Source organism: Seriola aureovittata, chromosome 15, assembly GCF_021018895.1.
Source record: "Seriola aureovittata isolate HTS-2021-v1 ecotype China chromosome 15, ASM2101889v1, whole genome shotgun sequence".
Taxonomy (NCBI): Eukaryota; Metazoa; Chordata; class Actinopteri; order Carangiformes; family Carangidae; genus Seriola; species Seriola aureovittata.
Window position 1 is genome coordinate 13,312,932 of NC_079378.1, and position 70,728 is coordinate 13,383,659.

A 70,728-nucleotide genomic window follows, 5' to 3' on the forward strand; every position below is an offset into this window, starting at 1 on the left:
AGTCCCCAAAGCAAGAATCCTGTGATATTATGATATCACTTTTAATACAGATGATCACTAACAGTGTAGCTGTAGCAGTGGCTGTTTTCACAGATGTGTGTTAAACTGTGTTTAATGTAAGTTATATAAAGACTGATAGATACAACATCTAAACCCAGCTTTCACACAATCTCAGACATAAGAGCTTTGTTTCTAAAGTCATGCTACTGTTGACACAGAATACACTTTCTCAACATCTCCATTTCTTCATTGCTGTTTCTTTTGCAAGTAGTTGCTCTGTCAGTAAGCTGCTGCTTTAAAGAGGCTAAATTCATCAAGAATAAGCAGCAAATTACCCCTAGAAAATAGCAGTAGATATTATATAGTATAAGAAGCAGTATGTTATTGAGCATGGAATTGATGGCATAGTTTTTTTTTTTTACAGCAGTAAGTAGTAAAACTCACTTTAATGAAGTGTTAATATTGTATTTGTGTACAATTGTAATAGTTTGAATATAGAACTGGTTTTCCTCCCAAAAGATGTGATATTGATGCAAAGATCTTTCCATCCTTCTTTGTTTGTGGTTAGTGAAAGTTTGCTGTATTGATTTTTTTCTATTCTCCAAGAGCTGACAATATTATCAAGAGTAACAGTATCTATGGTGCCGGACAGGTTTTTGAGTTACTTTGGGGTTTTATTACCGCAGTGTTTGTCAGTATCGTTGAGTCTTTTTTGTGAGTATCAATAACTGTATTGATATTTAAGGATTGTAAAAATGGACCCCTGGAATTATAGCTACTTTACTCTTGTCACAATGGCTAATGGGGATTCAAATAAACAGACAAAAATACAAAAATGAAAAAAGCATAGTGATTGATTGCATTATTATTAAGTAGAGGTTCATTGGTGTTCCATCCCTGTTTCATGTACCGTATGTGGCAGGTGTCATGGAGAAAAAGAAAAAGAGAAAAAACGAATTTCTGCATACCGATTAATGAATTGTACTAAATTGTACTAAATGAGCTAATGCATTGTCTGCACAAAAAATAATATTGTTTTCTTGAATTTTTTTTATTTATCTACTGTCGATTGGTTTGTCCGTTGTCTGACGACCAGTTCTGCCATAAGGTGTGCGATGTCTGACTGTGTCGTCTTACTTATTAACAAGTTGTCCGACTGTCATCACAGACGTGAACTTTGCCTGTTAAACAATGTTGTGTTATCTTTCACAATCCTTAAACATATGTAAAAATGTCTTTGTTCTGTTAAGGACACGCATGTGAGTTTTTCATTCTACAGCATGATTTTTTTATTCATGTACATACATTATTTACTTTCCTTCATGACATGACTGTGTGACTGTCAGTTTTTAAGTCCTGCCACAGATTCTGGTTTGGATTCAGGTCTGGACTTTAATATTGTTGTATTGAAGCTCTGGCAATTTGGTTCTATATCTTGGGTCATGGTCTTAATGGAAAGAAAATCTTTCCATTAAGTAAGTCTTTCCAATGCGCTGCAGTTTTCCACCAGAGTCGTAGTTCTCTGTCAGACTGTAATCATGTAACACTGATCCACTACACCTACATGTCTGGTGTTTGTTTCTCTTTGACACTGTCTTTTAGCTGTGTCTGGTTAAATAGGGCAATAACTATATGCGTGTGCCCCCAATCTACACCTGCCATAGGCCTCCTAACCACTCCATCTTCAGACAACAACAGTCGTAAGCAATTCTGCAAAACCCTGGATTATGTTTAATAATAGCATTTTCAAAATGTAAATTCAACGTTATCTTTGCACAGCATCTCCAGAATGGTTAAGGTTGGGGAAAGGTTGTGGTTAGTTGTAGGTCTGTGACGGGACACAGACACTGTAGGAGTCCCTAATAGGGTCCAAAAGACCCCCTGTTGTGAGGACCACAGGTCTTATTACATTGCTCCCTGCTTTGATGTTGGAAGTAAATCGTCCAGTATAATTCTTAGGGATACTGGTTTGGTCTTGGTGAACTCCTGACAGTCAGTTTAAAAAGCCTGAGAAATGACCACAAAGTTGATCAGCGCCTCTTTAAAACAGTTATCGTCAAACTCAACATTATAACAATAATGAAGGAAGGATATTTTTCAGGACTATTGTATTAGACTTCATTTGTTTTTGCTAGATGTACCTAATGATAAACTGACAAGTGAGTGTATTTAACACATAAGGCATACATCTGAATAATGATCCAATAGGATCATCTTGGCCATGTGGAAACTGTAGATCCTTGGCTACTTGTATAGTTCGAGTGTGTAAGTATTTCATCCAATATGAGAAATGCTTCTTTTTGATGCAATGCCCTTTCAAAGTCAGACTTGTGTGTTCACACATGGTGCTATGTATTATTAGAGATCGTATACCTTTAAGGATTATGCTATGGACTAAACTAAAGACTAAACACAACAAACCTACTTTCCATGTTTGTCAGCTAACAGTTCATTGCTATGACGTACAACTATGAAATATCTTACATGTATTTAAAGTACTCAGCTCTGAATTTTTATACTTATACTATATTTCTTTCCCTTATTTCTATTGCTACTCTTATGTATTATTTATTGCATACTAGCATTTTTCACACACTTTCAAGAATGTGCATTTCACTGCACATATCCAATGTGACAAATAAATAAATTTTAAATTGAGATGACTCTTAGAAAACACTTTCCCCATACTTTGTATTTCATCTCAAGTATCTAGTACGCCATGATTCAAATCGTTTTACAGTGTAAAACTTTACTTGAGCCATTTTATATATTGCAATTTTTTTTTTAAATGTAATTATACTATAACTACTTTAGTCGGTTGATTATCTGTATACTGTAATTGTTTAATATGTTCTCGATTTTATGTACTTACAAAGTAATTTATTTCTTTTCTGTCCTTAATGCAAATTTGTGCCTCCATTTTTCCCGTCTACTACCGTCCACATACCTGTAGGTTCTCAAACTATTTTTATTGATATCCTGTATATACATTAGATTTATATTTACTCTGTGATGTACAGCCACCTTTCTCAATTATTTTTGTAAAACAAATGCCTCTAATTTTTGGTTCAGTGAATACATATAATTAGCATGAAATTTTGAAATATTTCCATTTTGTGCATTGTTGGACCCAACACTATTTAAATGAACAAATATGGTTGATTTTGGCTCCAATAACAAAAAAAGCCCTATATTTGTAATTTTTGCAGCAAAATGTACCACACATGTATAAAGTAACACTCATCAGGCAACAGACCGGATCCTTTCATGGTGTTATATCATTGGATGATTATGTGCATGCTAAGTATAAATTATACAATTATATAGAATATATTGTAGGATAGTTTAACAATGTGTATTTTTTTTAATGAGCTGCATGTTGTGTATGTAAAATCTTAAACTTTTACATAACCAATTAACCTCAATTGTCAGATGAATGTAGAGGAGTAAAGAAACACAATAATTCCCTGTGTAGATCGAATACAAGTAAATGCACTAAGCTATTTTCAATCAGAGTAGAGATGTGATCACTGGTTTTTATGTGTTTGTGTTGACCAAAATTATATATATATGTATGTATGTGTGTGTTTTGGAAAACAATGTTAAAATGTTTTTGAGCTTCTACAAAAACAGTAAGTTCTTTGATCAGATTTTAAAGCCTCTTGACTGTAACCAACTTCAGGTCAAACACCATCATCCAAATTTAAGAAATTATTAACCCATTTTAAAATCACACACTACAAGTTAACATGATGCTTTACGAGTAAGTCAGAAAATGTATCTGATATATTAGTGTGTTACCTTCAGTGGACCGGCTGCCTTCATTCTTCAGTGGCAGCAGCACAAACTGTGCTTCCTCTTTCAACGCTTCGCCACATCCGTCACGCTCAAGACTGCCAAGACCTCTGACACGCACATCACATACAGTCTTTGTGTGGTTTGAATTGGACACAGAAAAGTAACAATGATCAACTGCTTCTACTGTTTGATATTTTAATTAGCGGTGTCATTTTTCTCAACCTGCTCTCAACAACAAGCCTCAGTGATATGACTAATGTTCTCCGTTAGCTCTTGTTATATGCAACTATTCTGCTCGACCAAACCAAAATGCACTTACTAGCTAGTTCCCTATTTAAAACGAGTAACATTTATAGAAAAAAAAGAGAAGAAAAAAAAAACTATACCATAGAAATGTGTTGGGTTTTTTTAGTGATGAAAAAAAAACAGCATTAAAAATTCACAAGAACTAGGAGGAAGAAGGATTATGCTGCATTTCACAAAAAAGCAAAGGCTTGAGAAGAGTCACAAGAAATGAAGACACCTTTGTGAAGCATAAGTTTGTTTTTTGTTTTTTTTGTACCACATTAACTATCTCACAACCCTTCAGATTTTTCCCTGTGACCCTTAGGTTGGAAACCAGTGGCCAGAACTACTGAACTGTTTTAAAGTAAGTTAAAATTAGCTCCATCTCTGCCTGCTATGACAGTTAAATACTGCCTTTGTATCGTTGCATCAGTATTGTCAGTAATAATAATAGTATAATCATATATAATATATAATTCAATTCATTTTTCCCTTTTTCCTTTTGATACTTTAATACTTGTTTTCTTTTACTTAACCAGGATTTTGAATACAGGACTTTCACTTGTAATGGAGTATTTTTACATAAATGTGTTGGTGCTTTTACTAAAAGGTATCTGAATCCTTCTTCCATATCTGACTGTAAGCTTGTTTATTTGACCACTGATAAAAATAAAATGCCTCTAGTTTAACCTTCTCCCTCTGAGCATTGGTGTCATCTCTCCTGTTGCCATGTACCAGAATGACAAATGTTTGTCTTTCTTTCTGAATATGGCAGCAAGATGATATACAGTGTCACTTATGTCATATAAATTAGTTCATACAGCAACAATGAAGACAAGACTCTTCTGAAACTTTTATTGTTACAGCTGTAGATGAAACAAGAGAATGTGTGTTGATGTTTGGTTGAAGTCTCAGATGGCATGTGATTGACAGATGATTTGTGGGCTGATATTGGCTGTTTTACTCCTGTTCTTTTTCCTCTCCATGGGTAATGATGTAACACAGGTTCTTGTAATCCAGGTTTCCAGCAACATCCAGGGGAAAGTTTGTGAACATCTGGTTGACCTAAAAGAAGGCAAGTGGGATAAGAGTCAAAACGCAAACTGATAGGAAGGAACCATGCGCTTGATCCCCGCATCCCCATTCACAGTTTCAGATATGACTTTCAGCTGTATCAGAAGTGGTGCCGTTCCTCTATAAAAACTGGTCAACATAACAAGATGTGGAGATGTTTGACACTCTTTGGTCAGTTCATCAGTTTAAAACTACAGTAGCAGATTTTGGCCATTAGAGGGCAGTGGAAACAAGTTGTAAACACAGTATTGACAAATTATCCCTTTATAAGTACTATTGACACATCCAGCAGTTATGGAAAAATATTTTTTTATTTCTGTTTTGGGCTTTACAACTAAGAAATTAGCTCAAACTCACTGTCAAGCTCTGTGAAGCCTAGCAGAGCCGCAGATTCAATTTTATAGTAACATTACATGACAGAATTCAAACAGAGGAAACAGCCACAGTTAGATGGCAGGTGAGGAACTGCAAGTGACTGGTTTCAGTGTTTCAGGCCAGAGCTCAGCACTTATACCAGCATGCCATGCACCTTCTCCTTTGTACAGTGTAATGTACGGTTTACAGTCCTTTTCAGTGTGAAGGTGCTGTATGTCTATCATTAACAGGTCACTCCATGTATCACTGAATCTTTCAGTCAGGGGGAATAACAAACGCCTGTAAGTAATGATGGACGGACATGCATGCATTACCTCATCCTCTGTGAACTTGTCTGCCTGAGACATGAGGTGGTATTTGATGCTGTGAAAGGAAAACCATAGTTAGTTACTTATTCTTAAACATTGAAAAGAACAAAGAATTTCAACTTTTTTTTTTTTTTTTGCATCTGCTCTATATTGGATTTTTTTTTTAGTGTTGCTGCACAGGCCTTTGTCACAGAAGACGTGTTGACATGTCACAGCAGGAAAAGAACAGGTCTAAATAGTAAAAGTAATGATGGCTGAATTCCCTTTGTCTGCTTCAGTTTGGGACACCATCTCCACAACTATTGGATGGATTGGATGGTCTCCAGAAGATATATCCCACTCACTTTGGAAATCCTCTGACTTCATCTGCCATCATCAGGTCAAATTTTGAATTCATCCAATACTTTGCGTTTGCCCAATGCTTTGTGTGGTAAACATTATACCTGCTTATTATCATTGTGAACACGTTAGCATGCTGCCGTTATCTGCTGTGCAGTATAGCTCAATGGAACTACGAGTATGGCTGTAGACTTGTTGTAAAGGTATTTTTAAAACGCTTACTCGTCTCCTCTTAGGACGCCTGTTCCCTCAGGGTCAAAGATCTTGAAAGCATTGAGAATGGTTTCCTCAGGGTCAGTTCCTAAACAATGAAAGATGTTTGAAAAAGACTGCTTTGAAAAAAGCATTGTGGTACATCATGTCAATCAGTGTCACCTATGCACAGCTCTAGTTGAAGCCAGTTCTAGTATTGCCTCTAATATAGCCTGACTAACCTTTGAGCTTCTCTCCAAACATAGCTAGGAAGATGGTAAAGTTGATGGGGCCTGGAGCTTCCTTCATCATCTCATCCAGCTCCTCATTGCCAACATTCAGACGCCCTGTACAATGAGCAGACAAAACAATAATTCACTCATTCAGAAAACCACTGAGCTACACACCTGATGCTGAGAGGAGTCTATAGGCAGAGTCTATATACGGACACCTGTTGACTGTTGACACTGACTGTTATATCATTCATTGAAACCTTCCAGATAGTCACTCCTAAAAAGCATTCGTTTTGTTGCACACAGATGAAAAGTGGTAGAGGTGAAGTGAAAAATGATGAGATAGTTCTGTCCATTAATTCTGTTCACTTTCTCACCTCCAAATGCCTGGCCAATTTCAGTGTGATGTAGACATGATAGTCAAATCATTGGTTTTGAAAAGTTTTAGAAATTGTAGGATGTAGTAGTGTGTGGGAGGGGTCTTGAGAGACTGTTAGACCATCTGACGAGCATTTCAGTTGAAAAATACTAAAACATCAAGGGTTGGAGTTTGCCATATAGTTTTGGTTGCAGTTGGTTAGTTATGGGTTCAGTCAGTCTTTAGGGAATTAATTCAATGTTTTCAGATGGGCAGATACTGTCTAGAAGTAGTCCTCCCAAATGATTTGAGATTTTTATGTTGGAACACAACATCCAATTAACTGTCTGAACAATTAACAATCTGGCTCTCGGATTTCTGGCATTTTGGTCAGCTGTCTTACAGTGTAAGCAGTTCCATGGTTTCCCAATATGACTGTTGTCAAAAGATCCATTATAAACTGTAGTAAGCTTGTTCTAATATTACTTCAGTAGTAGAACAGACAAAAATGTCTGCAGTAGAATTACACAAAGTAAGGCCTCCTTTCCTTCTTTTTGTCAGCATTGTTGATCTGTTCTTTGGGAGCATAAGAGGTGCAGGTTGTTGCTAATGCAGAAAAGCCAGATTGTACATGATGTACAAGATTTATAAAAACACATTGTCTGCCCAGCTCAAGCGACAAAGGAAAGTGTGTGTGTGTGTGTGTGTGTGTGTGTGTGTGTGTGTGTGTGTGTGTGTGTGTGTGTGTGTGTGTGTGTGTGTGTGTGTGTGTGTGTGTGAACCTAAAGCAGCATATGTGTCTCTCAGGTCGCCCTTGTCAATGAAACCATCTCTGTTCTGGTCCATGATGGTGAAGGCCTGGAGTAAAAGACACACACAAGGATGTGATTTCTGCTGTTGTACTTGTCAACATGCATTCACTACAAGCATCTTCACCTGTTAATGTGCATGTTTTAATTTCAATCAAACTTTACAGCAGTTTATTTCACCGATTAACACACCTGCAGCTTGTCAGGCTACGTCCTTATTACTATTTGTCATCATTGCTGAGCCAACACCCTAATATCTGAATTATGATACAGTGTGTTGATTAGTGAGCTTTAGAGCTGTTGCTTGTTTTTAAACTTGGCTAGCTGTGTCCCCCACTTCCAGTTTTTGTGCTAAGCTAAGATTAAAAGATGTCCTGAATCCAGCTACATATTTAATACACAGACATGTGGTATCAATCTTATCTTACTCTATTATGAACTATTCCTTGAAATAGAAGTGCTGAGTAAAAAGAACGATATTTCACTATGTTATTTGGTGGAGTGGATACAGTAGTTTTCTACAAGTGCCTCAAAAGTGTACTTAGTGGAAGTAAAGTACTTTAGTGAATGTACTTATATAACTCCACCTCTAAAAAATAGCTGCGCTCTTGCATGCATCAATAATAAAAATATAATACACTAATAAAAAAGCTCAGATGAAATTATTTGTAATACAAGAGTGATAAAAAATGTGACAGACATAGCTCTCAGCTGTTGTCTTACCTCCTTGAACTCCTGGATCTGTGCCTGCTCAAACATGCTGAACACATTGGAGCCAGCCTCTGCCGTCTTCTTCTTTGCTTTTTTTGGTGCCTGATGGGAGAATTGGAGAAATGACTTGTATATTAAACTGGGCCTTGTTGCCTTAAATGTCTGGTGTTTATGAAATGTTGTTTAGTTTTACTTCTTCTTTGGGCCTTTTACAGTCGTTTAAATGAAAACTCTCTGGGAAGTTTAAAGAAGAAATTACGCTTTGTTGTAACTGCTAACAACTTACAAATAATCGAAATGTGACAAGGGGCCCAGCGTCAAAGTTAGGGGTCAATATTTCCTTTTGAAATGTCGAAAAATATAAGTAGAATTATAAAATAGCATAAAATGGAGTGTGTTTAGCTTGCTGCATAGCTGTGTACCTACACACACAGTGAGGACCGAAGAGTGAAAATATAATGTTCCAACATGTGAATGCAGCCCAACTTTTCATTGATTGAGACCAAATTATCACAACCTGTCCAAAGTCATTGTTACCTGCTGCCCAGTTGTATAAAAAGTCCAACTCGGAAGCAGGTAAACCACACAATCTGGCAACACTGAACAGGGACATTTAGCTTTGTCTATTTATCTGTTTCTTTGGCTCGCATATGTTAGATCCCTGAGAGTGCTCAACACACAGCAACTTTAAAAAAGCACATGAAAATGAAAAAACACAAGCAGGCTATCCTTCAGTTTTTCTTGTGCATCAAGCACTTTAATTATTTAACCCTGATATCAGTCTCTTGATACGTTCAATGTAACCTTCGTCTAATTATCTGGATGAAAATATCCAGTATTCATTTTTTTCTGAATGCTATTTCTCAGAGAAACAGTAACTTGGCTCTTCCATCCTTGTGTATGGACTGCAGAGGTTGAAGTACCAGACATAAAACTGGATAATTTTCTTCTTACCACCAACCCAAGAGAATAGACCTGTACAAAGAAGCTGAGGAGAACAGACAAAGAAGGATGTAAAGGACAAGGAAGGCAGTCTTACCATGGCGAGGAGTTTGTGAACACGTCCTGGACTTCTCAAGAGACAACTTTTAGTCTCTCTTTGCAGTTATATAGACCCGACCATATCAGCCACCTGGGCTAAGTTTAGACAACGGGGGGTGGATCAATATCTCAGGTATTCCTGCCATATAGAGACGGAACACTTTACACCCACCTTCATCATCCATAAAACTTCTATTGTTACCCATTGTAGTGACAGGGGGAGCTGTCAGCACAAGACGGGTATGGGCCATGGACAAATGCTCATACCTGGAGCTTCATTCAGGCTAATCATAGCTCACAGTAGCACCCACATTAGCTCCATAATAAAATAATACTCCTGGGCGTTAAAAGAGGTTTCATACATTAGAGTGACCTTTGCAGGCAAATAGACAGTTTTATGTAGTTTTTACATTTCTGTCAAAATGAAATATGTTTTACCACTTTTATGCCAAATTGTCTAAATTTCTGTCGCAGCTAGAATGAATCACCGAGCAGCTCAGGACAAAAGTATAGCTAATAGATTTATTTTATTTACTTTACTGGGTGAAGGAGCATGTGCTGAACCTTGAGTAACTGAAGAAAGTGCTCTGATAAATATATATATATTTTTTTAGTTTAGTTTTTTTTTGTAAAAGCAGTCGACAGTGTGAATCTTTTGCACAGCGTTACTTCTAACTTGTGGCCACACAACCTTGAAACATTTAGGGAGACGCATGTTTTGGATGACTGATATGTCATCTAAAACAGGTGTATATTTTCATATCCATTTATAGTGTGTGGTTTCTATTCACTATATGTGTTCCATGTATGCAGATAGTCGTATAATGATAAAATGAGAGCATGTAATGGCCAAGAGATGCCAATTCACTGCAAACACATTTGTTCAAATATTACATTCCATTCAATTTGACACATAATGCTGCACTGCAGAAGAAAGACTGACCTTGTTTGCAGTTCAAAGTATCTTCTCAACAGTTTTATACATGTCTCTTTTGGGGGGGAGAGTGCTTTTTGGGCCACAGGGGATTTTTAAGTTGCAGTACTTGCTGTGGCCACTGGGACAAAATAGCAGTGTGGCACAGCAGCAGATCGCCGTAATACGTCAATGCTTTTACTTTACTTTAGTCTGTCTCTGCCAGGGAGCTGCCACTAGCTAGAGCTATCAGTCAGCAGATATCAGGGTGATATCTTGTCAACACAAACGGTGCAGATGAATTAGTGAGCAGACTGTTTCTGCCCTGTCTGTGCAAAATCTACTTTTATCAGTCTGGCTATTTAAGTCATTTTTAAGGCAAAATCCCCAAATCCTTTACAAAGTGACAGCTTCTCAAATGTGAATATTTGCTAGGTTTTGTTGTTTTCCATGATAGTAAACTGAACTTAAGCTGAAACATTTCCACAAAAGTTTACTGGTGTCATGTCATTGTCCTTCAGCCGTGAACGTCTTCATGTTGTACAGACAGTGTATATATTAGAACAGACCTTGTGTGTTTTAACATACAAACACATAATGTTCTAACTTGTCATCGAATGTTTGACAGTGGGGGAAAAATGGGGAAAAAGCATAACGCCAGTTGAATATGTGTCTAGTGTTGTGTGTTTTGAGTTACAAACCATCAGTAGAAACGGCAGATGAAAAATCTTCCAAGCCTAATTATTGAAACAGTCCACAAGAAATATTCACACCTAAAGCTGATTCATTACTTAAGAAGCTTGATGTATGTGTGTGTGTGTGTATACATATATGATACGTAATATACATAAGACAATGATATTATACTATTCAAGACATAAACTGATAAACTGTGTAAATACACCTACAGTAACATACTGTATTGAATGTAAAAAAAAAACTACATTCTTTTAATCTTTAAGAATTTATTTTTTCTCTTTCAGTATGAACTGTGCATCTCTTTCTTGACTGTCTTGACTTTGAGCAAAGATGTGGTCAGAGCTTCCTGTGTACGTGTGTGAGGAGTTTCCCGAACCAACCAGCACAGAAGAAGCACATGAAAACAGCCTCCTCTGTGCTGGTCGGGTCGGGACGCTCCTCATTGGCTGGTAACTGAAGAGGGTGGTGCTGGGTTTGGAGGGGCAAGGAGGTTGTCATACTATTCACTGGGTCTTCAGACTGTTTGGTGCTTGGATGGATGTAAGCTGCGGAGAGTGCTGAAGACACAGAACGAGTCCTGCCCTGTGAAATAGTCAAACATGTAATGAATCATTTTGGACACTATAATTCAACCTTTGCTTTGTAGGCAGCTGTTTTGTTGAATTACTGGAGTTACATTATAAACAGTGGAATAATATTCAGAAAGGTTCACATAATAATGTAATCCACATACAACATGCATTGTTAACTTTAGCTTATCATCATTTTAATGGTACTCTTGTAGTCTTAGTGAGAGGAGTACTTACTTAGCTGAGTTAAACAGGTGACCACCCCTCTCCAGTTTGTCCTGTGGTCATCCATCCCTCTGATCAGGCCCGCAGCATGTTTTCTCTGTCGTCAAGGAAACAACACCATATTACACAGCTCTGCTCTGTCAGACAAGAACAGTAAAGAATAGTAATGCTACTGAAGTATCAACAAGTAATATCCGACATTTGTAAATGTGGCCATTAAGCACTGACTTACCTTTTGTTTGGTAAAGCATCTACAGCTTCTAAAGGAAAAATACATAAAAATATAACAGAGTGAAAAAAGAGAAACAATATCTGAGCCATTAAATAAGTGAAACTGAAATTTGCAGGACACTGTTTTTAATGTTGTTAATAATTGTTAACTTACCTCTGTATGGGCATCTAGAGCTAACAGGGTAAACAGGGTTACATGTCAGATCATACTTACCTTTTCTCCCACATCATGTCAAGAGCAACGTCTCATGTGGTAGAGCATTTCCTACATTACCTGCAGGCTTGTTGTTGTTTTGAATCCCTGGCTCCTCCGCAGGGTAGCATACCAAGGCTAAATGGGATACTGTAAGTACTGGCAAGTGAGACCAGGACAACTTCCTCTCTGTAGTACATCTACAGGGCGGCATAGAAACACTTCATGCTTTAGTGCTCAGCACTGTCGTCAAAAAGGTTCTGATTTTCCATATTCTCCTTGGGCCTGCATGTGTTTTCTGAGTCCAAAGGCGTCCAAAAATGTTAGGCCAGTTCCTGAGAGGCACATTGTGAAGTGCTTTGGATTCAAGTCATCGCCAAGCCTGCCAGATTCATGGGAAGGCTACATGTAGCTTTGCCAGCTCTCCAGATTACAATGGGACATTCTAGCTACCACATATGTACAAATAGGCCCTGGAGCAAGATGCTACCAAGGGCTTTGACAGCCTCGCCAGACGCGAAGGCTACCTGTGGCTGTACCCAGCCAGACGCAAAGGTCAGCCCTCAAAGTTTCAAAGAGATGATCCAGATACAAATGGGCCCTGGTGCAAGACACTACCTAGGTTAAGACCTACCTTGCCAGACGCAAAGGCTACCTGGGGCATCACCAGCTCTACCAAATGCAAAGTTTTTACAGACCAAACCTGCAGCAAACAGGGTTTTCATATTCTAATCAGAGTCACTGTCTTCAGCCCATCTTGGGGCTCTAAAAGGAACCCCAAAAATAGACCCTGCGGTTCTAAAAGGAGGACAGTGTACTGTGCTTGTGAAGCCTCCAAGGCCTGAAGTTGATGGAGCTGAGTCCTTGTAGTGCTCTTCCCTGCTCCTCTTTGTCAAGGAGCTGAGGCCTGATGTCGAAGGAGCTGAATCCTCAGGGTTTTCCTCATCAGTCCTCCTCAGTGTCTTAGAACTTACCTGCCATGTGGAGTCCTCTACTCTGCTCCTCTTTTTCAAGGAGCCGAGGCCTGACGTTGAGGGAGTAGACTCCTCCAACCTTTGAGACAGTAGACCTTCAGGTTGTTCCACTTGCTGCCCAGGAACCCTCTGGTGCTCAACAGAGTCCCTAACCATCAGCAGCTGAGGAGCAGCAGCAAGACAAACTTGAGCAGTGCCAGCAGTTGGCTGTCAAGAGGGGGACGAGGCATGAAGTTGTGATCATGGGCCTCTTCATCCTCTGTCATGGTGCTGTACCCGGAATCAGAACTGGTGTAATTAGACGAGTCCTCCTCATCATCAATGTCGTCATCGTCCTCGTCAGATGAGACGTTGATTGGGGGATTATCTTCATTAGGGCTAGGGTCTTCATCGAAAGCCCAGACGAATGCGGGGCGGCCATCATCTGCAAGACGTCCAATGATGTTGTCAGCACCTCCTGAGAAGAAAATGTAAAGCAGCTGAAAAACCTGATTTCAAATCCTAGTATTTATCTTATAATTAAATTATTTTAAATTTTAAATTTATATGTTAAATTAACTAAATTAATATCAAATATTGTGCAGTTCTGTTAGTATTATTTTATATAGACTGAGAACAGTTGAGATAAATCAGATTTAATGATAACTACTTTACTGTACTTTACTCTATATATATATATATATATATATAGGTGTTTATATATATATATATATATATATATATATATATATATATATATATATGTGTGTGTGTGTGTATGTATATATATATATATATATATATATATATATATATATGTATATATGTGTATATATATGTATATGTATATATATGTATATATATGTGTATATATATATATATATATATATATGTATATATGTGTATATATATATCTATATATATGTATATATGTATATATATATATCTATATATATGTGTATATATATGTATGTATATATGTATATATATGTATATATGTATGTATGTACATATATGTGTATGTGTGTGTATGTATATATATATATATATATATGCCTTTATAACCTCTTTGGATACCCTCTGAGCAGCTTCTGTGTCCTCTCAGGTCTAATAATAGCCCAGTCTTCATGGCATATTTGTTCCAAGTCTACCAGTTTGCTTGGTTGCTGGCCTGTACGGCCTTTTTCAAATCCATCCACAGGTTTTCATTCAGGTCAGGGAAGGCCATGGCCAAAACTCTCACCTTATTCTTTTTAAACCATTCCTGATTTGACTGATTTGTAATTTGGATCATTGTCTCGGTGAAGAATCCACTGTCTCTTCATTTTTTAGCCTTTGGACAGGTGGTGGGAGGCTTTGCTTTAAAATCTGTTGATATTGGCCTGCATTCATTCTTCCTTCCACTTTATGCAGAGCTCCAGTGCCTGATGCAGACAGACACCCCCAAAACATCAACAAGCCTCCACCATGTTTGACTGTGGGAATGGTGTTCCTCTCCTCATAGGCAGAGTTTTTTCCTCGCCACACATACCTGTTCCAGTTATGACACTATAGTTCAACTTTGGTCTCATTACACCACATAATCTTGTTCCAAAACTCATTTGGTTTTTCACATGCTCTTCAGCATCCTTTGAGATTGCTGCCTTGTGTCTATAAGCAATGGCTTCCTGCCTGCTTTCACCTCAAGCATTTTAGACTTGTGCAGACTGCGCTTGACTGTGGAGATGTAAACTTATATTCAATTTGCCTCTAAGGATTTTGTGAGTCACCTGCTGTTTGTTTCCGATTCTTACATAACATTACATAGCTTGCACTCCATAGTAGAGTCTTAGTGTGTCCAGGTTTCTTTCATTTCCGGATTATGGTCTTCACAGTTTGTGGTGGTATTTCAAAATGCTTTCAAATATCTTTATACCCCTCTCCAGCTTATGAAAGTTTACCAGTTTAATGGTCTTCTGGCAGCTGTTTCCCTCCTCACATTGTTGTTATTGCGCTCAGCAAACTGCATGAACATCTTGGACATTTATACCCACTTGCAAATATAAAATGCAAGCCTAATTGAACACACTTGTTGCCACTAATCAAGCATTGAGTGGTGACAATGTTTTTTAAAGACCAGACACCTGATTTTGAATATTAAAATTAATTACTTTGAAGATTCATCAAAAGAGATGTAGACTTTTGAGCTTGGTATTTAAGGTACATTTGGACATGGACTTAGCTATTTTAACAATGAGTCCATACCATAAAAAGGTATTTAGTGGGAAACATATTTAGATAATTATGGAATGGTATTTTGAAGCTTAACTGTACTATATAGATAGATTTTTTGATATTTCACCCAGGGTCTAAGGGGGATGCAAACTTTTGCACTCAACTGTATAGGTTTTTTTTTTTTTTTTTTTTTTTTTTTTTTTTGCAGCAGCAGCAGCATTGTATCATTTTATTTTTATTTTGGCGCACATGTGTGTTAATCACAGTGGGAGGATAAAGATAGGCTGCAGTCCGATGTGCAATGGTGACGCATGAATCCAATTTTACTTTTATATTGAACATTGTGGTCATTGAGGAGGAATTTAACTACATGGGAGCTAATGACGCTTAGGAACAACATACAGCTTGTGGTGCATATCCATCTGTAATTCCGAGGGTCACGTTTGTTGCCACTTTTAAACATATAGATGTAATGAGACCATTTTTCCACCTCTCCAAAAAATATCCGTCACTCAGAATTTGATTGAATAATAAAAACAAGAGTTCCAGTAGCTCCTTCCTATTACTGTTAATCGCAGTGTCAAAGTTGTTTTTAGTTATCTGTCTCCTTCACTGCTGATGACTTCACGTTGTGTATCAGTCCAGGCATTAAAATCACCACAGATTATTATATTTCCCTGCCCTTGGTAATGGCATATCTCTGACTCAAGGCAAGGACATATGTCATCAGAAACCCTCACATCCTAACCCTAGGACACTGATAGAGTAACTTGAAAAGCTCATAGATATATAAGCTACACCTCTTAGTAGGGATAGGATGTCGGATTTCTTTTTATTGTGAGCCAAATAATATTTTTAATAAGTTGTGTAAATTTAACTTGTTCCATATGGCGACTCCTGAGTCCCTTTGATTAACAACAGTAGATAATTTCTGGGAAGGGGCATCATGGGACTGGACGTCATGACGGTGTGCGGACACGTCACATCACGTATAACCGAAGACAGCACGGGCCCAGTCCGGACTGCTAACACTTTGGATTAAATATTGTACCACATTTACCACCTGTCATTTTTCGCGTTTTATTTTTGTGGGCGGAATTTCCCTGCTTCCGCTGCTGGGTTAAAGGCTGGGTGTGTCCCTGCAGCTGCTCGAGCCCCACCCTCTCAGTTGTTGTTGTAGTTATTAACAGTCGCGCACTGTGGCTCGTGCTATCATTCTGTGGTTTGTGCCGAGAGCTGCCTCGTCGCGCGCATGCAGCAGAATGGCTCGAGCGGGTCTAACGGTTCTGATGGCTGCAGCAGGGAGCGTCAGTCTCTGTCCTTCAGCCCACTGCCCGCTGCTACTACACGGGTAAGACGTTTCATTCAGGAGAGACGGACGCTGCCCCTACCCAGAGTGATGGTGGTATTCTCGGCCGCAGGGGACACCGAGAAACCGAGCGATGCCATGTCCAGCTCGGACTCTGCGGAGGACGATTTCCGAAAGCCGGCCTCCCCCTCGCCGAACCTCACCCTCAGCAAGCCGCTCCGCTCCCCGCTGCACACACAGGAGCAGGAGGTAGGCCGCTTCACAGCGCTGTTGTACGTGGAAAATCACATCAAACCAGCTCACACACCACACACTCAAGCTAACTAGCTGAAAACTACACTCAGATAATGTTAAGCTGCAGATATAATGGGCGGCAGCTGTTAATTATCCAGATTCACTACTGAATAAATAACAGCTGTCATCCATAACAGCAGAAAAGTCCTAAAAATAGGGAGTACAAATACACAGGAAGTTTGAGTGACTGTTGACTGAGTTTGATTTCCATGTAGCTGAAATGATTATGGCCATGTAATAATATTATATTGGCCTAGGCACTAGTCCAATATAATATTATTATATTACACTGAGTCAGCTGCATATTGATATTAATACAGTCTTAGATAGATAGATAAGGGATGAATGGAGAAACATGATGACAATGCCCCCATTCATAGGGTACATGGATCACTGAATGGTTTGAGTATGAAAATGATGTGGATCATATGCTAAGGCCTTCACAGTCAGATGTCAACCCAACTGAACAGCTATCAGAGATAGACTGACATGTTAGACAGCACTCTCCACCACCATAATCAAAACACCAAATGAGGAAATATCTTTTGGAAGAATGATGTTCACCCTCCAGTAAAGTTCAGGGTCTTGTAGAATCTAAGGGCACATGGTGGCATAACACCTTACTAAGAAACTTTATGTTGTTGTTGTTTTCCTTTTTATTTGTCACACATCTGTAGATTAGAGCTGCAACTAACAATAATTTTCATTATCTATTAATCCGCCAATTATTCGATTAACCGTGTAGTCCATGAAACAGCAAAAACTTTTGCTGAGTTGAAGGTGATGTCTTCACAAGTCTTCAGTTTACAGTGATATATGATGAAGAGCAGCAGAAACTCTTCCCTTTTGAGAGGCTAGATGAAGCAAATATTTGACATTTTGGTTAAACAAATGACTTACTGACAGATATTCAGTTAGTAAAATAGTTGCTGATTCATTCTCTGTCCATTGACTAATTGATTCATCAATTAATTGACTAAATTGTTGCAGCTCTGATCAAAAAAGATGTTTTCTTTAGAGGTGGTGAGGTAGGTAGGTAGACACTAATATATCATACATTACTCTCAGGTGGATATTTTTGAATATAAATATAATACATGAATAATTTACTCAATGCATTGTATATACATATGGTAACAGTATGTAAAGATAGTACTTCAAAGATTATCACAAGTGAATCTGAAATCCGTCAATTTTTGTTGTGTTTGGTTAAGTCGGCTGGGCCCTGTCACGATTGGCTGGCAGTTGTCACCTGACTTGTGTTAATGAGCGAGCATGTGATGTGTCAATCTCGGACCATCCTGCCCGCTGAAGGGTCTAAACATGGCTACAGAAGAATAATCCTCTTATAGTCCTCTGTGGTCCGACTATAAAGTCACAGCTGATCAGACACTTGGAGTGACACATTCCTCCTCACACAGGCTATTCACAGCTCTAGGTATTAAATGAGCATTTTTAGTCAATCCATTCAACAACAACACATTTATATAATAAATCACCATTCTGCTCTTCTGATGGTGCGTCCACAGTGTGCATGTACCGGGGGAGGAGGGGATTATATAATTTAACTCCTATAACATAATATAATATAAGAGTTATTGGTAGTACTGCTACTGCACATCACCGGTGCTGTTTGTCTATATTAATCTTACCTGATAATGATCTGAGGACTGAAACGTCATTAATACAGTAAGCACAAGTGTTGGACAGGGTGCACTTTGAGATGCATGCGCATTTGTTGCAACGTTATCTAAAATTACATTGTCATAATACAGTACATTTTGAAATACGTAACGAATCAGCTGACTCACCATTACAGATTAACTGTTAACACAACAAAAAGTTCATGCATTATCAGGAGAGATTTCCCAGACACTCATCAAAATAATTTAATTTACTTAACAAATATTGCTGTGATCTGGTCTGGACATCCTCCTCTAGACAGAGTTCATAGATCAAGTCTGCATTAAAGCCACCCTGAGCCATCCTGAACCACTAATTAACAATAAACAGAAAATCTCTATATTTCTTTAAACATGTTCAGTGGTTAAAAACAACTGTAAGTATTTCTTTGTAGTAAAATAGGCATTTGAATAACACCTATCTCTATCTCTAAGTTTTCAATTTTTTCATCCATTCAACAGTTGTTTTTTATGGTGTGTAACATGAATATAGTATTGTATGGTCACTAGCATGGCTGTAGGCTTTGTGTCATGTTATTTACCAGTTTTATTTCCATTCTCATCTAAAGTTTCCAGAGGTCATCTCTCTGAATGTTGGGGGCATGTACTTCACCACTCGCCTGTCCACGCTGCGGCGATATGAGGACACCATGTTGGCTGCCATGTTCAGCGGGCGTCACTACATCCCACGTGATGCTGAGGGACGTTACTTCATCGATCGGGATGGAGCATACTTTGGGTGAGCTTGGCGAAATATCAAATATCAGGATCAGAAATACTTGGGAGAGGAGGGTTATGTGAGAGAGTAGAAAGTGTGTAAAGATAGCAGAGGACAAAGCTTTAGTTTGTGAAAAAATGTTCACACTCTGAAAGCGGCTTTGAAGCTGCTGAAGGAAACTTCAGTATGCTATGTAAACAACTGGCATCTCTGGCTTTTGTTGGTACTGTAAACTGATTTATATATTTAGTACTGTGCTGCTGGTTTTTCTTAGCTGTTTCTTATCAGCTGATATACAGTATGTCTACACCGATATGTCTGTGCTCAGATCAAATTTAAAATTAAATTGGTTTATGTAAATGTGTAGCTGCCAATATGAGCTGTGTCTCACAATCACACTTTAGGAGCTCTATTGTTTATGTGTCTATTTAAAATACAGTAAAAATAAAGTACAATAGAATAAAATGGGAGAGAGGCTAGATTCCCTGACGATAAAAGCCTACAGTACGAGTGCAAAGTGTGTCAAGGATTATAATCTGGGACTTTACTCTCACCTGGGTCTTCCCTATAATTTTACCAGCTATATTTACTATTCTCTACAATTTATTCCTTACATTCAAATTTCTATACCACATTACTATATTAAAAATGAATACTTTCCACCAATCTTACATACCATTTCCAGAGTTTGTTTACCAACGCACGAAAGGCCAACCAAAGCCATATCATATCATATTTTAAATTCATTCATTCTAATACAAGGAACACAACAAAGACCTTTAGTTACATGACAGTGTGGTTCTGCATTGTGAATGGGTGGAGAGGGGAGGACAGTTGAGCAAAGTTGGCGGAAACTGACTGAAAAAGTGCAAAATGAGGAGTTGTGTGGGTTGTCCCTGATGTGATCAACCTCATCACACTTAATGTGATCTGTAAAATTTCGTTCACCACTGAGATCCATCGTTCTCCAGACAAAGCAAATCATCATTACTCATTACTGACAGGATGTTTTTTTTTTGTGTGCAAAACAACAAACAAAAAACAAAATCAAACTCAAAATCAATTTACGACACAAACCGATTAACTTGAAACAGCACAGTGATAAAAACAGTAATATACAAAATCATATTAAGTTATAAATTAACTAAAATCGTCAAGAAAGGCATACAAATTACATATAGAACAGGGCCCTGTGTGTACAGTCGGTTATAGGGAGCAACCCAAACTGACAAAATAACAAACCCCTTCACTTTAATAGCCACAAAACATGAGTTGGTAGAATTTGTCTTTGTTACAGCATGGATAAAAAAACACTTATAAGGATTATGAGGCAGAGTTAGGAGTTTTTATTGGTGGACAAGGACCTGTAGGTCAGGTTTGAACAGTTAGGAGATCATCAAAGTGATCCTGAGGGCATGAAGGTCTGCTTCAAATTTCCAATTTTGGCTGAGACACAAATATCTCATCCACAAATGTCAACCTCATGGTGGCGCTAGATGAAAAGTGAAGGGGTTTACCAAAGTCAGTGGGATTCATCCCCTGGAGGCCATAATGTCTTTACTGAACTTCATAAGTTATTTCAGTCTAGACCAAAGTGGATCAGCACCAGCGTCCCTGGTGCCACGCTGCTAGCATGACTAAAAAGGAAAAGCAAATTGCTTTAAATATGAATGTGATAACAAGCAGAGTCAAGATGTATGACTTATGTAAGAAGTGGGTTAGGGTAATCTCAGTTCTGTTCGAATGCCCCAGTGTGTGTCTGTGTGAGGAGGTGTGCATTAAAGATTTAAACACAAGGAGCCAACGGAACGAGAGATGGAAGACGTGTAACTATATAAAGTAATAAAAAACCTTGAGAGGATGCTGGCCCACTGCAGGAGTAGAGACACTCAGAAAGGCCCTTTTCATTTGAGATATTAATGCTGGTGTTTTCGGGGGCCTATGGCCTTGCTGGAAAATGAATCTTCTTTCACGCTGCTGTTGTGTTGTGCACTGCAGCAACTTCTACTCCAAGACTTCTCTGTATTTTTCTGCATTCATTTTATCCTCTGTGTTCACAAGCCTTCCAGGTTTTACTGCAGAGAAGCAGAATCAAATTCGACTTTGTTGGCTGAGTATGTTGATACACACAAGGATTTTGATTCAAGATGTCAATATACGTGAACAGTTGTACATGATGAATCAATTATAGACTTGCAGCTAAATAAATTTAAACAGACATAAATATATAGCTAGTGTGCAAGTAGGTATGAAAATGTGTAATTTATGTCATAACTTTGTACAGTAATTCACCTGGCTGGAAGTGAAGGTAATAAAATAATAATTTTCCTCCACTGCAGAGGTGTTAGTTGCAAAAATGTAAACGATGTCAGAAATATAAAAGAGGATGATAACAGAAATTTTAACAGAAAAAAGATGTGACATCCCACAAAGGCTGCACACACTGTAATCTGGACATCTAAATTTATCACAAGGCCAGATACGTCACTTGGATCGCCAAATAGTGTGGAACAAAAGAAAACCTGAATTGTCTTAGTGAGTCACCTCAGCTGGGAATGTCAGAGGAAAAACTGCAGGTGGAAGTTAGTTTGAAAATCACCACCTTGGTACAGTTTTTATTTTATATAGTCTGCATCAAGGGGAAAGTTAGTTTAAAGTTAGATATTGACCAGATGGATGTCAGCAAAATTACTCTCATTCTTAATCGTTCTAAGGCCGTCTTATGTTTGACAATGCAAAGAAGGCAGGAATGAATGTTTCTGTCTAATAATGTATTAATTCACAGGTGTGGGCAATATGGATAAGATATTTGGCAGTATCGATACAAGAAGTGACAGTGAAACATCTTAAAAACTTGAATGGATATTTGTTTAGGGATATGGTAGACAGGGATGCCTCTTTTTGCTTAATCCAGCATATTATATATCGGACAAATGAAGACTTAACTACATTGATTCAAAAAAAGTATGAAAATCCAATATTGCCATAAGGCAGTCTTGCCTATTGAGTGCTTTGATGAACAATACAGCCGGCTTAAAATTGTGACTCAAATTTTCAGAGTGGATGTTACAGAATTAGGAACTTAGGCACAAAAAAAGAGCAGGATAAGGCTGCAGGATACTACAGTCTGTCACTTCTGACAGTATTATACACAGGAAAATCTCTGATCTGAATTTTTCCAGTTACTAGAAATTAATAGACACCTGACAGTAGGGTTAGACCAATGTAAAAACCACAACTAGGTGTCGCACAAATGTAATATTATGTTTACCATGTTGTCTTATTGTTTATTACTAATGAAATACAGGTTGGATTTAGCGCCATGATGCCGTTAGCACAGGGTGTTAATGTAGGCTACGTTTCAAATTCACCTGGTTCATATAAAATCAAACCAGTTTAAGATCCTACACAGCACCGGACCAGCAAAACCGGATAATTGAGTAAGTTGTAAATTGTGCATTAAAAATTAGTTTCCTGTTTGAGTTTAAAGCCTCATTTTCTATTAATCAGTGTGGAACAACTAATCACACACTGCACTGTCATCATCTGTTTTTATCACTTCAGTTTAAAATAGAGCCAGCCCTCCTACTTCAAGGCAGATTTGTTTAGAGTCAGATTCATGAAGCAGGATTATTGTTTTCTTTGGACATGTTCTAGCCATACTGTTTTCCATCTGAAGGGACATCCTGAACTTCCTCAGAGAAGGTGAGCTTCCCCACAGGGACCGAGTGAGAGCGGTGCACAGAGAGGCTCAGTACTACGCCATTGGTCCGCTGCTGGACAGCCTGGAGGAAATTCAGCCGCTCACGGGAGAGAAAGTTCGACAAGCTTTCCTCGATCTGCTGCCGTACTACAAAGGTAACTGAAAAGAGCGCGGCTGTTATTGTCCATTAACTAAGGAAAATGTTACAAAATCTAAATGTGACATCAGCATCAAAGCTTCATCCGTTTACACAACTATGCACTATTGCAGTGGTTTTAAAGTCTGTGGACTGGGAATTCATTGAGTGACTTTGTGTTTTATAACTTGAGCCCCATTATTTTTTACCCTGTATTTGTTCATAATTTTAGCAAATTGACTCCATTAGATTAAAGTACGCCAAATTAGCAATTAGTTTCTGTTTGCACTGTACACTTCGATGTACAAGCAACTATCAAGAAAGAAAACTTCTGATGATTGTGTAGTTATCAGGAGCATATTTTTAAGAGCATATATGGATGTTTATTCACAGTGGACATCAGAGACAATAATGTCCTCAGAGGATGTAATTCACTGAATGTGCTTCATGTCAGTGTGTTCAGATTGGACTGAGTTATGACTCAGACAGAGTACAGGCTCAGGATTTAAAGCACTTAATTGTCTCCACAAGCTGTGAGTCGTAGCCACTGCTGCTGCTTCAACTGGCGTCTGTGTTGATAAGTGGGCCAAACTACAGTAACTAACTCCCTGTTGTTTTTTAGAGCGCCTGCATGTACCTCACCTCACACAGTATCTTTGCCTTGCCTCACACGCCCGCTGTGTGCCTCACAGCTTAAAAATCTTTGCATTACTGCAACAGCCACACTGCAAACCAGCACACTACATTTAAATTATAGGCGTACTGATTGCAAAGGCATTACTTTACCGGGATTACCGCTGACTACAGCGTTCAACATCTCTGCTGCCATTTTTCTAAGCTTCACAGTGCTGTGGGTGTAACAGTACATATCCAAGGATTTTGGTTTGGTGCATGATGATTCAGTACACCTTCTTTACAGGCTTATTAGCCTCATATAGTCCAATTTTAGTCCACATCTTCACATATGGGGAACATGACACAATTAAATTTTGTGAGCTCCAGGTGGAAGGCTTGGGCAGTGTTTTAGCTGTTGTTAGCTAAACCGTGCTATTCAAGTTAGTCCAGCTCACACATTTACATGGAAACACGAGCAGCAGGAGCCACTGATATTTTTTACGGTTTCCTTGTTAACTGTAGAGTGAACAAAGTACACCGGATACATTGCTCAGGATTTGGAGCCATGCACGTTGCCACTGTTTACTATACCTACAGTGAACAAATAGCTGTGAAAAAACAGTGTTGACAGGTTCAATAGTATTTTATCAAATCTTATTCCTCTTTCAGCAAAGACAAAAATAGCTCAGACTCAAAATGAAATTGAGATCTTGTTTGCCGAGAAGGCAGAAACAGGTTTGACTGGCAGCTTAATGATTGTTTAAAACTTGTTTCATCTCCCAGTTAAAGTTTTACCTCTGACACTGATGAGATGCAGAGATGATGATGGAGAAAGAACCAACAGATAGATTGTGCCCCGTCCATCCACATTGCTGTGAGCTTTGTAAAATACCATGGCAGCAAAATGTGTTAAGTTTGGCAACTGCACATGAGCTGGTGGTGCTCTGTGAGGTGTGCTGTTTTGTTCCTTTACGTTATCTGCAAGCAAAGAGCTGGGTTGGGTGCCGATTGGTTTTACACATTTGTGCATTTTTATTTCAAATTAGAAGGAATACAACTTGATTAGGTTGTTATTTAGTATGTACTTCACCATGATTTAATGTAAGGACAGTGGATATCATTCAATTGCTTTTCTATACCTCCTCCGGGGGAGGAACCGGATGCAGATATCCATGTGATTTGTCTAACACAGACTTCTGAAGAAGACTGCACTTGCCCCTCATTACTTACTTTGTAAACATGTGAAGACGGGAGTATGAACATGAGGAATGATTACAGCACCCATAAACCTGACAAGACAAACTTGAAAAATTGTGAACCTAATCCTCGAATATGTTTACATTAATAAATGTAACTGTTTTCATTTCAGACAATCTGGAGCGCATTGTGGAGATTGCCAAACTGAGGGCCATGCAGAAAAAGGCAAGATTTGCGAAGCTGAAGATCTGTGTCTACAAGGAGGAGATGCCAATCACGCCATATGAGCGTCCTCTTTTTAACTCTCTGCGCTTTGAGCGCTCCGACAGCGAGGCCAAGCTCTTTGAGCATCACTGCGAAGTGGACGTTTCCTTTGGACCTTGGGAGGCAGTGGCAGATGTTTATGACCTGCTGCACTGCATCGTCAGTGACCTGGCAGAGCGCGGCATCACTGCCGAGCAGCAGTGCATTGGTGTCTGTGACAAACACCTCATCAACCATTACTACTGCAAGAGACCCATCTATGAGTTTAAGATCACGTGGTGGTGAAAGCTGGAGGGAGACGGTCGAGGCTGATCGGACCAAAAAGCAAACGGATGGATGGTTCATTTTTTATATAATTCAGCTGGTATTGGTTTTTGTATTGAAGTTGCCAATAATTTGTGCTGACGTCTTAAAATGTGACCCTTTAAATCATGCTCCAATATACAAATATTCTGTGTTTCCCCAAAATATTCTTCTTTTCTGTCTATGACACAAACAAATTACACTCAGTTGGTAGTTTATTAGGCACACCTATCTAAAACTAATGCAGTTCTGCAATAAATGTTGCAACTATTCTAGAGAGGTGTTGAGTTAACTGTATGATCATTTTATAGTTTGTAGGTTGTGGTGCTGCTGAACTTTATTGCAGTTCGCAGTGTTTTATGTTGTTTAGCCTACCCTCATTGATATAAATGTGGTGGACAAAGTAATAGAAACACCTGCCAGTATAATGCAACTATGCCTCTAAAATGATCATTCATTTGAATCAACACCCCTTCAACTAAAACTGAACAGTTGTAGCAAGGTGTACCTAATAAACTGAGTGTAAATACCAACTCTTTCCGGGTAATTCCAGGCCAATGAAAAATCCGACTAATGCTCTAAAGTGGTTTAACTTCTCCTCAGTGATGTACAGTGATGTACTCTGGGACCCTGCACAGTTTGTGATCAGATGGGTTTTGGCAGCGCTCAGGGCCCAGTCACTGCAGTTACATGTACATGCAAGTTGAAGAAAAAAACACAGCTACAGTGTGTGTGTGTGTGTGTGGCATGAATGAAAGGTGAGCCATTATGCAGCTTCTGTAGACAGTTGTGTTCATTAAAATGGAAATTTATCTGTCAAAAAACATGTAGACATCCTGTTGTGCATCTGACGGAACAGATTTAATTTGCTTTCATTTTAATCAATACAGCCATCTATACTGGCCACCTAAAGGGATATTGGTAAATGTTTAAATGTAGTTTAACAGTAGCACAAGTAGAGCGGAGCCACTAATAATGTTTTTCTGTTAGCACGTGTTGATCTACTTAAGCCATGCTGTGCCAAGCTAACTGGTCCTGCTCGGTACCAGGACCAGCTCTCAGTGCTGCTCTGTGGTTTGGAGTTTATTTTTAGCTGTTTGTATTTTCAGATATCAAGCTAATTTTACCGTTTATCGCTTTCAGTCGTATGAGAGCTGTGTTAAGTCACTGCTGATGAACCGAACCTTTCTTGCTTTTTTATAAAGTAGTGTCTATCTAATGTTAGGCTAACACTGATAATACCAGTCTAAGCATAGCTGCACTGGTGTATATTTTTGCATTCAACTTTTCATTTGTAATATATTACATTTTTTAAAAGTTACATAGTTCTGCTTTAAGGCGCGTAACCATGACCCAAAGTGTCTTTTGAGGCTTTAAATCTGTTTTCTTCCAACTTCTGTGTGTAACTAGTGACTGTGGATAGGACTGCGAGGTCTGCCAAGACCGATCTGAACGCCTAGCAGCACTGTGGCTGAACGCAACCAGTGTAGACACTGATGAAGAATTGAAGCTGATGTTGACACACCACTCTCGCTATGCAGCCAATGTAGACAAAGTGTTAGACTAAAAATCTGAATGTGCAAAAATGTGCAAAAAATCAAAAGCCTGAGATGATTGTCACGTCAGAAGTGGGTGTCTTATCTCATTTGAAAGCCAGTTCTGCTCATTATCCAGTGATATCCTAAATGCTTTTTTAGTATTATTGTTATTGTTGTCATTATCATTGCTTTAATATTGTTATTATTATTTCCTACATTATTCATAACTGATTTATCCCTCTAACTATACCTTTGTCCTGATCTGGATTGATATGTGATTGGGTTCAGGACTTTCACTACATTTCCAGTTCTAACATTCAAAGAACCTCATAGTAAATAATGAATATTGTAAGTAAGGAAACTGAAGTCAAACTTGTATTTTTTTAGGGCTAAGTTTTGTGTCTGGATACAGAATAACTGTGAACCTGTTCTGTTTGGATAAAGAGTATATTTTAATTATGCAACCTTCTGAGGACTGTTTTAAAGATTTAAAGAAGAGAGGTTGGATGGTATCAGTTTTGTCATACTGTCAAACAGTTGTCACATTTTACATGGTTATGTAGTATCAGTATGAAGGAAGCTGAATTTGTTGCACACTAATGTAAATTTGCAGATGTCGTCGTGGCAGAGAATCTTAAATCTAACAAGTTAAGTACTTATTTAATGTCAACCATCACTCCGCTGTCGCAACATTACAACATGAAATTCATTGAAGCTGCGATATAGAGTGTCAACGTTAAGTTAAATGGCTGTTTCCTACTGTACTTGATGATAAAGTCTGAGCACCTTGTGATTGTAACTAAGATATATATTTTTTTTACCTCAAATTGCTCCATAGTTATCTACGATAGAAAGTAACAGCATCGACAGCATCAGTTTATTTATCTTCACTAAGAAAGCCAACATGCTTATGTTGTTGATGTACTTTGATAGATAATGCAGGAGAGATGTATTCTTCCTTTGGAGCACTACCAATCTTGATTTATGTTTTTCAATGTTTTGAATGTTTTTTATATTGTTATTTATCTCTTTCTGTTAGCTTCTAGGAAGCTATAGATCCACAGTCCTCTTTGGGTTTAGTTTGTAGTGAAAAAGCAATGTGTGATTTTTATTATTTATGGTAATATTAAAAATAACTTAAATGCTACATGTGTCCCTCTTCATTATGGTAATTGGCTCTTTGGTCTGTGGAGACCCTGACCAAATCACTTCCTTTTCCACCTCCTCCCAAAACACACTGATAAGATTACTGATGTTTTTACAACCCAGCACACCTGCTGTACATTGGCACCATACAGTCAAACTAAATTTTAACAAAGAACTGTCATGTTTAGCTTTTCTTGCTTTTTTCTTCTAAATGATTTTGCTGCATTGATTCTGATCTTTTTTTCTTATAAAGGTGGAGAGCAGTTGTGATGAGTCCCAATTATTTAACCTCTGTTGGTCAAAAGACCTGCTGAAGCTCCTTTGATGAGAGGCCCAAATATCTTCAACTCCAACCACCATCCAGAGGAAGGTTTCATTTTTACCTGAAATTGTGTTCTCTGTGTTGAGTCCACACAGCTACATTGTGTACAGTACCTCTTTGTACATTTTCTCCTCTGCAGCTTCCTGACAGGGTGGGCGGCTCAATCTCCAGAGTCTTGATACTACCTATACCATGTCCTGTTTTGAGCATTGATACCAAAAACACATGGATGCGTCACATGTTAGCTTACATCCTGGCCACATGGACACTCTTATTATTGCTGAAATATTTGCATCTCTGCTGCTGGTGTGTGCATGTGTGCAGTGATCACCTCTTTGGTGCAGTGACCTCAAATATAATGTTAATGTTATGCTCTCATATCATATCATTCACCATCTTAGTTTAGCATGTTAGCATGCTTACATTTGCTAATGAGAGAGTATTGCAGGTGTTTAGGCCTAAACAAGTGCAGTTAGAAGCAGGAGGCATGTGCTGAAAGCAACACACGCAGCTAAGAGGATAATTCCCCGGCATCAGCACCATGGAGAGCTCCATGTAATTAGACACTGTATTTGAACCTATAACAAAACGTCATAGAAGTGTAAAGACACATTAAGAGAATATACATGTACACGTAGCTCAAATTTAAACTCAAGTACTTGAGTATACTTATAGTTACATTCTACTAGTGTTTTTAAATACTATGTTTTAGGAATGATTTAATCAAAACTATGTCTGGTTGTTGTTTATTCAGTCATGAATTTTTAAAGTAAGAGAGAGATACCGAAGATTTTTAATGGCTTTAAGATTATTCTTTGAACACAGTGGATATGGATACTTATGTGTGAAATATCTGTGAGTAATATATCATATTTAACTGATGGAGGCAGATTGATACATAACACAACTTTACAAAAAATGGGCTTAGTAAACTAAAAACAATAAAGGTCTTAAAACCACCTTTTGACACAGGGTCCCTCTACAAGACAAGACAAGACAAGATGGAGGATAGAGGACACGGGTCATATTGTGGATCAGAGGTGCACATTTCTAACTAATATGTGATTAGACACAAATTATATCTCGTAAACCTGGGGGTTTTTTTTAGGGGGCCCCTGAGGATCTGGGCCCCCCCCTGAAAATTTGGTAATCCAGCCTTGGTTATCATTACACATTTCTCCGCCTCCCTGTCTCCCTCTCCCCTTACCTCCCCCCCTCTCTCCCTCTCTCTCTCTCTCTCTCTCTCTCCCTCAGTGTTCACCTACGTCTCTCTCCCAGCTGAGGGGTGGAGGCTGACGGCCGATGCCTTTTCTGTGGAGAGGATGGAGGAGAGGGGTTATTCTTCAGTCGGTTTTCGCAGAGCGACTTGATAATCACAAACTACAGCCTCAGCGGAGAATTTTCATGGGAACAAAACGTCTTAAAATGAGCCGTGGAGTGACCGTTGATCTGCTGCACAAGGTACGTACCTCTCCCTCCGCTGTTCCTTGTAGCGATCATAGCTTGTTAAATGTAATCATCATATACGGGGGACGGTGGTGGTGGTGGGGTGGATAGTTACATAACAGTGTGAGGCGAATCAGAGATTAATTAAGAGAATAATGAGTGCACTATGCAAGAAAACACGCATGTAGATATGAACATGAATGTTAACTGTAGTTGATCCCGATGGCCGATTTCCTCCTGTGACATGATGAAGGAAAAGCAGCCTGTCAGATGGAAGAAACTGGAAGGTGTTGAAGAAAATGTTCCAGGCTGTAAGAGCCTGCAGGCCCGCGGCCTCGCATCACCACAGGACTAGAACATAGATAAGAGCAATACTGGTGCATATAAAGGCAGAAAATGAACTGCCATTATAGGAAGCTGTTATTATTATCTGGATCACCTTCATCTCCATGGCGACAGGAAATCTCCAGCCTGTTAGTTTGCTCTCTGCTTCCTGCGGATGCACCTGATCCCAGCAAAAAATCATTTAGCCTAGCCTGCACTATAATAAAATCATGTTATTATGTTGAACAAGACTTTCCGTTAACCTGTATTGTAAATTTAAAAAAACAAAAACAAAACAGTGATCTCCATAGGTTAATAACTGTGGAGCCAGCTATCCTCTAATTCAGGTTTAGACTACTCTCTAAAGAAAAGTTATTTTTAAATAACTAGTCAAAGGCAAGAGCAGTAATTATATTGACCAAATCTGAATTCTATATAAAACCTTCATAGATGGAAAATCACTTTTTTCATGTTTGTCATCTGACCTTAATGGAAATTATAGACCTGTTGGTACCACTTTCTGATAAGGCACCATTCAGTCTATAAGCTGTAATGAATGGATTTATTAATGATTAATACATGATTTACTAATGCTTTGTAGTCAGCCAGTTATAAGCCATTGATAAGAGCTACTTTGGAGTTGCCAGGTTTTGGAAAATCCTCCTCCAGCAAAGCTCTTTAATTCAGGGGTTAGGAGGGGTCTCCCTCTGGCTGCAGGACATCTGGACCAGAATCCATTAATAAACTAATCAACTGCAGACGATTGACTGCAGAAACCTATGGTTTATTAACATTTATAGTTGCATGTGACTAACTTTTGCTAGTGATTCATTAGAAATGAGAAACCCAAGACCCTTCATTAATGTCATACGTTTACAGATATTTATAACTACATTATTACTAAATAAAAACACACAATCATGTTATTACCAAAAAATTTGCTGCAAGAGAGAGTCTTTATTCACACAACAGAATGGGAACTATTTAGTAAAAACAGCTCTTACCATAAACATTTAACATTAACTGTATTTATTCTCTCTACATTTGTACATTTTTGTTCAGTTTTTCACACATATCAACATCTAGTCAAACTCTGTAAGTTAATGAATGATTGTACTATAATAAATGTGTAGCTGTTAATGTTAATTAGAAGTTTATAAATAGAATTCGGACCCGATGTCCTGCAGCCGTTTTCAAGAAGATAAGTGGTCAAAGAGTTCACAGTGGAGGTATCCCTAATGAATTAAAGACAAGCGTCATGCTGGAGGAGGATTTTCCTCAAGCTGGTAACACAAAAGTTGTTCTGAATTGCCTATAACAAGTCTATAAAGCATTAGTAGATGACTTATTAACCATCAATAAAGCCATTAATTACAGCTTTTATAAATGGTGCCTTATCAGGAATTGGTACTGACTTATTTTACACCATTGTTCATCTGCTCATCATACCTTAGTAGTGTTGTAAACAAATTTAATTAATTAAACTTTATTTAATTAGGTAACCTCTTTGAGGGTGAGATGTCTTTTTCAAGAGAGACCTGAGAAAAACAAACGTTCATACTTCTGCACAAGCAACATTAAGAAGGCCAGGCAACCACAATCAAGAGAAAATTAATTTAAAAAACCATCACAAGAATCATATTAAACATCAGATAATTAAGCTTTACAGTCACCACGGAGATGGAAAGAATCTGGGCAGTTTGTAGTTCATTGCATTTCATTACCTGAAACCACGATCATTGTGTAGATATAGGATATCTAAGGTTAAGTAGTTATTTGACTGTGTACTGTAGTTACAAGATTTACAGAAGAGAAGAGATGAAGAGCTTTATAGATGAAAAGAGAGAGATTATTCAAATATCAAATATCATCAGACAGCACTAATGGCTCATAATGATAACTAACGGCTAGTTTTAATGTAATCTAAAATACCTGATAATTAATGTGAAAGTGATAACTGGATCTGATGTTGTGGCTTCCCTTTAGGATTACAGATAATTTATTCACTAATCACTAATAAAACTACATACTTCAAATCAACCCAGTTAATCTGTAGTCTGTAATCTCAAGTGTATGTATCTGATCCCTAATGAAACCAATAATTCTAATATAATAAGTAATAAACAAGATTTAATCCTAAACCAGTTGCAACCAGTTGCTAGTTAGTCTACAGCTTAGATAGATGTCTTTTTTAATACACTTTTTCTCTGTAAAATCTGTTCCAGTGTAATAAAAGCTTTAGTTGTTTCCCACTACAGTCGCTTCATCTTCAATAAAATAATTCCTACTGAAACCATAGTCGTATCCAATAAAAGGTTAGCTGCGTGGATTTATTGTTATCTCTGCCAAAAGCTTCCTCCTCCAAAACAAACCACTGTTTTATTTTCTGGTATTACCCAGTTATGTCTGCTGCCTTCTCTGCAGCCACAGCAGAGCAGAAACCCTCGTTCCTGACAGTCACTGTAGTGTAACGTAATCATTCTTTGAAGGACGGATCCTGGAAGTAACATTGTGTCTAGGCTGGTAACATGACTCAACACCCACCAGTAGTCTACCTGTGTCAGTCTGGCAACTGAGTTTGACCTGGTTTGAACCCATCTGAAGATATATCGTGTTTCTCCCAGTCACAGGCTAATGCAGTCACCTGCAGTTACTGGGTGTAAAGATTTAATAACACCTAATCTCTAGGTAACAACTAGTTTGTGAGGTCAAACCTGTTTTAATTTAGTGCTGTGTAAAACTCACACTTAGTAAACACTCATTTTTTGAACTAAACTATTTGAACTTCTACACAGCTGGAGAGACTGATGTTACTAAATATTTACACTTATCTGCTAAATGTTAGCTACCTGACAGAACTAATGTTAGTAAGGTTATATTACAGCTTGTGATGCTGCAGTAACTTCCTGTTTACATAGACTACTGGCAGCGCTGGAGATGTTTCCAAGCAACAGATTTACAGATTACTATCAAGGGATGTGTCCGAAATCAGTCACTCATTCACTCCTCCCTGCGCACTGTCCAGGGAGTTCAATGTAGAAGACTTTATATAGTGAGCTCATCGGTAAAATAAAAAAAACACTTTCAGAAACTACTTGGGTAATTTTCTCCGCACCATTTTCAGAGCAAGCGCAATGCAAGGTTAGTTACCATCAGTTATACACTACATTTGACTATGCATTGTGTGATACTAGTCCACTATAAAAGGTATATTTCTCACTATACATTCGGACAGCACCACAAAATGTTCGTAGTGAGTGAATTTGGACACAGCCAAGGACATTGTTACTATGTAGGACATTGTTTAAGTTTTACTGGTGCAACACAATTTAGTAAATCACCATTTGAATTAGCAAGTAGTTACTAAGAACTTAATAGGGACTTTACATACAAACTTATTGAAATTTAGATGGTGCAACAGGTTCTGATCAACTTTGACTTGACGAAAATATTGATAACCTGATCTGAGATCCCTCATTATTACTGTTCGCTCAAAACAATGAGCTTAACAGCAGCAGCGAGCGCTTGGAGTTTTATCTGTCAGGTAATCTAATCCTCTTTTACTTTGCTATTGATGGTATTTAGTGCTCAGGAAAATTCAACACTTCCTGAACAGATGTTTCACATTAAAAGCCTCCAGGGGACGATGCCTTCGAGAAATCTTCTCCTTCTCTGATAGGCTTTTAATGTGAAACCAAAGCAGGGTTTTTGTTTGGGATCTTTTTAAATGTATCATTTCCATTAAAGGTTCAGCTCACCAATTTCATAAAAAAAATTCTCACTATTAAATTTGTTTCTGTTTCAGTTCCCCCTTTGTTTTATTTTTGTGTAATTTGGGTAAATTGATCCTTTAATTTCCCTATCACAGTGAATGGAGCAGGTTGGTTTCCATGCACCATACTGAAGAGCAGCAATACACAGTCTCCATTTACAACAATTTGCTGTGTTTTTGAGAACCGGTTGTTAAATGAGACTAGTTTTGATCCACTGAGCACTATGCCCGAGCTCTACAGAGCTGGAGAAATACTGCCCTAAGATTTGAAAATGTGACGTTTCCTGTGTCTCTTCAGCTGTTTGTTGGCTAAAAATAACAGCACTGTCCCCAAGCGGCCTCAGCTCAATTTTGGCCACATCTGGATATAGCTACCTGATTAACAATCTCCGTCACAGATATAATGAAGAAGAGAACTAGAAACCGAATCATGAAATCACATCAAATGAGTGTCTACTGATGTGTGTTCACACATTTCATCCATATCAACAGACTCTCCTTTGAGTTGAGGTTCATCTGACACAATATGTATATGTAAACCACATCCTGCTGCAGACCAAGCACGTGGTTCAAAATGTTTGCATTTGTATAACCATCAGTGAAACTGATTATCTTGTATTCAGTAACCTCCAGTGATTCAATTTAGTTCCATTTCTAACTTCATGGGTGGCCTCTGGTTCACTAAAGGAGCTATTTTGGGCTCCCCTGGATCCGGAAGTAGAAGTCCCATTCATTTTCTCATGGACAGTTTTACATTATTCACAGGCTCAAATAGACATGAAACTCTTCTGGTTAAATCATCAGTGCAGAAGATTAAGAACTGCATTAGAAAATAACTGCTTCTTTTATAATAAGTCAAAGCTACAAACCTACGTACATAAAATTTCACGGTCGTGGGACTCCCAAGATGCATTTCAGCAGGAAACCTTCAATCACCAAGCTAATAAGATTTCCATGTTTACATCTTGCAAGAGTTCTTCTGCTACTGCTTCTAACTCATTGCTGGAGATTCCAGCCGTCTTAATCAATTAACACTAACAAAACAAAACAGAAAGACACAAATATCAGCTTCATTTCTTCCAAGAAGACCTAGCAAGCAAAATGCTTGTGAAAAACTATGAATGCGTACTGTGCATGACGTGAGGGCTAAAATGTGCTTGTTCAATATAACACTATATCTATTAAATGTCAGTTTAATTCTCTTTAACAGTGGACCTTGGCTGGTGTGAAATCCATCCATGTTTGTTTGCTTTTGCTGGCATTTCAATACTTTTTTTTAGCACCAAGTTGAATATACCAAAGCTTTTCAAAAACAATTTGACTTTCCCTCTCATGGTTACGGCTTGGGTGTTGATGCTCTCTGAACTCTCTTTCTAGGTTTAGGTTTACACTCCAGCAACTCGTAGTAAACTCATTACCCATGATAGAGTTACGCTTCACATCAGTTAGTCCTCATTCTCAAATCCTTTTTTTCTTATGAAAGTGAAACATACAGTTTGAAAATATGAACAATACTTCTAACCTCTGTGTTGCTTGTCCCAAGTTAGAGCGAAACAATAGATGTGAACTTTTCACCTGGGACGTTTAGCATCATCATATAGCCATTAAGTTCATATTAAAAAGTCGTTTTACATGTTCCTTGTTTTAAAGCAGCTGGAAACCGAGAGCTTCTGGAGAGTTTTCAACAAGCAAAGACTGAGTTACCTTTAATTAGCAAGTGAGCTACACCAGGCAAAATCCGCTGCTGACAATGTTATTTCAGCCAACAAAGTCAACCATCATGGTCATGGTTAGAAATTAAAACCCTGCCTTTAATTACTTTCATGTAAAATCAAAGACCCATTGTTTTGTGAAAAGTTACCATGAATTTTGAGTGGTAAATCTGCCACTGTCATCTGTAGCGAGCAAACATCCTTTGCTTATTTCACGTCCAGCAGTTGCAGAGTAACATCAGCATTAATTTGGGGTTATGTTTGTTTCTTTTAACTCTGTTTTTGGTCTTTACAAGAAAAACATGGCTTTTTAGCTGCTAAATGTAACTCTATGTTCACCAGCTAGTCGCAACTTTATCTGCCTTTTGGTGCAGGTAGCTTTAAATGTTTCTTTTTTAGAGCTTTTTCACTGTAAAGCTGTCTGCTGCAATAAGTAAAGTTGTGGGCCATGAAACCAAAATAGAAAATGAGTTTAAAGATGCAACATCAACTACAACACTAGTAACAAATAGAACAATTGTTGGCTCTCATTGTTTCTTTATTGTCAGTACCATTATAACAAACATGCTTTAAAAAACCCTGATTATTATGTTTCTATTCACAGCTATTCATCTATTAGAGCCCAAAAAAAAAAAAAAAAAAAATCCCAGATGTGACATGAATGACAGCTTTATGCACAAAGCAGATACAGTACATTGTTCTTCCTCAGGCCTTCTGAAATGAGATGAAACAGACAAATGTTATCCAATGCTGTGGCCTCATCCAGTACATTCCTGCTATATTGTGAGCACTTGGTAGACTGAGCTGTGCGTTGCCATGGAAACCAGCGCTGCCGAAGCTCATAATATTCCCCCGTGAATGGAGAGCAGAACGGCTTCAACACAACCATTTGTTCCAGTGGTAAAAACACTGATGGTGGCTTAGGCTGTGCGCACAGAAAAGGAAATCAGCCCTGATCTCAGGACAGTCCGCAGCACGGCAGGAAAAAAGAAAAAACTCTATACGTGACAGCCACATCAGAGGGATCAAATAATAACTATTGTATTTCATGGGCACCGCATGGATTTATTTTTATCCTGGTGGTGTCCGACTTGGTTTAGCTCCTGGACGAACATGGTAGAAGAAATATTCAGATCCTTAAGTAAAAGTGCTTATTTTGAATATTATGAAAACTAGATTTAAATGATGATAATATAATTACAAGAAAAAACTGTTTAAAAAAAAAAAAAGAATCCTCACATTTGAGAATTGGAACTATTTGAAATGGAAATATGAAATATTTGACATTTTGCCTAATAAATAAAACAGTTGCTAATTAATTTTCTTAATTTGGAACTAGTAATTAAAGCTGTTAGTTGTTGTGGAGTAAAAAATATAATATGTCCTTCTGAAATGTAGCGGATTAGAAGTATAAAGTGGCATGAAAAGAAAAGACAAATAAAGTAGAAGAACCTCAAATTAGACACTTTACTCTGTGATTTGGTCATGTAGAGTTCCCCATTTAAACCAATGCTATTTCTTTATCCGTTTTCCAGCAGCCGGTTTATAGAAGATTTAAAATGCCTAAACTAAAACAAATTAAACACAGAATGTGTGTGCATTTACTCTGTCATAATTTACTGAATATTAGAAGCAGTATTATTATTAGTATTATTATTTTATTGTCTTTAATAACTGAATGAACTGTTTTTCATTGTGGCATGAATTTTCCATGCAACACTGAAGTCAAATCACAAACAGAAGACAGTGAAAATGTGTATTACATTTCATCGTTATCCAGAAGAGAAGATGATAAGCTAAATAACTGTCCTATCAACATATGTTTTGCATTCAATTATGACAAAGCAGATGAATAGGCTTCATAAAGAGCAAATACTTAATATAGTGTATTATGTGCCAATTTGTATTTCTTTGATTTGTTTTAATTTAGGCTTTTTGAATTCTCCGTATGATTTCATATTCAATTCAACCAGTATGGAAGTTCATTGAACATTAACAAATGTTAAATTGATTAAATTCAATAATACAACAGACTCCGCCAGCTACTGCTGCAGTCTGCGCAGTGGACTCAGTGTACTTTCAAGCGAAGAAAAAGAGCAGATCAGAGCGACGCTGCCTTCAGAAATATTGTATTTAAGCATTTCAAAAACATTTTATCATTCTGTGGGATCCTAAAAATACTGTCAAAGTTACAAGCTGCTGCTCTAAAATAATGTTTTTGGGGTCCAGCCCCCCAGTGGTTAAGGACTGAGTTATGCTCTAAAAGAAATACTTTGTATGATGTGTTGTCCGACCACAGCAAAAATCCAATGTGTTTATAGCTGCTCTGAACGGCAACACTCAAGTGAAAAGCCTGCTGTTATAGGGAGGAGGAGAAGCAATATTGTTTAAATATAGGGATAACGGTGCACATTTTCTCCCCTGGAAGACATTTATACTTGAAATAGTTGTGTAAATACTGAAAAAAGAACTAGAGAGAGCACTTCAAAACCAGCTTACTTTCTCACCTCCACGCAGCTGGCTAAACATGGCATTAAGTGGGAGTGAATGTTGCATCGCCTGAAATTGGTGGACACAGCCCCCATCTAATTACATTGTCAGAAAAGTTTGCGGGGTCTTCAAAGCTATAGTTGTAATATAGTATAGTGGTAATAGTAGTATAGCCTAGTAGTAGTATATAGTAATAACATTTTGTTTTTCTCCCAAGATTTGTGTGACGAATTATGGAGTAACAGAGAGCTGTGGCCACAAATAGGGCTGCCAAACAAGACGACAATAAACTTAGCAAGCAACATAGTTTAAAAATATACTGCGTCTTATTTCAAAGGTGTTGCTATTATTTGAAAACTGCATTTGAACTTGAGTGTTTTATTCCTGCTGGAGCTGCTGTCTAAATCCTGTCCAAACCGCAGCATCACACAACCCATCAACACAGACAGAATACTATGAGATACCACACAAAATATCATAGGAAACTACTGAGGAAGCTTGTGTGGCCTCAATAATATAAAATGTGTCATACATGTTGTTATACTGGTTGTGACTGCCTCCGTTTGAAACCTGCTGCGTGCTTGTTAGGTCAGATGGCAGCAGTTCACAAGGTGATACGAAATGATGTGCCTTGTGTCGCTGTACGAGACCTCAGGGTGGTCATAACCACAGTCAGGACACCAAGAAAGTTAAATATAGAATTGGACATAGTTTAGGTCACAGTTAATAAACCTCTTCTTTGACACTAATCTGGATAATTATCTTATTCTTCAGATATGGTTACCTCTCAGAATAATTTCCTCATGGGTGCTGAGGAGCTCCCCAGCACCCACAACGCATTACAACCTTAATTCAGAGCTACACACCTACTCGATACTGCAGGAGTTACTGTTACAAAGTGCAGCTTGCTTTTGGTAGTGTGGGTGGTAACATGTTCTCCCTCTGCCTCACTGTAGCTGCACAGTTTCATGCTGAAACTATTTAGTGCTACTCGTGTACCTGCACACTGGACTCAACTCACTCAAAAAAGGCAGAGTAGGAGGTTTATTGTTTGTGATATTATCTGCATGCATGCCATGTTTGTTTAGCTGCCACTCAGTCTGAGAGTATGTGCACATTAAACTGTTAAATATGCAAAAGCATCTTATTTATCTCAGGTTCAGCCCCTTGTCCAGACTGAAACATCATTTTTCTCTCCTCAAAATGGAGCTTTTTCTAAAATGGCCTCCAGAGTGTGTAAATCTGAAAACGCCACTTCGGTGTTTCGGTGTGTTAAACTATGCTTTTCAAAACAATGAGGTAAGCTGCTCAGGGAGGGTCATGGATTGTGTGGCTTTAAAGTTAAGGCAACTTTAACTTTCTCTGTGATTGTTCATTTTAAATGCCAGCGACGTTGAACACACAGTATAGCTGGTGTCATTAGCGTGGATTTAGAATGATTTTTATCAGACAGCATTGTGATTATAAAATAATAATTTTCATTACTGCAGTGCAGCAGCTTGGGAATGATTTCTGCTTAACATGTAGTGTTGATGGGCTGCAATTAAATCACTGTTTCGTACTTGTTCAGTTGCTGGACAACAGAAATGGAAAAATATGTAAATGAGAACAGCTATGCATGTAGGTGACCACAGAGAGCAGGAGGCTGTCACTTGGCAGAGTAACTGGTTGTGTGTGTTGTCCAGGCCGAGCTGTGTGGCAGCAAAGTTAATAAGATAACTTTCTGTTGTCTCCCTCTTTTCTGTATTCCATAAAGCCGATGATACAGCACAGCTGTTGTCATTAACCTGTGTTTATGTTGGGTTTGTCAGACGATGTCCCGACCATGAAATAATGATGTGGTCCCCTGGTGTGTCCGTCTCACTCCTTACCAGATGTTGTCTGTGATGCAGTTTCGTTGTTTGGCAGCTGAAGAGACGCCACAGAAGAAGAGATTCAGCCGTTTTTTGTTTTTCAGATGTTTCACTGTGGGCAGTAATCTCTACAACAACCTGGAAACAATAATGTAGCTGCAAAGCATTTTCATGTAAAAATGATATTTTGATATTTCTGAGGAGCAGAAGTTTTTCCATAGCTGATTTGATTTTGAAGTCTTTAAAACCGGGTGGTAATTTAATTGAAAACACCCCAGACATGTTTTAATGATTTGATTCTAACATGGTATGGAAATCATTTACTTCAGTTATTAAAGACAAAAAACTAAAACATTTATTTTCATCACATGTTTCTTAATAAAATATGACACAAGGGTTGCTATAGGGAATTTGCACATTAAAGGAAATGCATATTATAACGAGTATTGCATTTTACTTGCTTGTTTTTATTTTGGAATTTGAAATCTTCCATAAAATAAATAAATAAATAAAAAAAATCTGGCTCTGTAATGTAAAAGTAATCAAAGAAGACAAAATTATAATTATTGTCATTACTACTACTTCAGGCGCATTTTAATGTTCTTCGAGAGTTTCACCTGGTTGGTATAGAGAAAATCATCACAGTGACCAGTAACTGCAGCACTTAGATAAATGTAGTGCAATAGAAAGTACAATATTTCCCTCTGAAACAGTGAAGTAGAAGTATGAAGTACCTTAAAATGAAAGTACAAGTACCACTAAATTGTACTTAAAATAGTACTTGAATAAATGCACCTAGTTACTTACCACTGCCTACAGCCTCTGTAAAGGCTCCATCGTCTTTACTTGCTTGAGTCAAAGCAAAAAAAACAAAAAAACTGTTGCTAATAATTACTGTCACGTTTCCTTTCCTATAGGCTTGAATCCACCTAGAAACCCCATGGAGCAGGATGTGGAGAGCCCAGCCATCATCAGACAGCCCAAGTTGCCAAAGCAGGCCCGTGAGGACCTGCCTAAACAGCTGGCAGAAATGGACAGGACTAAGAAGATCCAGCGGTACGTCCAGAAAGACGGGAAGTGCAACGTCCATCACGGGAATGTCCGAGAGACGTACCGGTATCTGACAGACATTTTCACCACGCTGGTGGACCTCAAATGGAGGTTCAACCTCTTCATCTTCGTGTTGGTGTACACAGTAACATGGCTCTTCTTTGGCTTCATGTGGTGGCTTATTGCTTACCTCCGGGGTGATCTGGACCATATAGCAGACAATCAGTGGACTCCATGTGTCAATAACCTGAACGGGTTTGTGTCAGCGTTTCTGTTCTCCATTGAGACGGAGACCACTATTGGTTATGGATACAGAGTCATCACGGACAAATGCCCCGAGGGGATAGTTCTGCTTTTAGTTCAGTCAGTGCTGGGATCTATCGTGAATGCCTTCATGGTGGGTTGCATGTTTGTTAAGATCTCGCAGCCCAAGAAGCGAGCTGAGACACTAGTGTTTTCCACCAATGCGGTCATCTCAATGAGAGATGGACGACTGTGCCTGATGTTCAGAGTCGGAGACCTCCGAAACTCGCACATCGTTGAGGCTTCAATCAGGGCCAAGCTTATCAAGTCTAAGCAGACCAAGGAAGGGGAGTTCATCCCTTTGAACCAGACGGACATAAATGTGGGTTACAACACAGGAGACGACAGGCTCTTCCTAGTGTCCCCACTCATCATCTGCCATGAGATAAATCAGAACAGCCCCTTCTGGGAGATCTCACAAGCCCACCTGGCCAAGGAGGAGCTGGAAATTGTTGTGATTCTGGAGGGGATGGTCGAGGCCACAGGTGAGTCCTCAGATTCACCTTTCTGGCAGGATGTTTAATTTGTGATGCATAGATTACAATAGTGTGTACAGCAATTGTTATTCAATAGATTTGTTTGTTGGACAGTGTTGCACAAGGAAAACATATGATTACTGTATTTCGTTGCCTCAGATTTACAAAAGTTGCCTCATTTTCAGTGACAGACCTACTTCATCATTACACAGCATGTCAATAAGTAGTATTGTCTTTTCATTTAATTTTTTTAATTAATTTCAGTCAATTTAACAAACAATACAATGACATAGTATTTTTAGGGATGGCAATGTGGTCCATACGAAGAGTTTATAGCCACACTACCAGTACTTTAGTCCAGATTGTAACTAGACAGACGTTCATGGTTTCAAGATGATGAATCCTACTGACTTTGGTGTTCCCCTGATTTTTTCTGTTGAGCCACCAGCAGGGGAAATTTTTCAGTGAAATATCTTCTAGATGGATTGACACAAAATTTTGTACAAATGTTCACGGTTTTGCTTAAAGCGCTTCTTGTTAGACCTTCAGTCTTTTTGTTCAGCTCGAATTTAATTACTCACATGTAAATGGCTTCAAAAAGGCAGAATGTAACTAAGTGCATTTACTCAAGTACTCTATTTGTGTGTAAATTTGAGGCACACAGTATCTTCATTACATGCCACTTGATACTTCTACCTCATAACATTTCTAAATTTTGGACTTTTTGCGGCACTGTCAAATATTATAGCTATTGTTACTAGGTACTTTACTGAGATAAAAAATAAACTACAAAGTGTATTAAGTTAGAGATGAAGTGATTAGCCTATTAAAGGAGCTATATGTAAGTTTGGAGGGAGAAACAAAAGGTGGAAATACTATGTGAGGTGAGAGGAACAGGTGCGTCCAGGTGTTCTGAAATAACAGGAAGTTTAGTTATTGTAGTGTGGCTTGCTGATCAACCCACACAGCTCATGGAGGCAATTTGAAACAAAGTGCTGCAATTTGTGGCTAAAATTCATACTCCTCAAAGTCATAACTCAGCCAAACCTGAAGACAGAGGCATGATACACACATTTTTAGATTCTTTGTGACCTAGGATATAATTTTCTCCTATTTCCATTGCAAATAATGTCCATAAATCCACTTAATACTCCGGGAAAAACAGATGCTCCTTTTCATTCTTCAGTATCAAAGTGATTCATTGATAGTTGTCTGTACATCCATGTGTGCAGTGTAAACAGGAACTGCTAATAGCTAATTTGGCATACTTTCAATGGTGCCAATTTGCCAAAATGTAAATAGATGCATCCATTAAAAAACTGGGCTCAAGCTGTAACAGCATAGCTGAGCTGAACCCATGGCAACATTATAGTTATTATACTTATTCCTGTTGACATCCACATTGCACTATAGGGTAGAGGCAGAAAATCCAAGGGACAGGGCAGATATCTCAAAACTGGGACGAATAAAACCAAAACTATGGGTAGACACCATGAAAGCAAAGTGGGAAATATGTATTTTGTAGTTTGGCTGCACTGACCTTGTAAGGTGGCCCAAATCTTTTAATCCTTAATGTTGCATTGTGTCTCCAGGCATGACGTGCCAGGCGAGGAGTTCATATGTCAGCAGTGAAATCAAGTGGGGCTACCGCTTCACACCAGTCCTGACACTGGAGGATGGCTTCTATGAGGTGGACTACAACAGCTTCCACGACATCTACGAAACCAACACACCCGCCTGCAGTGCCAAAGAGCTGGCTGATATGACAAACCGCACCCGCCTGCCCCTAACCTGGTCGCTGGCCAGTAAGCTGAGCCAGCAGGGGCTGCCAGAGTCTGAGCAGGAGGGTCAGGAGACCAAGACCACCCCGGACAACCAGGAGAAGAGCCAGCAGACTGAGAGGAACGGGGACATTGCCAACATAGAGAGCGAGTCCAAAGTGTAGCGAGCGTGATAGAGGAGGGAAAGACGACAGGTTCAAGGTCCATATGTGATTATTGGACTGGACTGTACGCCTTGGGATGACCACACAAGCTTGTGGAGCACAGGTGAGAATCTGAGGTACTAAAGGAGGACCAATGAGCACAGTAGACCAAGTATCCCCGCACCAATGACCGCTTTTTCTCAGTGATTAACAGTTACCCCAAAAACAACAACATAACATCTAGACATGTGGCCCACCGCTGAACTGAAAACCCTTTTGCGGCAAGTGCATGTTTCAAATATAATGTGATGTCCTCCTGATGAGATTCCTATTATTTTTTCTATTAAAATATTCCTAGGGGCATTTGCATAAGTATTTTTGTATATACTATAAAACGTTTTGAATTCTTTGTTTTGTTGCGGTGTGAATATTTGACAGATGTTTGATACTAATTCCTTTAGGTTAGGTCTGTATATATTCTATGCCTTACTGTATGTATAAAGCTTTCATTATTTGTTTTTCAGAAATATATAAGCATGTATAAACATTATCTGCAGTTTATTTATCTTGTATTGTGTATATACTGTATGATGATAATGTTATAAGAAAAACATACATCTCAATGGATGCAAACTCTAGTTTAAACCAATGACCAATTCTTCCCCAATGATAGATGTTTGTTTAAAGTAGTATTACATGTCTATGATACTATTCCTCAAGAAGCCATGACTTGCTGTTTACAGCCGAGTGACTTCAGACAATGGCCCTTTAAAACTGCATTTAGTCACTTTTGCACATTGGAGGCCTCTAGTGGAGAACGGTAGTCACTATTTCAGTCTCCAGAAATCCCTCACATCACCTAACAGTATCAAAAATAAAATAAACAGTAAATTGCATATTATGTACTTGATGAAGGTTTTTTTCTTCGTACATGTAGAATATTTTTAGTTTGATTATCACATCCAGCATGAGGCATAAATCTTACAGTGGTGGAAAAAGTACTGATACCTTTTACTTAAGTAAAAGTATGAACACTACGTTGTAAAAATACTTACAAGTAAACGTGCTTCAGTTAAAATCCTGCTTTACTAAAGGTACAGAGGTATGATCAGTAAAATGTACTTAAACTATCAAAAATAAAAGTACTTGTTCTGCGTGACAAGAAGCCCAAAAGTGTAAAATCTTACTCTGAGAAATAGTCAGTAACCATCTCTGTCTGGAAAACGTATTGTCTGGATGTCTGAAAGTGGAGTAGACATATAAAGTACCATAAACTGAAAAAACTCTAGCACAATTACTTCAAAATTCAACTTGAGTAAAGACTTTGAGTAAATATATCGAATTACTTTCTACTTTTCTACACTCCAGTTCTTGTTTGAGGGAAAATGAAACGATCCTCGTGAAAACTGGAGCAGTCGGAGTGTGTTGTCGTTTCTGGGGCACCTGTTGCTGTCTGCTGTGATCGACAGATGGTGCTTAAGTAATGTATCTTATAGAGAGTGGGTGTAATCTAAAGTCTGTGAGGTTAATTAGTTTTGTATAATTAGTATGTAGTACTTTTACATGCTTTTAAATAAGGTAATTGAACTGAATATTTTTATCTCATGATTACTGTGCAGGTAAACAGCACAATACAATATCCATCAGTCAACATCTTTTCTTCACAATATACTGCTGCTGTCAGAACAATGTGACTCAGCACCCGTCATTACCGAGTTTATCAACAGTCCACACTGACGTATATATTTTCATATGGTCCATATTTCACCAAAGACATTACCATTATACAGTTATTATGAGAACTATGTCTCTGTTACATTTACCAAACACAAACGACTGAGTCACAATATGTCTGAAGTATTTCTCCAGTAACCTACCACTTCAAAACAGTCTGCACAAAAAGAGAGTAAATTAATTTATGTTTCATTTCACTGTCTTCTTTATTTCACTCAAATGAAAGATGCAATAATTATTTTATAAAATTTCCCAACAATTAGAATCATCCACCTTTGGGCACTCATGCAATTGTAACTGCATTACCAATTGTATTTCTAATTTTGTCTAGAGAAGATGGTAGTTTCCAGAAAACATTCAAAAAATTCATTTCATTTGATGGAAATTTTGTCATTAAGCAAGAACAACTGCATGAAATGTTATAATATCATAAACATGAAATGATTGAGATTTTGGTAGCGTTTTATTTCACATTTTCTGAATACGTTTGAAGAAACAGGCTTGTGTTATTCTGGATTTTCTTATTGTCAACAATCTCATGAACCAAAACCAAGAATGTTATTACCCTGTCTACCCTGACGCAGCCCCGACTTAGCTCACTGGTTTCTATGGAAGACATAAATCTTTAAAAATGACTCACAAAACAGACAAGTCATCAATCCAAATCATGTGTTTGATACTCATGGTTCAGACTCTCTACTCATGGTGCCTTTATTTCAAAATAAGAGTGTACTGGTGTTTCAGATCATTTAATTTGAGATAAAAAAAAAATGCTAACAAGTTAGCTAAAAAATCTAACAGTAAAATTTAAGATAGCTAATATCATGCTAGTCTACATTTGTTAAACCCACACATGACAAATGAAGCTGTGGTTTTCTTTGCAGTTGTGTAAATGTGGTAAATTACAGTGATCTAATTTTATAAGCTTTTAAATGTTCAGTCTTTGCTCTGCTAGATGATAAGATAGCACTCAAAAGATCCTGAAGCCAATGAATCAACAGCAAAAAAAAAAAACAGTAGTAGAGCATCAGTGTTTCAACAGGCAATCAGACAACATCAGCCTGTGGTTACACTTAATATTATACAGTACATCCCAGAAAGACAAACTAAATCAATATTTAAAATACATTATTCGTAGTATAAGAAGCCTACTGCATTCTAACAACGATTCATTATAGACGTGATTATGCAGAAAACCTGCCAAAATACAATAAAATTCTAAAAACACAGCATGATGTTAAAATGTTTAGTGTTTATAAAAAATAAAAATAAAAACTGAAGGCCCTCTTGAAGTTAGCTTGACACTTGACAATGATACGACTTGTTTCAACTGTGTTTCTTCTACATTTGTTACAGCAGGATTTCATTTGCAACAGTTCAACAAACTCCACAACAGACATATGAAAGAGCTCCACGAGAAACAGTAAACACGCTAAGAAATGGGATTACGTTACTATATTGACAAGTCAAACTGTCCTCAGACAGAAACACATCACCACATACAGATGTTAGTACTTGCTGTAGAACGTGTTTTAGCACCAAAATTATAAGTGAAGTAAAAGTCACACAGAGAGTGAAATCTACTGGGCATATAACTTTATCTTCAGTCTTTTACAAGTTGTTTGTAACTAGCTATCATTAGCATTTTGACATTAGCAAAGTGTGTAAAAAAAATAATACAACAGAATTTGATTCAATGCTGCCATTAAACATTTGTCAGCTATTAAAGATTAGCTTGTTGTATGTGGTGATTTTGTGTTTGTTAATGAAATAACCGTACCGCTACGTTTTTTATCCTGAGCGGGAAGAAGTTAAAAAATACTGAAAATATATGTTTTGAATTTAGTAGGGATGGGCATTTTCAGTAATTTCAATATTTGCGTACTCTCATTACCTTATGAACGAGTACTCGATTACTCGTAAATTATATATGTATTTTTTTACAGTAAAAAAACTAAATACGGGAGGACCGTGCCCGACCTCCCTGACCAAGCCTACTGTTGTACTGGCTGTCGGAGAACATGATATGCAAGTTTAACGCCACATATCTTGAAGTGCACATTATTGATGTCTTTTTTTTTTTAATCAAAGTATTTCCCGACATCACTTTCCCTAGTAACTGCTGCCATGGTGCACGTAACACGACCCGAGTTGAACTAATGTAGCCAAAAACAACACGTGCACAGGTGCACGAGTAGTGAAACGCCACTTGAATAATGAGGTCAACGGCGAGTACTCGAGTACTCGTGCCCATCCCTAGAATTTAGGCACACATAATTCACTAAAATCAAAACCTGTCAATAACGAAAGAGGTTTATGTTTTCAGCTTTATTCCAACGGATATATTATATTAGAATCTGTTTCATATAGCTTTTACAGGACTAACGTAAATGTTAGCGCCTCCAACAGGCTAACACCACCTGCACTTTATTTTTTAGGTAGTTTAGTCAAGTATTTTTTTCCACACCCAACACACTACAAGATAGAATAATTTGCTTTTTTTTTTTTTTCAGACAGTAAATACAGTTACACCCTTGTCGTGCTCGTTGGTGAACTACTGTAGCTGGTGGGTAACAGCTAACATGCTAGTGCTAGTCAGTAGCCCTTTTTACACAGAGATCCCGCTATATTGCCATTAAGAAGACGCCTTGTTATGCCGCCTTTACTTGTTTACACTGAACCAACAAAGCCAACATAATGCTGCCCTAAGTGTGTGATCTTAGATAGCATGCCGGCGTTCAGGAATCAGGCGTGTGACGTAACACAACAGCACGTCAGCATCTGTCTCACAATGCCCATTCTATCTTTTACACACGTGTGACTACTTCAACTGCCGGCTTAAAGGCGGAACAGAAGTGACCCGCCACATTCTGTTTGTACCTTTTATATAAAACGGCGAAGCGCAATAAAGGTGCAACACTCCTGCCTTGAACAGGCAGTGTAAAAGGGGCTAGAGACAATCACTCCCCAAGTTTCCTTCTATTTTCTCTGTACTGTGCAGAATAAAAGAAATGGTGGGCAGTAAATATAGTGCACCACATATTAAATAGGGAGTGCTTTCAGACGCAGTCTGGGCATTTAAGGTGCAGGAGAAGCACAGCAAGATGAGGCTTCAAGCTATTCATGAGATTTGTGCATACGGGATGTTACCATCAAACTCAAAACACAGGCAAGGAGCTGACTTTTAAAGCATTAGTACCTTTGCTGTATGTCAAACTAACCAGCAAACACCTGGGGTGTAAGGGGTGGTGGCAAGTTGTCGTTGTCCACGTTGTTGGCATCAATGGCAGAAACTGTGCAAGACAGAATCTCCAGAGGGTATTTCTCCAGGATGTCGTGCACCTCCCGCTCCACACTCTCGGGCCAGGAGAGGAGGTCGGCCTGCAGGCTCTGAGCAGCCTCCATCAGCTTCTCCTGCTTGCTGCTGAGGCCCGACAGCAGCTCCAGATTGTGATTGAGCTGAGCCAGGACTGGGTTGGTGGCAGTAACACCGGGTGCTGAGCCAGTTTGGGCCCAGTCACCTTCTGAGCTGTTGAGTCGAGGTGAAGCTTGGCCTGACATGTAACGCTCGAATTCCTCCGGGGAAAGGTTGAGAGACTGAGCATCCAACTTCTCGATAAAGGCAGCTGCACAGCACTAAAAAAAAACACAGGGGACACACCAAGTGAAAATTATGCCTGCGACTGACAGCAGGTTTTCATCAACCTGAGACAAACAGAGCCAGATGGCTTTGTATTAAAGGAATATCTTGACATTTTGGGAAATAGGCCATATTTATATAGTTTGCTTATAGCTAGTCTGACAAGAAGATCTCGTATCATACCTGGTTTTTAAAATAAGGTAGCGGTTGGTAAGTAACAAATTCTGCCTACCAGCACCTCTCAGAGCTCGCTCAAAGGCTATAAAATGTCACAAAATAGCAAAAGGTGCCCGCTATAGTTTCCCAGAGTCTAAGATGATGTATTCAAATTGCTTGTTTTATCCACCCAAAAAGTCAAAAATCGAAAAATATTGAGTTTACAGTCAGATAGGATATAGAAAAGAAGCAAATCATCACATTCAAGAAGCTTTAACCCACAAAAGTCTGGAACTTTTGCTTGAATAATGATTACAATGATTAATCAGTTATCAAAATAGTAAAAAATGTTTTACTTTCAGTTGATCGACTAATCGATTGATCGACTAGCTGTTGCAACTCTCTTCTGATTCAAATGTTGCCAAATTCTGATTTGTGCATGGAAGTATGTGATGTCACATTTTCCTAACTGAAATAAACAAATCTCTCATGTGAAATGACCAAAACTGTTTAAAGTTTGTCAGAAAATAGTGAGTTCATGTAGGATCCCATTACTTATTAAAAGATGATGCGCAGCTGATTTTTAAATCAGCTTATTCAGTCTCATTAGCCACTGGCTTTGCACATTGAGTACCACTGTGGAAGGAGAGGCCTCCAGCTCAAAAATAACAAAAAACAGACCAGATTGGTGAAGTAGTATCCGTCCTCTCCGGTCATCAGCCTGCTGGGGTTACAGAAGCGGGTGATGTACTGGATGTTGGACTGAAGTCGTGGAGGGTTAGCCTTGAGCACAATGTAAATGAGCGCAGGGAGAAAGTCGTCAGCGGAGGCCGGCTCATTCTTGGTGATCCTAATGGCACTGAAGATGTGTTTACTGCAGCGTGTGATGCAGGCAAGTTTGTCTCGAGGAACCCTCTTTGAATCCATCTCGATGATATCTGCGTGAGTCAGAGATACTTTTTTATATTTTTATCTTGTTGAGATATTCGTCTCTGAGATTTCTGCCTCCACCCCAATAGCAGAGTATGTTTTTGGGTGAACATGACACATTGTGCAACACTTTGCAAATATGTATACTGTAGCAGAAAATATGACCTAGCTTTACTCTAATTAACTGCAGTCACACTGTAAGTTCAAGCATGCTTTCCGACCTGTTATTGCTTTCACCACATTCTCAGAGACTTCAGGGATTTCTTCATCCATGGAAACACAAAGCATCTGGATGGTCACCCAGTGTAAAGCCCTGAAACACAAAGAATCTAATTAGTGTTCACTGGAGTAAGCCTAAAGCTTTCTCTTTTTTGGGGGCAATATGATGTAACCATACACATTTGTTACAGTCAGTTCCCCCTGGGCGACAACCAAGTGTAGTTAACAGCTGCCATTGTGCATTCACATGTAAGAAAAACATGGAGAAAGCTGCTAAAAATGGTCATTGTGTAATCAACTGCAAAAACAGACTCATACAGAAGTTTTCACAGACTGCTGCAGATTAAAGAGAAGCGTTGTGCAGTGATGCTTTCTAATTCCTCCACTAAATGTAACACTAAAACCGGTCTGTATCCAGTCTGTATATGTGTGCACTGTTCCACTCCAGGTCCTCACTCTCACTCTATATATATTATTATTATTATTATTATGATTATTATGATTTGGATCCAGGGAGGCTCACCTTATCCTGTTCTGTGTGGCCAGATCCTTCTTCTCATCATCAGTGGTTTCTGGACAGAACACGCTCTTATACAGACGAGTCATGATGTACTTTTCCACTTGGTCCATCACTTGCTCCACAGAATCTGAAGAGCCTGGTGAACATCAATTTATCAGAGTAACACTGGTTAGAGCTGTACTTCCAAATTTAAACACCTAAGTGAAAAAAAAATCTGCTTGTGCTGCCATCTAGTGTGTGCTACACACTGTGTCCACACCTTGTGCAGTACAAATCATCACAGCTGAGCGTGGTCACAAGTACAAGTTCAGCTTAGAGTGGCTCTTTTTGGGTGACCTGGCCTCACTAACAGCCTCCGTTAACTCTGGGTTTATCAGTCTAGCTACGAACAGGCTCATGAAATGAGATGGAGTTTCTATTTCAGATTTATTGAGGACTTATTCATTCTTTCTGGACATAATTGTTGAATGTGATCGACGTGACGAAAGAAGCTTCTCTGAACCAACCTTTAAAATGACTCATCAAGCGGTCAGCCATGCCCTGGTAGAAATCCTGAACGCACTCCGAAAGTTCTTCAGCACTGAGATCCTGCCAAGATGAGAAGTTAGAAGGTCACACAGCGCTGAGCAATATATTGATCTGGGCCCCGTTTCCCAATAATGATTGATCTTAGAAATTTGGTGGGTTTTCTAAGAGCATTTCTATGAACACTCTTAAATTTTTCCTACTTGATTCCCAAAGCAGAAAATCAATTTTACGATCATCTTAGTCTTAAAATGCTTTTAGGAAATAATGCCCTGGTCATGAAAATGTTTCACAGTTAAACTATCATTAAAAAAGATTATTATTATGCCACTAGATTTCTGAGTACAACAGACCTTCTTGCTGGACATGTTCACTATGAAGGCTCGACACTGCTTATGGATCTCCCGGCCGGGCTTCTGGAGGTTTTTCAAGAAGTCCACAAAATCCCTGGACACTTGGTCCGTTTCGAAGCTGGCGTGGCGGCTTATGGAGGGACTGGTTGTCTTGCCCTCTTGGGTTTCTGATGAGGAGGAACCACATTTAGAGAAAGAAATACTTTTGGCTACAATGGGGCCTAATTTAAAGATTTTTTTGTTTTCATTTTAATGAGAGATTATTTACATAAGCACATAGCTAAATGGAATTCTGCCATCATTCATTTTATTATTTACATTTGTGCTTTTCCTGCTGAGACATGTTAAAATGCGTCTGAATTGTATGTTTAACATCATACCTTTCTTGGGAGCACTGCGTGATGAAGGGCTGAAGAACTTCTTAACCGTGGTGACCTTTCGTGTCTTCTCATTGGTTTTCTTCTCCTCAAACTTGGAGAAGGGTCCTAGAGAGGCGTGGCCTGGGTGCGGCGGTGTGGACTGGGCGTGGGACTGAGTCTGCACTCCATGACTACTGGCGTATGCTGCCTCCTCCTCTCGTTGCAACCTAGCGCCAGGAAGAATTGATATGTCAGTGACCAACACTTGCAGTTAGAGTCCCCATATCTTGTAAAATTAATATACAGTGTCGCTGACAAAGTTGTTCTTGCATACAGAGTTATTATGCTACAGGTATAACTGATGAGCACACAAAGATACTTTTACATATTCAGTTTGATTTTATGTGAAAGCAACAATAAATGCATATGCTGTTGTCAGAACTGAGAATTTTGCAAATGAAGCTTTTCATTCCAGGATGGTGCCAAAGCAAACGAGAAAATGTGCAGTGATGTAAAACTTAATTTAAAAAAAGCAATTTGACATGTCTTTGGGCATGACATTATAGCTATGTAATTTTCCTCAACTGGGTGAGCTGATTTATTTGATGAGAATATTATATAAAGGGAAAAAGCCAGCTAATTGGCGGTCGTGTGCTTCAAGTGGTACTCAGATATTAAAATATTGTGGCCCACAGAATAAAAAGCATCGGATAAATCAGTAGAAAGAGCTGACACACTTTGTTCGCCTTTGTCAAGAGCCTGAATGATACTGACTGATTACCATATTCAAAGCTGCAGTTGCTGTATCATGTTTTTACAATATGCAGACAAAAATTTTAATGAAGTATTGATATCATAGAAAAAGCAATGAACTGAGGACAAACAAATATTTTAGACATGGCTGTTAATTTTGATATAAGTCTACAATTAGTTTGACCAACAATACAGAGTCTTAAAAAAACCTGATACAGTATATCTACTAATGCAGATAATTTCATCCAGAAGCAAACCTTTCTTTACCAGGCGATGGACTTTTTGATGGAAAATTCTGAAACCCAGTAACTGAAGGTGCAGGCTAGTAAAGCTCTTACTTTTCTGCCAAGGCCCAGTCGTCCTGGATCTGTTTCTGCCGTACCCGCTGGTACTCCTCCCTCCAGCACTTGGAGCACAGACCTTGCCATGCTGCGTTGCCATAGTAACCACATCCCTTTTTGCAAAGCAGGTCTGATTGGTCCACATGTATTCCCCGTCGCTCCGTCCGCTGACTCATAATGCTGGACAACCTGGAATGAAAAATTCATCATCTTATTTATTAGTGGATTTGTATGCGCTGCTGAACAGACTGATCTCTACACTGCGGCCTGAACACACAGATTTTATGACGCTTTCAGATTATTACACAGTTCATATGCAGCGTGCCTTGTACACGAGCCTCACAGACAAAATGCAGCCTTTCCATATCATGTCAGTGAGTGTTAGGTTTTCTGCTGGAAATGAAACTATAGACAGTGACTAATGACACTTCTATTTTATTGTATTCAATATTTGTTTTTACATTTTCTGTGTGTGTAGCAAGAAGGTGGCTATAAACGTATTATGCAATCCTGTATTGTATGACTATAAAGATGAACCTTGAACCTTAACCGTCCTTATACAGTGATGAATAAAGGGACACTTAAATGATTATATAAGTATTGCAGTTCCATAAAGTTCAGAGACTTGCAATAGACAGATGGTGAAAAGAGTGGTTGTAATAGAAACAGCAAGAGCCAAGATATCCTAATATTTAGTCTTTAACATGTTTACTGGTCCAAAACCTTAATTCCCCATAATGCAACTCTTTTGAGTGTGTATGTAAACTTGTGATGGGTTACTATTAATCCATCTTCCTTCACTGATATTTAAACAACCTGCAGTTTCAGATATGACCATTTTCCTTGCTCTGTTTATTTTACAATATTTTGTTTTCTATGTTTTGTCACTTTCATACATTATTATCATTATTAGTATCATTAATGATTATAAATTGCTAACATGACACCTTCCAATGTTCAAGTCAGACTCAGGGACAGACTATCCCACTAAAGGGTTCGGGGATAAGTGAGCTGTCGTCCCTGATTGAGCACACAATCCAATTTGAAGAGTCCCAGAAACTTAACATTTTTCCAGTGCTGGAATGCACAGCCTCAGGTTTTCAGTGTGTTAGTTTGTGATCATTTGAACAAGCAAAAAATTATTTAAAAATAATCACCAAAACTTTATATCAGGCAGCTATTTTCAGAGAAAAAGCTTTTAAGAATACAATGTACAATACCTGCTCAGCACCGAACAGAAGGCAGACAGAATAATCACATTTCTGGTGAACATATTCAGCAGGTCAAGATAAAGACATTTATCTCAGGAATTGGTAGAAACCAAAAACAGATAAAAGACAACTTTACTCAATAGAAACTAAAACAATTAAGACCTTAAAACTACTTTTTTTTCTTGCCTCTCTACAAGACATGGGGGATGGAGGACCTGTCGTAGTTGATATTCTCCTTTGCAATTAATCAAATCATGTAGACCCTAATGATATGAAGTTAACCTGGGACTTTAGGGGGCACCTGGAAGTCTGGGGCAACTGGACAGTTGCACACTTTGCCCAGATCGAAATCTGAATCTGATTATCTGAATCTATACTGCAGGGATAAACACTGTTCTTAACAGATATTCACTCATTTTGTGTTTGGATTATTGGAGAGCACTGCTACGCCAAATTCTCCCCATAGGTGTCCAATTTAGTTGAGATCTGGTGACTGTGAAGGCCATAGCATATAATTCACATCGTTTTAATACTCATTAGATCATCCAGTGAGCTCTCCTACCCGGTATGAAGACAGAAACCATGACTCCTTATGTGTCTCTACTCAGTTATTCAAGGTTTTCGTTGCATTTGTCGCCTGTCTGTAGGTCAGTTAGCTAAAAACAGGTCGCAGCATTTTACTCAGAAATAACAAAGAAGTAATTCGCCAAGAAAATAACGCTCACAGTCTGATCACTAATATTGTGCTTTACCACGGCATGTACCTGGTGTCTGCTTTGGTACTCACCAGTTTTGTTTTCACCGACCTGAAAGCAGGAACAGTCCTCCTCTGCGTGAAGACCAAACCGTCTAGGTCAGTACACTGACGTCATCTTGGCGACAACGCGATAGTCTCTAACAGCGAGATTAGAGGCATTTATTAAATTCATGATCTCAAAGCAGATAAACTTTTTTGATGACACGGAGTTTTTTTTTTTTGTTTGTTTGTTTGTTTTTTTTAAACAAAGGAATGCTGTTTACCTAGGCATCAAGGACTAATTTTCAAGGATTGATCAATGTCGTCATGTGGCAAACCCCCCAAACCGCAAAATCAGGGTCATGTGACCGACGGAGATCGCCGAGTGAGTACGGAGCAGTACGGTAGGGTCAAACCAGAGGGTCAAATCCGAACAAAACCAGACTGACATCACAATGGGCAAGGATATTACATATAAATTATACTAATACATACATTTAGTGTTTTACAAGGTTAGTGCCACATCGTTTGAATGAAGGGTGGGACATTTAAACCTTGATTTCCTATTTGACTTAATGGAATCAATGTACATTTTTAACCCTAAAATCTTGCCACAACACCAACAGTTACTCAACAATCATTTTTATTTTTTGCGACAACATTATTGTTGATGTGGTTGAAAGTCAAAGAGAAACTGGTTTGCATTGGTTCAGGTCAGACTGTCACTATGAGTGTGTGAAGCAGTAGCCTACAAAGAGTGCTGCAATAAATATTTTATGGATAATAAGTTACTCTATTTATAGAGATGGTAGTACATATACAGTACATAGTCTAACTAAACTAAACTAAATTGCTCATAATATATTGCAGTATAATATTCATATTTATTCTATTGTATTTTGCATCATATACTATATTCTTGTATATGCCATTACACAGAAAAATACTGTGATATAGAATATAATATCAAATCTTGTGAACTACTGGTTGTATGGAGTCAAAGGCAACTGGATTTGAGGTTGACATACTATTATAAACAATACTGTGATATTGTATATAATAGAATGAAATACATAATACAAATAATATAATCTTATAATGAAACATAATACAGCATTAAATATTTTGCTACTACCACTAAAGTAATAATATTATGATATAAAATTCAGCACAAGATGCAGGTGTATTGTTTTTAAAGTGCTTTTAAAATGTAGGCTACAACAGTTAGGCCAAATACATAGTCTAGAGTATTTAAACTATTGCACATGGACTCATGGTTTTCAACATTTCAACAGCTCGGTTAGACAACCAGAGGCTTTGAGGTTGTGTTTAGACATCATATATCTTTGAAGTGGAGTTTGCTGAAGGGCCAGCAGAGTCTGTCCCTTGCAGACTGCTTGCGTATTGACATTAAGGTTAATGTTCAGTGGTTGTGTCTAAGTCTAAATGCCAATTTGATTACAAAAAGTGCTGTGACTTCAGTGTCATTTATAAGCTGCACTGACTTTTAAACAGTTGGTTATTATATGGTTGTTGAGGCAGTGATGTTTGTTCAGTAATTTTGCTCTTTTTTAAGATACCACAGAAAGCATCATTACACTTCTGAAGCAGATTTTTCATGTGTCTTATGCTATATAGCCACATTTCAAATAAAACTTGCACTTTCAGCTTTTGGCGGGGGACATAGAATATGTTTATATAAATGGTTTGTGGTCCAGATGTCCTACAGCCCTTTTCCCCAGGGGAAGGCCATTGGAGAGGTCTCCCTGATGAATTAAAGTGAAGCAGTCAAAAAGTGTCATGCTGAAGTGGTTTATAACTGCTTTTCAAAGCATTAGTAAATGATTTATTAACCATCAATAGCATTAATTACACCTTATAAACCCATTATAAACCCACTCATTAAATTGTGCCTTATGAGAAAGTGATACCAAATAAATGACCATTCAATGAAACCTGTATAACAACTGTATTTTCACCACCACTGGCTCTGCCCAAGCAGGAAAATAAGGTTGATGTTTCTTTAACAACTGTATAAAGCCTCATTTGATTTTAACTGATACGTTGTGAATTTGTATTTATATGCAGAGTTCTTTGTTGGACTGGTTGTGCTGATAATGTCCCTTTGACAGGGGCAAATAAACACACAGAGGGTCAGAAACACAGATAACAAGCAGACCTGCCTCACAAACATACACATATTGACACACACTGGTGAGACAGACAGATATAACCATGATCCTGATGGGTCGCAGTTTGTGTCTTCCTTCTCCAGCCACTGTCCAGGGGCTGTTCTCTGTGGCTCGAGATGCCAGCATCATCCCTGACATCTCCCTGGATCCGGTCCTCACCACCTTCTTGTCACTGGACTCCTCCGCTGCGCTGCAGCATCAGTATGCCTTCTTACAGCGGAGCATGAGCAGGGAGCAGCAGGCAAAATTCAGCCTCAGCCTGACTGGAGAGCTAGGAGGCAGCAGCAGGGTCACCTATGGAGGAGTAGGGGTTGTTGCTCTGGCTCTGTCCATGCTTTTTGACCAGGTTGCCCAACAAGTAGGTAAAGCTTTCTGTGTCTGGTGTGTGTATGTCTTTGTTGACTACTGTTTACAAAACATGCAGTTTTTCTGAAATCAGCTGAAGCCTGTACTGACTTTGGTACCCCACTGACTTTTCTTCTAACCCCACTCTGAGGTTAATATTTGTTTTTAGGGGATTTCTAACTGTTGGATTGATTGCAATTTTTGTTTACTTTGGTGATCCTTTGATTTTTCATCTGGCACCATATTCAGGTCAAAATTTCAATTTGTCCAATAATTTGCTTAGGTTTGATTTACAGTGAGCATTACAGCCTCACACAGCCCCCAGTGTAGCTGTAGACTCCTTACTCCTGTTACCAAGTTACTACAGCCAAAGTGAGATCCTGAGAGGACGAGGCAAATGGGTATTGGTTTTCTTTTCTTTGCTTGGTTTTTACAGTGTGGTAAAAATCATACAATAAAATATATTACTACAAGTGTTGCAGTGTTAATAAGCTTACACTGGAGTAGACTCAGAAATATTTCAATTTATTGTTATCTCATCAGGTCCGAACACAAAGATCAACAGAGGGGGACCTATCAACTCAGAGATCCCAGGCTAAGAGGATTTTTGGCATCAGCAGCTCCTCAAAAATCGGCTGGCTCATCCACAACTACCTCAGCCTGGTCCCTGGCATTGCCAACAACCAGGAGAAGATGGCTGAGACTACAGAGCTCTATGACAGCTGGCTGAAACTGGAGCTGATTGACCACTATGAGAGGATGACCACTAAGAAGAGAATGAGCTCAGTGTCCATGCAGCAGTGGGTGACAGGAGCTGCATTTCATCTGCACATGAGAATCCACCAGGTCAGCACAGAGGAAAAAAAGCTTGAGGTTAAACCGAATGTTTTTATTTGTGAAGAGAGTAAATATTAGACTTAGATTCATCAGGTGGATCCAAACACAACTCCAAATGAATGATAATGGTGCTTTGCAACTGACAAATGTGTTAATAAGCAACTGCTTGCTGACTACTTTGTCATATAAACTTAAAAGGTGATCGTATGTCAATGCTGTGTTCACAACTTGCTTACACCCTTAAGTCATCAGACAAATCAGTTGTTGCAGGTTTAAGATTATGGAAAGACTGAGGTGGTCAAATACTAATTGCAAGAAAGCCTTCTGCATGAAAGCCAGACATGCTAGTACATGACCGTCCAGTCATGAAGTGCTGTATCATCCAATATGAACAGAATTCCTAGAGATTTGAGCTGATCTGAAATCACCTTTATTCCTATTCCAACAGGTCCGGCTGCACTCTGTGCCATTAGGAACAGCAGAGTCGCTGCGTCTGTCCTATAAGACGGGGTTAAGTCGCCTGGTTCAGGGCTACACAGCCTATCTACGCAGAAACATCCAGGAGACTGCAGCTCCAGGTCCACGAAAACCCAAAACCAGGACAGCCAGTGGTCCGAGACAAACTAACACATCTAGCGTAACCAATATGGCCTGCTCAAGTAATTCTGTTTTAAATGTTAGCCAGGTCAGTCCTGCGAGTATCTCAACTGATAGATTTAATGAGACTATTGCACCAAATTCAACTGCTAAAATGGGCAGAAGCTGTAAAACAAGTGGATCCAGAGAAGACTTTGGAGTCAATGTGTTAAAAGCAAGTGATGAAACCGCTGTAGGTATGGTAAACAGCAATTCAACTGGATTTAGCAGGGAGGAGGATGTCGGCATGCTAGGCCTGTTGGTCATTGAGTCATGGAGCAATGTGAGTCACAATGTGCAGCACCACCCCTGTGAGTCTCCAGCCATACAAGAAGCTTTGGTGACCCGTATTATAAATGCTCAGGACCTGGAGAGGAACAGAAACTTTTTCCTTTACCCTGAGAAAGTTTTCCACAGCCTGCTCAGGCAGAAGAACGACTTTGAGTTAAAGACAAATTAGACTTAAATGTGTGCGAATAAATCTTCAATCCCATAATTGAACTTAACATCGTGCTATTATCCTTAGGAAACTACTATAACATTGGCAATTTTTTTAGTAGCCTAGGTGTTATTCCCCTTTCACTGACCACAGATATGAAAATCTATGGTTCTAATCAGCACCTTAACACCTCAATCAACAGTTCAACACAAACTGAACATTATGGCCTTGGACTGTTAGGTGTACTTAACAAACTGCTCTGTACATCACATGTTCTGTGCTCTCTTTTACGAAAAGGGGAAATTAATATTTTAAACACTGCATGTACCTGACAGAATGTTATGTTTTATGAAGAATTGTTTGTTCTTTTTAACCTGTATTTGCATAAACCTGAGCGAGACACTGATTAATAACAGCCAGACAGAAGCCTTCAACACATTAGCTGGATTTTGCTCACAATAACTTTACACCTGATGGCAAAAGCTAAAGGGCTTTTTCACAATCTCCAACAACTTATTTTCTTGTCTAACTTGTCTAATAATAAAAAATATTACCAATCAATTAAAACACCACACTGAAATGACTTTTGACATTCTGAAAAAAGCTGATTGATCTTACATCACTAGAAAAGAGGAACAAAGAAGAGTTCACATATAGTTAAGTCCCATAATGAAAGTCTCCAATACAGTTACATTCAGATCCATACAGATGCTTCAACGAATTCAGTCAATATAATCAGATATGCATTTATTGTTCCAGACTTTTACCTTTTTGAAATCACTTGAGAGGATATTATTATTATTGCTAATAATAATAGTAATAATAGTAATAATAATAATAATAATAATAATAATAATAATAATAATAATAATAATAATAATAATAATAATAATAATAATAATACACACACCAGTTGGTGGCGGTAAAGCATCAATAAAACCCCATTGACAAGAAGAAGACCCGCCTCTTCACGCATGCTTACGACATGCGGCAGCGTCGCATCAGTTTTGACTTCCGCATACTACTATGAACAGGAGGACCACCTTTAGACAAGAAACCACTGTTAATCTTTAACACGACGTGAGTTTGCTCCCATGTATCCCTTATTTAAATCACTTTTTAAACCCGACATCGTCGACTAGCTGCTACTGTCTTGGTTCGTGGTCCGCGGCGTCGCGCTAAAACAAAGTAGGAAGAAAGTGTCATGACGTTGTTTAAAAGCCATTAAACTGTGCCACGTTAAGAGGAAATAGCTAAAACAAAGCTACCACGTTTACCAGGTAACAGCCAATGTAGTTTCCAGCGGGATAACTTGGCAGTATAAACGTTTGTAAGGCAGCATTTTAACATTACGTATGTTGGCTATTATGCTAAAATGCTAACGCGAAGGAGGGGCGCTAGCTACGTTATCTCATTCCCGAGGGCTTTCGTTTAATCAAACAACTGTTTTAAATATTTTAAGTAGCGGCATTTTTAGAACAACGACTTTTTTTTTATTAGATGAATAGGTCGATGTACCTATGCTATCCTTATCCCTCACGGCTAAGTATGAGTAATGTTTCTGTAAGCTGAACTAGTCAAACTAGTCAGATTTGTTTTGAATTTACCACACGAAGTTTGATTCGTGCGAATTACATTCTTTGTAATTATTTCTCTCCATTTCAATCCCCTACCTTTTGCAAGAGATTAATTGACCAACAAGAAAAGAACATTAAACATCTCTTAACAAACACGTCACATTAGATATTGAAAACATACGTCGGGATAACAAAATAAGGGTTGCGCTTAACTAGCCTAAAACATATCCAGCAACTTTATGAAACTGGCTGGTTTGAGGTGTGTTAATTTTTACTGTGCATTCGTCTTTTCGAAATGCTGCACCAGTGTATGTGTGTGTCTGTATGTTTTTCGCGTCCCTGGTAGGAAGAGGGTAATAAATGAAGATGCTATGGTTATGATTAGTCACAGTTTTGCCCTGCCCTTTGTTCAGACAGGTATTATCACTGTGTGGAAAGAAAACACACACACACACACACACACACACACACACACACACACACACACACACACACATTCAGATTCACCTCATTGAGGCCACTGCGTTGGCAAGACAGGGACACTGTTGAGACTGGCTCGTGTCTTACTGTAACGTGATGCAGCATACTGCGTATGAAAGCTCACATTTCTCGGATATTACTGCTTTGTGTTGTGAAAGCTGCATTTCAACTGTTAACCTTGCAATCACTGCGAGGCCATGATAAATTTCCAGAGTTGTAAAATCCTTCCTTAAAGTATTGCAAAGCTCTTAATTATGATGTTGTTTTTTTCTGTCCAAAAAATGAAAATGTCTCCCCCTCACAATTATGAACCTTCAGGAGGCAACTCGTTTAATTTCCTTTCCAGAGAATATGAGAATAAATCTGCATGCACTTTCTTAATAGATAATCCCTCACAGTGAACATCACGTCGTTATGGTCATTCTGTTATTTTTGCATGGTAATGCAATGCTGACCTTTCAAATCAGTGTGTCCTCAACAGCTGCGTTACCAAAAGAGGCATACTGTTTGATGAATTTGAGTGATTTATACAAATTTTCTTACAGAGTTGGACAAAATGTCAGATTCAGATTCAGATTCTGACTATTTCTGGGAAGACAACAGACACCGGGTTAATGTTGTGAGTTATTAACTAACATTCAAAATAACAATATTTAGCCAACGTGCTACTTTCTCTATGTCACTGAAACGTTCTTTTTTTTTTTCTTTTGGCCACTCAGAGACATGATACAGTTATCGCCCTCCGTCCATCAGGTAAGGAACATTTGAGTCATGAGAAGCTGATGTTAAAATGGTTAAGTTACAAGCTAGAATAATAACTCCATCTGCAAATGCAGTGCAGCAGGGTTTCATCTATTCAGTCAAATATGAACAAAGGTAAACAAGGGGAGACAAGTGGCGATGAACAAATGCCTGAGTTTTTCTGTAACGGTGATAGTGCTGTCTGGTTGATGAAAGAAAGAAGAACAGTCATGGAGTGAAGTAGAGGAAACTTGAATAATAAGTTTAAAAACAGGAAGCGGTCAAGTTTTCATTTTTAATCACACGTGGCAAGTTAGGAAATGTTCTTTTTAGAATTACACTAGGACAATTCTTCTTACTGTGCGCTCAGTTTTGGACATGTTTCAAAACACCTTTATGTCCAAGATTTAAAAAAAAATAAAAAAATAACTTTGTTATGCCTCTGTGTCGGTGACAGCCGGAGCCAATATGTTCTGGGGATGTCTGTCTCATTCTAATGAATGCGATACCTCAGTAACGCCTAGAGGGAATTTCTTCAATCTTGGCACAAACATTCACTTAGACTTGGGGATGAACTTATTAGATTTTGGTGGTCAAAGGTCACGGTCACAGTGATCTCACAAAACATGGTTTTGGCCTTGTGAATGCGATATGTCAACACCAAAAACACTTCTTATTAGGCCGTTATTGAACGCTGTAACTCAGGAAAGGGAGCTTGTTATCATATTTCCTGCAATGTGGCTGCATACAACTGCAAAGTGATCATTCTAGTTATTCTTTTTAGAGGTTCTTAAGTTAATTGATTTTGCTTTTTTGAAAAATATAGAGCAATTACATCATTGATCAAATATGATGACATGACATGATATGTTGCAAAAGAATGAAATCTTCAAGACACAATAGCGAGTTTTGATATAAGTTTTGAGTACAAAATCAATTTTCAATATTTTTTTTATCCACCCAGTCCATTTTTATCAGCCATAACTCGATTTCACATCACAGTCCAGATAAATATGTTTTTACTTGTATTTTAGTGTTGACAAAAACTGAAATTATGGCCTCACCGTTGTATGCCTTCACCAGTTGCAGGAAATATGATCACAATCTCTCCTGAGTAAAGCATTGAACAGTGGCCAGAAGTGTTTTTGCAAAACATTATGATGTCACAGTTAAGTTGACCTTTGACCTTTTGAATATGAAATGACATCACTTAATTTTATCCCTATCATTTGAGTTAAATTGTGTCATAATTAGTGTATGAATTTTTGAGTTTTGTTGCATTCAAAAGAACGTGAGATCACTTTGACTTTTAACTTTGATCTTTGTCCACCAAAATCTAATCAGTTCATCGTTGTGTCCAAGTGAATGATTGTGCCAAATCTAAACAAATTTCCTCAAGTTGGTCTTGAGATACCACATTCAAGAGGCCAAAGATGTGTTTTGTGAGGTCACCATGACCTTGACCTTTGACTACCAAAATCTAATCAGTTCATCCTTGAGTCCTAGTGAATCTTTGTGCCTAATTTGAAGAATGTCTGTCAAGGCGTTACTGAGGTATTGTGTTCACGAGAAAAGGACGCAAGTATGTACAGACCACCTGAAAATATAATGCCTCTGGTCTTGGCTGTTGCTGGCATGGAAACATAAAAAAAGTTCCTTCATGTAAAATGTTTTACTTCTTGAAAAATAAAAAGAGGAAATAATGGGCCCTAAATTTGGAGAATCTCTCGCTGGCTGTTGCTAGACATCACTTTTATAAATAATGTTATAAAGTCTCTGTACTGCTCTCAGCTAGGTGAAACCAAGTGTGTTTTCTGCATGTTTTTGTTTTTTTAGAGGAGATTTTTGATCGATGGCTCCGTATCCCTGCTGATACCAGAAGAGAAGCTGGACAGCGGATGAGAGTTTGTGCCTTCTGGCTTCCCATTCTGCTGCAGCGTGAAGACTCCAGCCCTACTGCTTGTTGGGCTATACAAATAGGTCTTGTCAAGACAAAGTAAAGTATAATTATGACTGCGATCTGAATATTTTTTAACCCCCGATTAATAACACTTTGAATCCTCAAAGCTTAGAGTGTTTAAGAGTTTGTAATTTTTCTTTCTAGGAATAGTGACGATATAACTCTGAAGCAGCTGAAAAGGATAGAAATATTGGAAGCAATCCTCAACGCCATGGAGAGAGGAAGTGTAAGTTCACTATGTAGTGATTCACTCTTAAGCTCTTTTTTACTCAAAACCTGTAAGATTGCAGTGTGATAATTTCTGCTAGTGCTGACACTTTATCCCCAATAGCTTCCATCTGTAGTAGAGCATTACTGATACATGGCCATGATTGATATTATTGACTGATCTTAGCTTATTACAGAAACTGTGTGTCGGTGTTGGCAGATTTTCAGAACTGACCTTGTTTTCTTCATATACACAAGACACCCAATAGTGTTGGGGAAGTTAAATATGTGAAAGATAACCGCATGACTAACATTTTCTAAATGAGTCAGTTTATCAGGAATTTGTCACGAGGACAAAATCAGTAATACTGAAGAGGGCAAAAAAAAAGTTAACGTGTAGGCTGTGACATATTCTGCTGACCTATAGATACTGTTAATACTGTTTATTGTAGTTTGGCTTTGTTATAAACATTGTTACTTTCAGGCTGCAAGAGACAAACATCAGTCAAGCATCTTTACTATATCTTGACTTTACTGAGAAAACCACACAGGCAGGACATTATGTCTGACACTGCTTGCAGCATTATCACTCATAAATAATGCTATGGTTTTTGGGGGATTTAAGGTATAATAATGTGGGAAAACCCACAGTCTTGAGTATGTAAGTTGTCTGAGCTATCATATAACATGCACTCTATTTAGCACTAAAGAGGAAAAGAGGAGGTTGTGCTGCAGACAATCATGCTATTGGTATTTTACGAGTTTTTGATCTAAACTGCTGTTTTCTGTTTCAGTTGAGAAAGGACCAAACGAGGCACATCATCCTGATTAGCAACATGTTTAACTTGGTAAGTCTGGGGGGAAAAAGGGTTCATGTGTGTGAATATGCAAGAGGTTATCAGCTAATAAGGGTAAAGGTACTTTAAACAATGAGACGTTGATTCCCTTTCTAGCTTTTGGTTAATCATAATATTATAATACAAAATGTTATTTGTATATCAAAATTTCATGCATATAATGCAGCTCAAAGTGCTATACATTAAACTGTATATATAAAAACATTTAAAGAAATAAGTTAAATGGAGGCAAACAAACAGTAAAATACAATGAAACTGGGTAGAGTTAAAGAATACAACTTAAATACAACTTATGATTAAATGAAATGACAATAAACTTCAAGAAAGAATCAGTAAAAGCCAGGATACAGTCTATTTAAAAGATTAAAAAGGTGTTTCTTAAAAAGAATTACAGAAGTTACATGCCATATATTTGTGTCCAGGTTGTTCCACAGCTTTGGTCCAAAGTCAGAAAAGGCAGCCTCTCCATACTTTGTCTTAACTGTTGGTTAATGCTCAAGTGTTCAATGACCTGAAGCAGTGACGAGGAACGAAGGAACAAAAGTTGAAATCATAATTTATGATCACACCCAGGAGTCTGCTTTGAGTTTATGTATGATTTTGTCTCTTTTAGATATGAGCACATATAAATCTGAGTGACGGCATGTATGATGAAAGGAGGAGGGAACCAAATACTGAACCCTATGGGACACCATAGGGAATGAGCAAACATATAATGATGCTTAAAAATGATACCGCAGTTCTGTTCTGTGAGAAAACACAGGTTTTAAGCTTTGGCACTTGTGCGAGAAGAAATTTTCATATTCCTGATCTTTAAAAATAGTAGTGGCCCAAATTATAAAGATATGAATACATATGGTTGACGGGTTCTTTGTTTTTATGACATTTTTATGCGAGTGTGACATTGTACCATTCCCCAGCGTTCCCCAGAGGTTTTGGACGATGCATTACACTGGTTGGAGCGAACAGGAGAACCTGATATTCGCCGTCGCGTCTTGCAGCTTGGCCCCCCACAGACCTGCTTAATAGCCCTGCACCTTATCTTTACCGAGTGTAAGTCGCAGTCACACTAAAGTTCACACAGACTGATCTGCTACAAAACTATTCAATAGTGCACATTTGACACTTACACAACTTTGTTTTGTCAAGTCATTTGTTGTGATTCATGTGAAGGGAAAAACCCAAATGTTTTGTGTTGCATAAGCAAAGTGAACAATGAATCCTTTTGAAGTTGTAGGAATATGATTTCAGATCTGTGGGTTTTAAAGGTGAGTTAACAAACACACTCTTCTTTTGCTTTCAATCAGTTGCCAAGTATGTTCAGGACATGGGTTCCAACTTGGAGAAGACAATGAAGGCACTGATGGCTCGACCATCCGAGTATCTCATGGAGGTAAGAAACAACAGCATGATCTACACACTGTAACTTTTCGTTATTTGCTTTAAGACTACCCAGTCCAAGAAAGTAAGCTCTTCATAGTGGCGTCAAAGATCTATGATACAGTAATAATGCATGTTAAGAGCAGAGTACAGCCTCACCTTTTTTCACAATTTTTACACTGCATTACACTGCATTTTAACGATGTTCCTGTTTGAATATGAGGCACGGTCTATGGCACTTAGACCTTGTTGAATTTTGAATATGGACATATCATTTTATGATCATATTTTTTATTTTTTTTAATGCTTGGTTGATGGATCAAACTGCAGATAAAAAATAACAGCTCCAAACTCTGCTAATGCTGAACGATTGTTGTGGCTGTGGAAGTAAAATTTGATTTGTCATGTTCCTCATTCAGAAAAGTGAAGAAATGAAGAAGAAAGGAAATGATAACTATATCAAACAACAGTATGAAGAGGCTGTGAAGTTTTATTCCAAAGCCATCAAATATTAGTAAGTATATTAAGTATATAATATTTTAATGTCCCTTAAAAAGTGTCTTTTTTCAGAAACTTTAATCTGTATTGAACTAAAATTTGAGAAAAGAACGTAATTTTTCTTTACTAATTTGAGTAACCAGTTTATTTGGTACACATAATGCAGGAAAATACAATAGCCCTGCAGTGAATCCTTATATTTTAGCTATTTCAGGTATTTCAGTTTTTGTTGACGCTGTATTTAACACCGCTCAGTATATTACATAACCACCCAAAATAACACCTCTCAGATACTGTCAACAAAAATTTGAAAACAAGTTTCACCATGATATGAATCACTTCCAGGTTTATAGTATTAGATTGTATAGCTCTAATAAACTGGTAATAAATGTGTGTGTGTTTTTGACTGAAGTTTATTCCCTCTCCATCCAGCCCTGACAACCACTTCATTTATGGAAACAGAGCCCTTTGCTATATCAAAAGCGAGATGTGGCTGTAAGTACCACTTATTCTGGAGCACATTTCATATATACATAACATACATGAATAACTGAAGTGCCAACTGTAAGTGGAAGAGTTGTTTGACTTAATCTGACCCAAAGATGTTTAAAATTTCTAGAAAGTAATTGGCTGTAATAATTTAAAAAGCATTTCTACCAAAACTGAGAAGAGTGTGGTAATAAAAGGAGCACAAAAAGCCTGAGCCTACGTTGTTTTCATCGACCTTTGAATACAATAATTTCAGTGACCTTTCACATCTTAGAAATGGAGTAAAGGAAAGGAAGCCAAGACCTTTATTCCCCAAGTGTGTCAGAGTTTGAAATCATTTCTAAGTGGCCAAAAATTCTGAGTGATGCATTTTTTTGTCTCGCTTTTAGGAGCAGTAAAAGCATTTTATTAACTTGCTTAACTTCAGAGGTTGCTCATGCCAGTAATTAAGAAGTCTCCAGAGGTGTCCAAAGATGTTACAATACTTCAGGAGGTGATAGTCACACAGAAACAGTCCCTGAGAGATACAGTGCGTTTATTAAAAGTCTGCTTTGTGCCTCTGCGTGCCATAAAAGAGCAATGCCACACTTACTCCTATAAGTAAGTCTCAGGGGTGTCTTTAGTTTTCGGTTAACTTTAATCACGATGGCTAGGAGCGATTCTTGATAAATACAGGCACTGCGAGTCCCATGCTAGAGCAGAGTGAATTTTGACTTTTTATTTATTTAATGATAGTGGTCATCAAAGGTACAAGGCTTGAGAAATGTTTTAACCCAAACATGAATTTTTCATTTTACAGAAAAGCAGTTGGTGACGGAAAACGTGCTACTCTGATAAAACCGCTCTGGGCAAAGGTACTCATCTTTTTTTTATAATCATGCTACAGGATTGTGGTACGTGCAAAGAAAATGAGGCTGATCCACCATTTATTGGACAGAAGTTAGGGATGTCCTCAGTCAAGCAGCAGTGTCAGTGCTGATGCTGAGCTTGGCATTTTTCTGCATCATAGAGGCGAGGTAAATTCTGTGTGGTTGAGTACAGATTTAAGGAATCGTCACAATGTAAAATGCTCCTGTAAAATTATATTTTACTCCATTAGAAAAAATATGTCTCAAGTTGGCTTTTCATCAGGTACCGGCAAGGTATCAAACTAACTCAGGTGTGTGTCATTGAATTGAATTAAACTTGCTTTGAGGAAGAACATATGATATACAAAGACACATTTATACTCAACATTAAAGGGTTTTGGGTCAGACATCACAAACAGAAACTGTACAAATATAGTCTATATGCAGCTGATTCATCCCTTGAGCAGTGTTTCTGAAGTCACTATGTGAACTGTTACTGCAGTTGACTCCATGTACTTAAAGTCTGTCACTGATAAGCAATTAATAGTTATAAGTTAGAGTTTAATGTGTGGTTTGTTTGCAGGGTCACTACAGATACTGTGAGGCATTGTTCTCCATGGGAGAGATCAAAATGGCTATTGAAGCCAACAGATCAGCCCAGAGGCTGTGTAAGGATGACCATGAGGGACTCAAAGACCTGGAACAACAACAACAAAAATTCAAATCAATTGCTGAACCCAAAGGTATTTTCCCTCCTCACATGTACTCCTGAATCGAAAAAAAAACACATTTGTGAATGTTTGAACGTTAAATTGAACATAAGCAGGTATACACTGTATGTTTTCTAAGATATGAACCTGATTATTGCTTATTGTGGAGGACAAAATAACTAGTTTATTACTAATCTGGTGAAGTCATCCCTCATTGTTTGCTGTCCCTCAAAACTGAAACTCATGTGTATGTGCTTTGTTTTCAGCTGTACAGCCAAAGAGTAGGAATAAAAGGTATGTGTATGAGTTACCTGATACACTTTGTACAAACATGACCAATAAATGGTATCAAACTTAAGGAAGCTCTGTTGTATTTTTGTGATTTTTCAGTAGAGCCGACAGCACAAACAGAGCAGAGGCAGCGGAGCCACGACAACAGCATTTTACAGTTGGTCTGGTGAAGAAAATTCCACAGAGCAAGGTGAGCAACGCTGTTCCTGTTACATTTCTTCAACTGTAATTCAGCAGATAGCAGCCATGTTAGACACAAAACACTGAAGGTGGATTTCATATGGGAAAACTGTGAACAGCATGCATATTTTTTTTATTTAGGTGAAAGAATAGTTTTAAAATTGTTTTGTCTAGATCATAAATGTTTAATTGATGACTTGATTGGAAAAAGAAAATTAATCAGCAACTATTTTGATAACTGATCACTCATTGAAGCCATTTTTTTTTTTACGTGAAAATGTGAATAACTCAATTCCACCTCCTCGGTTTTAAGGATTTGATGCTTTTATTCTTATGTGATAGTACTCTAGTGGTAGTAACTCTATATCTTTTGGGTAATGGGTATTTGATCGGACAAGCAATTTGATTATGTTGCATCAGAGTTTAGGAAATTGTGATGGATTTCATCAGTTTTTCACAGTTTCTCAAAGTTCTTAAATTTGTTGAC

The 70,728-nt window shown here is 38.2% G+C and overlaps 6 protein-coding genes across 7 annotated transcripts in view; 4 read left to right on the plus strand and 2 right to left on the minus strand.

The window, feature by feature from the left end:
• Nucleotides 1-4,924: 4,924 nt before the first annotated feature.
• myl10 (myosin, light chain 10, regulatory) lies at nucleotides 4,925-9,576 on the minus strand. Its single transcript, XM_056397405.1, has 7 exons — nucleotides 9,522-9,576; nucleotides 8,495-8,584; nucleotides 7,745-7,820; nucleotides 6,614-6,718; nucleotides 6,402-6,480; nucleotides 5,847-5,895; nucleotides 4,925-5,148 (listed from the first exon to the last, which is right to left on the minus strand). Exons 1-7 carry the CDS (start codon nucleotides 9,522-9,524, stop codon nucleotides 5,044-5,046), a joined length of 507 nt encoding a protein of 168 aa, XP_056253380.1. The 5' UTR covers nucleotides 9,525-9,576; the 3' UTR covers nucleotides 4,925-5,043.
• A 6,915-nt stretch (nucleotides 9,577-16,491) lies between these two features.
• kctd7 (potassium channel tetramerization domain containing 7) lies at nucleotides 16,492-26,455 on the plus strand. The gene is made up of 4 exons (XM_056398340.1): nucleotides 16,492-17,078; nucleotides 19,375-19,544; nucleotides 23,203-23,381; nucleotides 25,347-26,455. The coding sequence occupies exons 1-4, from the start codon at nucleotides 16,773-16,775 to the stop codon at nucleotides 25,721-25,723; spliced, it is 1,032 nt and encodes a 343-aa protein (XP_056254315.1). The 5' UTR covers nucleotides 16,492-16,772; the 3' UTR covers nucleotides 25,724-26,455.
• A 3,552-nt stretch (nucleotides 26,456-30,007) lies between these two features.
• kcnj6 (potassium inwardly rectifying channel subfamily J member 6) lies at nucleotides 30,008-44,993 on the plus strand. The gene is made up of 3 exons (XM_056397054.1): nucleotides 30,008-30,208; nucleotides 41,262-42,182; nucleotides 43,766-44,993. Exons 2-3 carry the CDS (start codon nucleotides 41,285-41,287, stop codon nucleotides 44,116-44,118), a joined length of 1,251 nt encoding a protein of 416 aa, XP_056253029.1. The 5' UTR covers nucleotides 30,008-30,208; nucleotides 41,262-41,284; the 3' UTR covers nucleotides 44,119-44,993.
• Nucleotides 44,994-46,275: 1,282 nt separating this feature from the next.
• rabgef1 (RAB guanine nucleotide exchange factor (GEF) 1) lies at nucleotides 46,276-55,751 on the minus strand. Its single transcript, XM_056397053.1, has 9 exons — nucleotides 55,626-55,751; nucleotides 53,625-53,816; nucleotides 52,555-52,760; nucleotides 52,175-52,341; nucleotides 51,803-51,884; nucleotides 51,300-51,432; nucleotides 50,779-50,870; nucleotides 50,309-50,565; nucleotides 46,276-49,467 (listed from the first exon to the last, which is right to left on the minus strand). Exons 2-9 carry the CDS (start codon nucleotides 53,801-53,803, stop codon nucleotides 49,048-49,050), a joined length of 1,536 nt encoding a protein of 511 aa, XP_056253028.1. The 5' UTR covers nucleotides 53,804-53,816; nucleotides 55,626-55,751; the 3' UTR covers nucleotides 46,276-49,047.
• A 2,022-nt stretch (nucleotides 55,752-57,773) lies between these two features.
• LOC130182620 (uncharacterized) lies at nucleotides 57,774-60,590 on the plus strand. The gene is made up of 3 exons (XM_056397675.1): nucleotides 57,774-58,124; nucleotides 58,655-58,957; nucleotides 59,397-60,590. The coding sequence occupies exons 1-3, from the start codon at nucleotides 57,810-57,812 to the stop codon at nucleotides 60,042-60,044; spliced, it is 1,266 nt and encodes a 421-aa protein (XP_056253650.1). The 5' UTR covers nucleotides 57,774-57,809; the 3' UTR covers nucleotides 60,045-60,590.
• A 399-nt stretch (nucleotides 60,591-60,989) lies between these two features.
• ttc3 (tetratricopeptide repeat domain 3) overlaps nucleotides 60,990-70,728 on the plus strand; it is a 26,286-nt gene continuing 16,547 nt past the window's right edge. Inside the window, exons 1-14 of one of the 2 annotated variants that reach the window (XM_056396866.1) lie at nucleotides 60,990-61,103; nucleotides 62,626-62,699; nucleotides 62,800-62,833; nucleotides 64,658-64,817; nucleotides 64,926-65,007; nucleotides 65,783-65,836; nucleotides 66,766-66,898; nucleotides 67,153-67,238; nucleotides 67,645-67,739; nucleotides 68,156-68,218; nucleotides 69,012-69,066; nucleotides 69,644-69,803; nucleotides 70,037-70,064; nucleotides 70,161-70,251. In XM_056396866.1, coding sequence (XP_056252841.1) covers nucleotides 62,637-62,699; nucleotides 62,800-62,833; nucleotides 64,658-64,817; nucleotides 64,926-65,007; nucleotides 65,783-65,836; nucleotides 66,766-66,898; nucleotides 67,153-67,238; nucleotides 67,645-67,739; nucleotides 68,156-68,218; nucleotides 69,012-69,066; nucleotides 69,644-69,803; nucleotides 70,037-70,064; nucleotides 70,161-70,251 — 1,104 coding nt within the window. In that variant the 5' untranslated portion in view covers nucleotides 60,990-61,103; nucleotides 62,626-62,636. The remainder of the gene's footprint in view (nucleotides 61,104-62,625; nucleotides 62,700-62,799; nucleotides 62,834-64,657; nucleotides 64,818-64,925; nucleotides 65,008-65,782; nucleotides 65,837-66,765; nucleotides 66,899-67,152; nucleotides 67,239-67,644; nucleotides 67,740-68,155; nucleotides 68,219-69,011; nucleotides 69,067-69,643; nucleotides 69,804-70,036; nucleotides 70,065-70,160; nucleotides 70,252-70,728) is intronic. The other variant, XM_056396867.1, reaches the window with a different exon arrangement.

What these genes read in the sequence shown, in the direction of transcription:
- myl10 (XM_056397405.1), bottom strand. An exon ending in GTTTGGAGAGAAGCTCAAAG is followed by an intron (nt 6,481 to 6,613) that starts GTTAGTCAGGCT and finishes TTCATTGTTTAG; the next exon opens with GAACTGACCCTGAGGAAACC. An exon ending in GGCGTCCTAAGAGGAGACGA is followed by an intron (nt 5,896 to 6,401) that starts GTAAGCGTTTTA and finishes TTCCTTTCACAG; the next exon opens with CATCAAATACCACCTCATGT.
- kctd7 (XM_056398340.1), top strand. Translation starts at nt 16,773, where the DNA reads ATGCAGCAGAATGGCTCGAGCGGGTCTAACGGTTCTGATGGCTGCAGC. An exon ending in TGCACACACAGGAGCAGGAG is followed by an intron (nt 17,079 to 19,374) that starts GTAGGCCGCTTC and finishes TCTCATCTAAAG; the next exon opens with TTTCCAGAGGTCATCTCTCT. An exon ending in TCTGCTGCCGTACTACAAAG is followed by an intron (nt 23,382 to 25,346) that starts GTAACTGAAAAG and finishes TTTTCATTTCAG; the next exon opens with ACAATCTGGAGCGCATTGTG.
- kcnj6 (XM_056397054.1), top strand. Translation starts at nt 41,285, where the DNA reads ATGGAGCAGGATGTGGAGAGCCCAGCCATCATCAGACAGCCCAAGTTG. An exon ending in GGGGATGGTCGAGGCCACAG is followed by an intron (nt 42,183 to 43,765) that starts GTGAGTCCTCAG and finishes TTGTGTCTCCAG; the next exon opens with GCATGACGTGCCAGGCGAGG.
- rabgef1 (XM_056397053.1), bottom strand. Translation starts at nt 53,803, where the DNA reads ATGAGTCAGCGGACGGAGCGACGGGGAATACATGTGGACCAATCAGAC. An exon ending in GCCACACAGAACAGGATAAG is followed by an intron (nt 50,871 to 51,299) that starts GTGAGCCTCCCT and finishes TTTGTGTTTCAG; the next exon opens with GGCTTTACACTGGGTGACCA. An exon ending in GATACTACTTCACCAATCTG is followed by an intron (nt 49,468 to 50,308) that starts GTCTGTTTTTTG and finishes GTTTTTTTTTAG; the next exon opens with TGCTGTGCAGCTGCCTTTAT.
- LOC130182620 (XM_056397675.1), top strand. Translation starts at nt 57,810, where the DNA reads ATGATCCTGATGGGTCGCAGTTTGTGTCTTCCTTCTCCAGCCACTGTC. An exon ending in TTGACCAGGTTGCCCAACAA is followed by an intron (nt 58,125 to 58,654) that starts GTAGGTAAAGCT and finishes TTATCTCATCAG; the next exon opens with GTCCGAACACAAAGATCAAC. An exon ending in TGCACATGAGAATCCACCAG is followed by an intron (nt 58,958 to 59,396) that starts GTCAGCACAGAG and finishes CTATTCCAACAG; the next exon opens with GTCCGGCTGCACTCTGTGCC.